This window comes from Mytilus edulis, chromosome 6, assembly GCF_963676685.1.
Source record: "Mytilus edulis chromosome 6, xbMytEdul2.2, whole genome shotgun sequence".
Lineage (NCBI taxonomy): Eukaryota > Metazoa > Mollusca > Bivalvia > Mytilida > Mytilidae > Mytilus > Mytilus edulis.
Genome location: NC_092349.1, coordinates 54,299,127 through 54,371,215, shown reverse-complemented (window position 1 = coordinate 54,371,215; position 72,089 = coordinate 54,299,127). Strand labels below are relative to the sequence as shown.

Genomic DNA, 72,089 nt, shown 5'->3' with positions numbered 1-72,089 from the left:
ATCGATACATTCTACAAGGTCCATTCAATACTTTCAATTTGAATTTGTTTCAAACGGAACGCCGGGTGGGTCAAAGTAAGAACACTATGTCTAATATCGTCATCCTATATAGCTATATTTTTTTTTTAAATGGGCGAATATATTTATCATCCTAAAAGCCTAGCTGGCGACTGTAGTATAATTTGCAGTAAATCACATTTCTATCCCTTACCTATTGATTTAAACAAAAACTTTTTCAAACGGAAACTTGGTTGTCTAATCAAATCGGGACAAATAAAGATAGAATATCCGAAAGCCAGTAAGTTTTTTTTAAATTTAATTTAGTATGAAATTGGTTGGGCTCATTAAATTTCAACTGAGCCCCCTGAAAAATTTTGGGGACCCAGCTAGCCCCTGGAGAATGCAAGTTAAGTTTAGTCCACGGACTCGCGTATAGGCACCAATGAAGGATTGTATTATAGGATTAACAGTAGCAACATCCTATGTGGTGATGGTCAAATCATATGTCGTATAAATAACGACATGTACAGTACTGTACCTCCAACGAAGATGAAGCTAGAACATAAGATGTCATTCATTAAGGTTATAATTAGAATTATTGTAGTATCTATTTTCGTATTTGGAAAACTAAATGTTGTTCTCTAAATCAATAATCAATTGATACATTATTCGATTGATTTATTAAATTAAATTTAATGCTTATTAATATATATTTTGAATAAAAGTTGTGTATATTTTAACATAAAATGCAGTTAAAACGACAAAATCATCTGCCATACGATGTCGTTATTTTTTTCACTGTAGCCATTTCAGGCTTCCGTAGTTTTACAAGCGTTATTTATTATTTAGTGTATCATATTACCTGTAGTTCAAGGTAATCATGGATAAATTGATCTCAACAGTGTAAGTATAAAAGAAGTAGCTTAATATCTTGTTATCTTTTTGTAAATAATCAACAAATAGCCTCATGAACTTTTTATACTCAATCACTAATTACATTCGCTAATACAATTGAATGTTATAAAATACAATTTTATTCCATTAATTGAAATTATTTAGAATGAAGAAATTATCAGTGTGGCAATGTTTAAATATGTATTTGTGTCATAAGTTACACTAACTTCATACCATAAGTGTACACGGATGTGACACGGCATAATTTTGTACAATTGAATATGAATGAATAAAATTTGAATGTATATTGATCGTATGTGCTATAGGGTTATACGGTACTATCTAAATATAGATTAATTGACTGCAGCTATAATAAAATTATCTGCTACACCAATGTGTAAAACACTTTTAAATATTACTTATTAAAATACTGTTTCTTTGATTATTTTTTTCTTTCGGTAAAGCATCTTCAAGGGTTATTAATTGAACAAAATGATTATAAATATCAATATTTTTTTTTTGTTGGGGGTGGGGGTTCCAACCGCAGGTGGCAGTTAGGTCCGCTGCTGTATGCCCTGAGGTAATCGGTGCCCTCAGGTAATCGTGGCAATAGTGCGTTCCAACCATACACCGCTTCATTGTTATCTGTTAAACTTCGTAAACACATAAACTGTATTAAAAAGTCATTATTCGACTGAAGATCACTAGATTGATCGAGTTTCACGTTTAATATTCAGTGGCAAATATATAAAGGACGCATTTCAAACATTAACAGCCATACAAAACTTGTTCAAGTTGAGTTTTGGAAATAATTATACGATCTGCCTTTTGGTCAAATACAAAACTTTCATTTGTTCATAGTATTTTCAACGCGTTGTATAAAATGTTTCTTGAAATAAAATAAAGCTATATCATCATGATCAATCACTCGAAATGGTTGTGTAATTGGAGCTAATTAAATATGTTTGACCTGTCTCAAATAACGGATTGCACTTGATTTGCAGAAGAAAAAAAACATATTATAAAAGTAAAGATGGCAAAATTTCCGATTTACCTCCTTTCTTGTATGTATATGCTTATTGTGTGAACAGATTGATCGATTATTGACTGCTTAACGTCCACTGGCAAATATGTCATGTATCTTCATAACGAAATCAAATAAACAATGAATAAAATAGGTGGTTCCTGTACAAATTAAGCGTCCGGGATGAAGGTCCGGTAAATTTTGACTGTCACTCGAAAATGAGGGTAAATTGGATAGGAACAGAAATTGTGCGTTGAAACGGTTCTTAAAGTGCAGAGAGCCTGACACTCTTTTTACACGAAGCTTCATATGTAATACTCTCATTCTGACCGGACGTGGCTGCGTATGTGTATATCCCACAGAGCCAAAAGAGCGACTTATTTTGGAAAGGGTTTTACTGCCGATCGGAAGAAGACAAAAGTGACCATACTGTGGATTCATTTGTTTTCATCGGTACCAATTTCAGTCGATTGAGGAAAAAATGTTTTTCGTGGGTAGTTAATTACTCGGTTTTGACAAAATGTGCATACCAGCCTTTAAAAAAAATTATTCGTTAGACATTTGAATTCATTTGTGGTTAACCTGTACCGCAAAATTCACAAAAATTGGTATCAGACGAATGATAATGAATCCACAGTATTTGTATTCCTTAGTCCGCCTGGAGGAACGTCGCCATAAGGATGGATGACAAAAGGAAGTTTTTCCTTGATAACGCGAAGAGTAAATAAAATTATGTCAACTACGCATTTGGAAAAAACCTGGAACCTTACCTTTTATTTTTTATATAAAAGGATATAATGAAACATTTCAGGGTCTCATACATTTGTGTTGTATCCCATCCATGCCTAGGGAGGACGAGTGGCCTCGGTGGACGAGTCGTCAGGTAGCCGAATTACTGTATCACTAGCCTATCACACTGACTTTGTTGGTTCAAGTCCCGCACGTGGCAATTGCGCTCGACTTCAATCCTAAAATTGTCTAAGATTGTCAATTTTCCTACCGACGGCTTCCTCATTCGATAAAAACTGACCGCCACGAAATAGCACAATAGTACTGAAAGTGACGTTAAACACCAATCAAGCAAACAGTCAATCTCACCCACACCACTCATATATTATATACAGTGAAGCCATTGCTTCCTTTTTAAGATACATTAAACTTTTTCTCCAAAATGAAAATAAAAAATTAGAAATTTATACGGCAAATATAATCCCACAAAACACAGATCAAGTTTGAATTTTTTTGACCTCACTTTTACTTTTCTAGAGTTATGCCCCTTTACAAATAGAAACATTGCTGAATTTTCATTTATGTTCTTTTAATTAAGTTTGCCTGCAACAAATGATATGAAACATATACACACTGCTTATTACCACAAAACTCAGATCAAGCACGAATTTTGATCGCGTCACTTTATTTTTTCAATATTTTACAGATCAAAGATACCGTATTACCATGGTATTTTACTTCCGGATTACCCAGAATTCGAGAACGATGTTGAAAAGAAGATGTTAGATATTAAGAATTTTGATTCACGAGAATCTGACATTTTGCTTTGTTCTTTTATGAAATCAGGTAACTTATCCGTACTGATAATTTATTATGTGAATTATATCAATCTGCGCACTATGCATGTGTGCTTTTCGAACTTGCTATTGAATATCAAACTATTGTTAAAATTAGAGTGATCGATTGTTTCTTAACGTCCAGTGGAACATATCTCATGCATGTTGAGGACTATTATAAATTAAAAATATAAACTGTACCAATATAGATGGCAAATTAGATAAAGACAACAGTTTGGCATTGCACCAGGACATCTACAGTTTCCTCAAAGAGTTGTTGCAAATTAATGTTCTTAACGTGCAAAGAGCTTGGCACTCTCTTTACACGAGAAATTAATTTAAACGACCCATTCTGGCCGGACATGGCTGCGAATGTGGATTGTTTTCTATTGCGTATACTATCTTTTGTTGAAATAGAATGTGTAATGTCATTGACAATTGTATCTCTAACTAGAAAAAAACATGGGATAAGATATAACTGATGCGTAGTATAGTTTTTCTTCTGATTAAAGATTGATAATTCGAATTCGTCTATTGATAAATCTGTGTTTTAGTTATAGTGTTGAGTTTACAGTTACTATACCAAATCTTTAATCTTTGTCTTTTTTACACAGGTTCTCATTGGTCGTTAGAAATCATTTCCATGTTGATTTCCGGAATTTGCGATGTAACAAAAGAAACAGTATTGAGTAGTAATCTTGAATACACACGACTTGATGCGTTCGAAGATAGACCAAATCCACGAATTATTCATTCACATCTTCCTTTAAAATTCCTGCCAGCAAAACATTTAGAAAAGGCTTATAAAACAGTTCTAGTTATGAGAAATCCTAAAGATAGACTTGCATCGTATTATTTTACAATAGTAGGAAAAATGCCCGGATTTGAAAATCTCAAATGGTCGGATTACTTCAATCGAATCATACAAGAAGGAGGTACAAAAAATGTTATTGTAATTTATTTTTAGTTTTGAGTATTATGTATTTTTGTAAAACATATAAAACAACAAATGTCGTGCGATTTGTTAAGTTTGAAAATATTATACAAAGGACACGGAAATTAAGAATTGTAGATGGATATATAACACCATTGTCGTTATTTTATTAATAAAAAATGCAAACTATTCATGCAGTTTATAGTTATAAAAGAGGTGCGGATCCTTGATTTTCAAAAGGGGAGTGGGTGTGTCAAACCAACGATTGGGGTGAAGTTAAAAAAGTCTATGCATTAAATAGAACCCTTCCCTCCAAAAGCTATTCACGAAACTAGGCGATCCAGTCTGATGTAAACTTCCTGCTAAACATGTTGCACCTATCGTGTTGCTAACGACAAATATAAAAAAATCCAAGTTAAGTCTCAATCGGTTACTAATACAGAGAAGGGGGAAATTAGTTTGTAATTTGCTTCGACAGATTTATCGTATCTGTGGTCAACTGTGACACTAATACTCCTTATCGGACAACCATAATATGCCTGTTATGGTGGCGTGCGTAAGATGTTTGAAGTATCTACCAATAAGGTCTTGCTTCAGAAACAAATGGCGATCTTTAAAATTGAAAATCTTAGAAAACCAAAAGTGAAATACAGATGAAATATACTTGTAAACAATTCATAGATATTGAATAAACGGTAAAATGGGATGTTAAAAATGGTCATTAAATAATTAATCAATTAGTAATAATATTATATTTTACATGTATTTCAGTTCCACGAATGTACGGAGATTGGTTTGATTACACATTAGAATGGTCCAAAGAATTAAAGAAAAATCCGACAAACATATTCCCAATCTTTTATGAAGATTTAAAGAAGGTAAAGCTCCGGTCACACCTCAACGGATAGCGCGAATGGCCGCCGAACGGATGATATTTTGTCAGTCCGTTCTTGTCCATTAGACGTCCGTTCTTATCCGTTAGACCTCTGTTCATTTCCGTTTAATGTCCGCCCAGCGTCCTTTTTATCCTTCATTGTACGTTCTGTCCGGCGGAAAATTTTGAGCATGTTCAAAACCTTGAACGGACGTTCAACAGATGAAGCATCCATTGTATATCCGATAGTCGTCCGTTTATCACGGTACTCGTCCGTTTAGTTTCGGTTTTGAATCAATTACTTGTTCGTTATTCATCCATTAGGGGTCCGGTAGATTCACCAACGGACCTCTACCGGATGTATAATTGATAAAACGAATGTTGAACGGATGTGAAACGGACTTCTACCGGACGTATAGCGGATAAAACGGATGATGAACGGAGGTGAAACGGACTTCTACCGGACGTATAGCGGATAAAACGTACGATGAACGGATGTGAAACGGATAAATATGCAAATTGAAAATTTCGAGTCAGAAATGCGTGTCTTTGCTATCAAGCAGTGGTTATATGAATTATTCAGGACAGACCCTACCCTTTGGCGGCATTTTGAAGGAGAAAACCAAAACAATGGAAACTTTTTAAATATGCGATTGGTATGTATTACATATTATTGTCGCCTTTAATTTTTTCGCATATCTTGTTCATCCGTTTTATCCGGTACGCTTCCGTTAGGCGTCCGTTTCATGCGGTACTCGGCCGTTGGATGTACGTTCGACATCCGTTCTGTCCGGTACGTTTCCGTTTCTCGTATGTTGCGTGTCCGTTATACATTCGTTACGCGTCCGTTTTGTTTGGTCAACGGACTTCCAACGGATAACAATTTTGTCAACGGAAAACTTTTTTTCACCCGTTAGGCGTCCGTTCGTGCTATTCGGTAAGGTGTAACAACAGCTAAAAGGTTAAAAAACGCCATATTTGAGTGAAAAAAATGATACCATGTAGTTAAAAAGCATTTGATGAAACTCATATTTACGGACTAGTCTGACAAAACTATAAATATGTCCTACCTAGGCAAAATATAACGTAAAACTCAAATATATATGCATAGCAACTCAAAAAGGATATCGATAACCAGCAAAGTCAAGAAAAACATAGCATGCAAAAATAGAAATCATATTAATAATAGTAACCTATGGATGACCGACTGTGATGACTACATGTATGTATGCATGTGACAGTTACGAAATATTTGAAATACAACTCTTTATAATATTTGAGAAAAGACACATACTACAAAACAAATACATTTACATGTATCTCTCAATGACCAATGTCAAGCAAGTGCGCCTAATATGATTTTTTTTTATACATGTTACTGTTTAATACTAGAGAACTTTTTTTTTATTTGAAAATAATTCGTATGCATGATTTGGAACGAGAACTACTTACCCTTCCGGGGCACATTAGACAATCCCCCGTTTTTTGGTTTGATTAGTGTAGTGTCGTATTTTTATGTTGTTTTTTTTTTATCGTTTTTGTTGGTATTTTTAAGCCATAAAAATGTCAGTTTTGTGTTCGGCTAATACGTTGGAATGTCTCTTCATTATTATTTGATTCTATTTTGGTATCTTTAGTTTCTCTTTAGTATGTGTTACCTCTCTTTAGTATCTTTCGACTCTTTTGTCCTTTCAGTGTTTTCAAAGCAGGAGATTCTGATATAGTTAACTTCTTAGCGAACTAGGAGACACCTAGGATGTTTTAGACTTCATTTTGCATTTTAACATTTAAGTGTTCATTCAAAGAAATATTGCCCCATATATGTGTTTGTTAAAAAGGAATTATCTGTTAATACGCGTTATATAGCGTGAAAACTTGTGTAAAGATGTTGATAGTCAAGCAATACTTTTCAGAATTTTGCAGTAAACGTGAAGAGATTGGGTGAATTTCTCGGTGTCGAACGGGATGCATCATTTTATAGTGAGATAGAACAAAAATGTAGTTTTGAATACATGAAAAAGAATAAAGCTGATGATTTGGTGGCAATTGATCCTAAAGGCCGGTCCACACTGTACAGGAAAGGTAAACATGCATCCAGAAATGATTTTTGTTTAACATGTACAAAGACTTAGAACTACCGTAAAGTAGACGGTTAGGGAATATCTATGACACAGATTTACATATTGACACAACACACCTGACAAGCGCTTTCTGGATCAACCTTCACTAGATACGCTGGAATCTGGATATTTTAAAGTCACCTCTGTGGCAGAAGAATGTTTGTGAACTGATTGGGTGATACTAGAGCATTACTATACCTGTTGATTGAATACTGCAACATAATGGTTTTTTGAAGTTTTAGTAGAATTATAAAACAAAATTGTAAAATGTTAAAATGATTTGCTCATTGTTGAAGGCCGTACGAAGATCTATAGTTGTGAATTTCTGAGTCATGATGTGGAGAGTTGTCTCACTGGCATTCATACCATCTCTTCTTATTAATAAATAATTTCACTTGTTAGTAGAAACTTCCACATTTGTTATCCATTCTTTCTTTTTTTTAACTTATTCACATGCTGTTTTTTTTCAATATTTCAGGTGAGATTGGTGACTGGAAAAACTTATTCACGGTTGCTCAAAACGAACAATTTGACGAACTTTTGCAAAGAAAAATGTCAGATTCCATGATTCATTTTCAATTTGAATGATAATCTGTATCTAACGATTTGAAAGCATAATTATATGTTTGTTGGTCAATATTCGTTAATTGTTCGAGAGCAACTCAAAGTACATCTCATCAGACAACATATTTTTTATGACATATCCGAGAGAAACAATATTTATGGAAATATTATTCAAGTAGTCAATAAACGTATTTACACTTTTGGTATTTAGCTGAATTTTGTCTCCAAATGACCTTAGATCGCTTCCGAATAACCTTTTGACGTCAAGAAACAATCTCTGTTTTATTGTGACTTCAAATTTTTGGAATTGTTATGTCAAAGTTTACGGGAACCTGTGTGATTCTACGTAATGGCGGACAAATTTGCATACAAGTGTAAATACATCTATGGTTAACTGAAGCCTCTCTAACAAGTTACAACTAAGATCTAGTAAATATAGCAATGACCGTATGGACAAAACATGACTAATTATTTCTACTATAGAATTATATGGCACTTCATGTATAGATTATGTAGATGATGGAAGTGTCTATTGAGTGTCTTTATGCCATTTTAATTTTTGTTGTTGACATAGTTGTTTGTTTTTTTTATAGTACACAAGATTATAACACAATTTTGACAGCTGTGCCTCAATTTATGACATTTCGCATCTTTGTCTGTTTTGCACATTGATGTCAACATATTTGGATTCTATGCGAAATGTCATCCAAGTGAGAGATAAAACAAGCTATAAAACAAGGTTTAGTCCATGACTTTCTACATAAGGAATTAACTGTACCAAGTCAGAACTGTCACATTTTTTTTTCGATTCGTTTCCATAACAGCTTTTTGTAAACATGTAATAGTGGTTGATGGCTAAGTGATAACAATCAAATGTTTTAATATAAAAAAGAAGATGTAATATAATTGCCAATGAGAAAACTTTCCATACACAAGAGACGAAATGCCCCAAAAACGAACAACTATATGTCACCACACGGCCTTCAACAAAAATCAAAGCCCACCCCACATAGTCAGCTATAAAAAAAAAAACCACCCGAAATGACAAATATACAACAATCCAAACGAGAAAACTAACGGCATAATTTATGTACAAAAAAATGAACGAAAAACAAATATATATCTCATCAACAAACGGCAACCACTGAATTAAAGGCACCTACTTTGAGACAGGCACAATTATATGGTCATTTTTATAAATTTTCTGTTTACAAAACTTTGAATTTTTCGAAAAACTAAGGATTTTCTTACCACAGGAGTAGATTACCTTAGCCGTATTTGGCACAACTTTTTGGAATTTTGGGTCCTCAATGCTCTTCAACTTTGTATTTGTTTGGCTTTTTAACTATTTTGATCTGAGCGTCACTGATGAGTCTTATGTAGACGAAACGCGCGTCTGGCGTATAAAATTATAATCCTGGTACTTTTGATAACTATTTACACCACTGGGTCGATGCCACTGCTGGTGGACGTTTCGTCCCCGAGGGTATCACCAGCCCAGTAGTCAGCACTTCGGTGTTGACATGAATATCAATTATATGGTCATTTTTATAAATTTTCTGTTTACAAAACTTTGAATTTTTCGAAAAACTAAGGATTTTCTTACCACAGGAGTAGATTACCTTAGCCGTATTTGGCACAACTTTTTGGAATTTTGGGTCCTCAATGCTCTTCAACTTTGTATTTGTTTGGCTTTTTAACTATTTTGATCTGAGCGTCACTGATGAGTCTTATGTAGACGAAACGCGCGTCTGGCGTATAAAATTATAATCCTGGTACTTTTGATAACTATTTACACCACTGGGTCGATGCCACTGCTGGTGGACGTTTCGTCCCCGAGGGTATCACCAGCCCAGTAGTCAGCACTTCGGTGTTGACATGAATATCAATTATATGGTCATTTTTATAAATTTTCTGTTTACAAAACTTTGAATTTTTCGAAAAACTAAGGATTTTCTTACCACAGGAGTAGATTACCTTAGCCGTATTTGGCACAACTTTTTGGAATTTTGGGTCCTCAATGCTCTTCAACTTTGTATTTGTTTGGCTTTTTAACTATTTTGATCTGAGCGTCACTGATGAGTCTTATGTAGACGAAACGCGCGTCTGGCGTATAAAATTATAATCCTGGTACTTTTGATAACTATTTACACCACTGGGTCGATGCCACTGCTGGTGGACGTTTCGTCCCCGAGGGTATCACCAGCCCAGTAGTCAGCACTTCGGTGTTGACATGAATATCAATTATATGGTCATTTTTATAAATTTTCTGTTTACAAAACTTTGAATTTTTCGAAAAACTAAGGATTTTCTTACCACAGGAGTAGATTACCTTAGCCGTATTTGGCACAACTTTTTGGAATTTTGGGTCCTCAATGCTCTTCAACTTTGTATTTGTTTGGCTTTTTAACTATTTTGATCTGAGCGTCACTGATGAGTCTTATGTAGACGAAACGCGCGTCTGGCGTATAAAATTATAATCCTGGTACTTTTGATAACTATTTACACCACTGGGTCGATGCCACTGCTGGTGGACGTTTCGTCCCCGAGGGTATCACCAGCCCAGTAGTCAGCACTTCGGTGTTGACATGAATATCAATTATATGGTCATTTTTATAAATTTTCTGTTTACAAAACTTTGAATTTTTCGAAAAACTAAGGATTTTCTTACCACAGGAGTAGATTACCTTAGCCGTATTTGGCACAACTTTTTGGAATTTTGGGTCCTCAATGCTCTTCAACTTTGTATTTGTTTGGCTTTTTAACTATTTTGATCTGAGCGTCACTGATGAGTCTTATGTAGACGAAACGCGCGTCTGGCGTATAAAATTATAATCCTGGTACTTTTGATAACTATTTACACCACTGGGTCGATGCCACTGCTGGTGGACGTTTCGTCCCCGAGGGTATCACCAGCCCAGTAGTCAGCACTTCGGTGTTGACATGAATATCAATTATATGGTCATTTTTATAAATTTTCTGTTTACAAAACTTTGAATTTTTCGAAAAACTAAGGATTTTCTTACCACAGGAGTAGATTACCTTAGCCGTATTTGGCACAACTTTTTGGAATTTTGGGTCCTCAATGCTCTTCAACTTTGTATTTGTTTGGCTTTTTAACTATTTTGATCTGAGCGTCACTGATGAGTCTTATGTAGACGAAACGCGCGTCTGGCGTATAAAATTATAATCCTGGTACTTTTGATAACTACATACATTCAGAATGTGGCGAGGTGAAGCATGTTCGCGGGGTCCAAACCCTCCCCTAACCTGGGACAGTGGTGCAACAGTACACAATTGGAACGAACTAAAAAAATCCGCTGAATAAAGGCAACAGTAGTATACCGCTGTTCAAAACTCATAAATCCATGGACAAAAAACAAAATCGGGATAACAAACTAAAACTGAGGGAAACGCATTAAATATAAGAGGAGAACAACGACATAACACTAAAATGTAACACATATAGACAAAATCCCACGAGAATAACAAATATAACATATATATATAACATCAAAACCAAATACATGAATTTGGGATAGACAAGTACCGTGACACGTCTTATCGCAATGTGAATTTACACTCAAAAATAAGAGAAAACAAACGACACAACGTTATAATGTAATACACACAGAAACGAACTATAATATAACAATGACCATATTCCTGACTTGGTACAGGGCATTTTTAAAGGAAAAAATGGTGGGTTGAACCTGGTTTTGTGGCATGCCAAACCTCGCACTTTTATGGCCATGTGAAATATAACATCAAAATGACAACACAGGACTACAATATAAATAAATTGGAGAACACAATAGACAAAGAATCACACGAACAACAGCCAACAAAAGGCAACAAGTTCAAAATTTTAATACGCCAGAAGTGTATTTTGTCCACACAAGACCTATGTGTGACGCACAGATACAAAAGTTTGAAAGCCGAAACGAGTACAAAGTTGAACAGCATCGAGGACCAAAAGATCAAAAAGGTTGTGCCAAAAACGGCAAGGGTTTTCCGTTAAGTTACCAGAAAATCCCTATAATTTAGAGTAATTTATACTTTTGCAAACAGTAAATTTAATAAAATGAATATTCAAAAGATGTACATGATAAAGCTGAAGTATTAACTAATTACAGGAAACAACTGAAATACATTTACATAACCAGACATTTGAAACACAAAAGTAGACACATCCGAATACGTTTAAACCTCTACGCCAAGTGACGTCCTATTTGAAACTGAAAAATGACGAAAAAATGACGTCATTAGAATTAGTAAAACAGAGCATCAAAAAATGAAAAATGACGAAAAAATGACGTCATTAGAATTAGGATTAATTTAAGATTATATATTTGAACTAAATACTGATATTGCATTTAATAACAAAGCACATTTTAATTCTTATTAATATAAAACTGAGGTAGCAATTAACTATATTATAAAACTATGTCAGGTTTGTTATGAATCTAACTTCAAACGTAAAATATCGTACTGATTACTTTGAACGAAATCAAATCTGATAAATGAAGGCGGTGATTAATTTTCTTTACCATAACACAGAAATATAATAGAAAAGACGTCAACACATTTGACAAAATCCGATGAGAATTACAAATATAACATTAAACATTTAAACTAAATACATGAATATGGGATGTATAAGTACCGTACCACGTCTTATAGTAATGCGAGTTCACACTCGGCAAAACAGTCACAATCGGGAATAAGTCACGTTTGGTAATTAAAAGATTAGACGACATTATGACAAAACACAATCTACCATGTGGTAAAAATGTCCTTAGCTAGTTTGGTCAACGAAACATCGTATGGATCCACCAAATCGTGATGGTGTCCATAAAATTTACGGAGTGTCAATTTTAATCTGTCCTCCTCATAACTTTGTTGGAGCAGTTTCTGCGTAAGGAGCACACTCCTGTATATGAAGTCCGTATAGTGTGAACAAGCACGTGAATAACGTATCAATTGTGATATGTAAACACCATACGAAGGGGCAGAGGGTATGTTACTGCTGAGAAATGGGAAATTGATAATTGGGAAGTTGAAATCGTCCCGTTTATCATAGATTTTCGTGTGAAGTCGTCCATCTACGTCAATATTGAGGAAAAGATCAAGGTATGAAGCAGTCCTTCTAGTATCAGTGGTATCCTTAATTTCAAGTTCACTGAATTTTTTATCTCATCAGATGGATACAAATAGTTATATTTGCCTGTATGGCATTCTGTATTTTTCAGAACAAACATAAAACATAACTTGTTACGAAATATTTCAAAAGTATTTTTAAGTTCGAACTTGTCTTTATTAACAGGCAGATAGTGGGTATGACATGAACAATTAACAAGCCTTAGTTACGTGATCTTTTAAAACCAGATTATTATAAGAAATGTAGCATTACATCAAACTCTGAAGGTCAATGTTTCAATTATCTGCATTTTCTCTTGTCCGTTGTCGATGGTTAGAATATTTTTATATTTGGCATTACCATCAATATGATATTTTTTTCTTAAAAATGAGTATTCTACACAAATGCTTCACCATAGTCCAGATTATAACGATAGTGTAGCATAACAACATAACAATGGACGATATCTTGGATAAGATTGATTTTAAACAGGCTGTGAACACCCTATTTAAAAATTCGTTATAAATTCCAATGACTGTTTAATAATGTTTTTTTAGATATCCGAAAGCTGCATTTTGGCGCGACGGAAATATCTTTAACGATTTTACTACATATGTTGCTGCTATTTCCTTATTATCTGCTTTGCCATTGCAGTACGCACGAATATTATATAATAAAACGCAGTTGTCATTGTCAACCGATACATTATCCTTTTTAACATAATTCAGTTTTGTAAAATTAAATTTTTCTCAGAAAATGCTTCTTTTGTGTCGAAATTTAGGAAAAGTACCAAATAACATATTAGAAGAGGATGCATTTGTATTCCAGGAACTTGATCATATTTATGACACGGACAACCATTACTTAAATGTTTCTTCAGCTTAATGGGCACTGACAGAAGTTCAAATTGAAAAACATAATGGAACGTCCCACATTTCCGCAGTCATATACCATACGTAAAAGTGTTGGCTGGAAGAATCCACGATCTTCATAATATTCGCTCCTTTGGAGTTTTCAGAAAGATTAAATGTAGTTGGCTTATTTTCTAAGGAAAATGCATCAGCTAACATCATTTGTCGTATGTGTTTGAGTTGTTTAAGCTGATCAATTGCCATACACAATTTGGTAACATCCTTCACCTATTTAACAATATCATAAAATGTTTTCTTCATTGGTATAACATGTAAAAGAGGGACGAAAGATACCAAAGGGACAGTCAAACTTACAAATCCAAAACAAACTGACAACGCCATGGCTAAAAATGAACAGACAAACAAACAACAGCACACATGACACAACATAGAAAACTAAAGAATTAACAACACGAACCCCACCAAAAAACTAGGGGTGATCTCAGGTGCTCCAGAAGGGTAAGCGATCCTGCTCCTGCTAATAGGTTTTTACAGACAGTGATACATTTATCATATTTATTTTCCATGAGCAAAATGGTAGCAGACCGTAGTTTAATGAATGAAATGTTAGAAAAAAGGGTTACATTCAAATAACTTGTTACATGTTTTGAATACTTATCGTCATGATTTTTGTCTGAAGTACGAATACGACAATACGCATATAATGCTTTTTGTGAGCAAAGAAAAAAGATCTCTTAAAACAGCCTGATCACTAGCGGCCCTTATTCCGTTTAAAACATTGTTGTATGTTTCTATGCTTTTTTCTGTTACTACTCTGTTGTATTGTACCCAAAATAGATTTGTTTGACTATAGTGGAAAAACAGTTTATCTAATTTTTGGGTGCAATAACACACAATAATAGAAGCTTCCCTATACATTTCCAACTGGATATTTTGTTGATATAACCCGCGGACGAAGTCAAATGTTCTCAAATTGATTACATTTTATATGTCTTGGATATACTTCTGAATATCATCTTGTAATGTAATAGAGAGACCAGTTGTCAATTGTGAAGTGAATAAATTCCTTGCCGGAATAATACAGTGAGGTAAGTTTCTATCCTTGAAATATGTTTGCAATCTTGAAAGTCATACATGAAGACAGGCAACAACATTTTCCCGACTCCAGCTGATATTTTTCGTTGTTTCTATGCACCAGAAAATCAGATTTTTTTATACAATATGATAATAATATTGTTTTATAATTGTCAGGAAGCAATTCTTTTTAAAAGTCATCTTTCAAAATAATTTTCAAAACAATATAGCAATATAATTGAATTATATTTAGCTGTTCTAATATTAATCCATCACCTCTAAAATATATTCGCCATTGCATTTCATTATCGTCACAGTCGCGGTGTTTAACTGGGGCTAGTAAGCACTGTTGGGACACCATCATTCTCACTTTTTCGTCATTTAGCCACCCATTTGACTTGAAACGAAGTTTCCATTGATTAGCTAAAGAAGGCCAATGAAGATAGGCCAAACATGGTATATTGTCCCTTATTAGCGAAGGACTCTCTGTGCCACCTTTGTAAAATGGATTAATAAAGGCAACAGTAGTATACCGCTGTTCAAAACTCTTTAAAAAAAATCCGTAACTGACGGTCCATTGAAGTCATACTCATTCGATGCATCATGATATAAGTCTTCACTATCGGCCCTTGATTTTCTTATAGCAACCCTACGGAATTGAGTGTTCGGAAAAAAAAATCTGCTTTTACTTCAAAAAGTATTGTATTCAAGTAGAAAGGTTTTCCATCAGGAACTTTAAGTCTAACATTACCCGGAAATTGTGAATCGTTGATGGCACTGACTACTTGACCAGGGTTTTGTTATAATAACTTAATTTTGGCTCTCGGCAGCAACGTTTCGTTTTAAATCACATTGCACTCCTTGAAAAATGTTAGGATTGCATAAGTATCTGGCTTTTTCTCTTGATAGAATGTACCTGGCAATAATCCTTCTGTTATACATGTATACTACCAACGTATATATAGGATGATCTATGTCAGGTATTAAAAGTCTGTGAACATAGTACGGGAAGTTGTACTGTTGTATGAATATTTATTGAATTTGATATGCTCAGTTGAACACCCCAATACTTCAAGCATCGTTATAAGTAACCCGGAAAATGAATCAGCATTTTCTGCATCTGAAATAAAGATAATTCGTTACAATTATGTCAGAGATTTTTTGTCTTGTGATTGATAACATGGATGATGAATCCAGTAGATATGTGTGAGACATTCAAACCTGTATCATGTTTTTAAATTATCTGACTTAAATTCTTATCATAAGTTATTATGATCCATGATCCTTTTTCTTGCCATAATCTTATGTATTTCATCACTATATAAAGTACGCTTACGGATGCGGGATTTTCTCTCTGTGATGAAAACCTATTTGTGGCTTTGGACTGAACAATAAATTTGTCCTTGACGAACTCATCATAGATACCAGGATTAAATTTCGCAATTATACCAGACGCACACTTGTCTACAAAAGACTCATCATACAATGACGCTTTAATCCAAAAAGGTTAAATAGGCAAAATAAAGTACGAAGTTGAAGAGCATTTAGGATCACAATTCCTAAAAGTTTTGCAAGATACAGCTAGGTAATCTATTTTTAAATTAGAAAAAAACCTTATTTTTTTAAATTTTAGTTTACAGTTTATTTATAAATATTATCGAATCATTGATAGTTTGTCCTAATGATTTGAAAAAAGTTGGAATATATTTAAATTTGTCTATTTTGATACGAAACTTAAAATACAGAACAAACACATTTAGAAAGACTCTTGATAAAGTGAGTTGTATTTTTAACAATTGAATCTATAAATCAATTCATCGTCATTTGAAAAACCATCGAAAAATTTGCATTGGTATTTATTAATTTGCAAAAATTACTTTATTGATATATAGTGTTGATTACTACACCTCTAACTATTCCATTCGACAGGGATTATTACAATTAACTCTCACTATATTAAGCTGTTTTTGCAAGATCGGCTACATGTAAAAAAGCAGTAAAAGTTTGAATGCTTCATATAAAGAATGCGTGTGAAGAGGACATACTTTTGACTGTGTAACAGACCACAAATGGTTCTTTGTTAAAATTCATATAGGGTTACTTGACTTGCATATTAACACTAAAGAATTCAGTATTACAACCATATTTTGCAAATTCAAAAATAACCCGTGCGACCAAAGAGACTATTGCACACATCAAGGGTTTAGTGGTAAGTGCAGCATTAGTATATGTTATCAGCCTTGTAATCATACTGGAAGGTTGCTCCGTCTAATTTAGATACACAGGTTAACATCGTTCGCGTTTCTTTCAGAAGAAGTCTGTTACACACAAACATGAATTTGAGAAGGAATATGACCATTATCTCAATAAGAGGGATTCAAATGGAAGTCTTTTGCATATGTACAGTCAGCCATCAATCGACAAAGGCCCTAAATAAATCGGATAGTTATAAGCAATAACAGTACACATATCTTTACAGCGTAGTATTGCTAGTTTATTTTAATTCAATTATCTTTACGTTGTGACTTTACATTGATGTCTTTAAAACTAGTTTAAGTGAAAAGAAATCTTCTATAAATCATTTTTATAAAAACAATACTCACCATCCTTCCTTCTGAACGTGGATGACATGGTCTGTATTTTTCAACTTTTCCTTGGTCTTATAACACTCGAGTACAGGAAAGGAGTATACTACTTTAGCATGTTTAAATGTCTAATAAATGTTTAACAGATTTAAATAGCATCAGGCAATGTGTCAATAATACGAATACATAAACGAAAATATTCTAACAACGGGTCATTACTTTTAAATGAATGTTTTAGTTCATTGGTTCAAACACATATTTGCAAATTAAAATCGATAGAACGCTTTTGTTCTTCATAACTTAACACAGGGTTATACCTCATTGATTTTTTTTAATTTCTACACGCCTAGTTTGTTTACCTTCCTATATGTATATAACAAAACAAGATATGGCATGATTGCCAATGAGACAACTCTCCACAAGAGACCAAAATGACACAGAAATTAACAACTATAGGTCAAATAGAAAAATATTTTCAAGCATCCATTCTCTTAATACTGTCTAAGGTTTTTCTTTCTTAATCGGTTATCGCTGAGTATGTTGATAATCTTGTCAAGTTTGATCGTTTTCACTGAACATCAAGGTGCTGTTCACACAACGAAGAGTGGAATTATTTTAATTATCAATAAAATGAACACTTGTGAAATTGTAATATTTCCATTTGATGTAATTCATTGTTACAGGCAATAATAAATAATTTATTCATAGGTATTAGTGCCAACACAAATGTAATTTTATTTTAAATGAGGAAGTTATTTTAAGACTTTGCAAATCTTTAGAGAATTAACATAACATTTTAAATGCACCATAAAATTGTAATTATTACAAGGAAACAGGACTGCAAATGCAAATGCATAATAATCTGATTTTTACATTCGAATAAGCATCATAAAATAAATGCAGGGTTATGCATATATGTTGTCAGTGTTGATACCAAACATACCAAAACACTGCATCACACAAGTGACCACTAAGTGTGCTAAATGCTAGGTACAATATGCCAGTGTACTATATTTCACATTATATTATAGCATAGGCGAAAAAAAAATAGCATTTGGCAACAATAATAAGTTGTGAATGTCTAAGTTATTTGACAATTCGTATTGACCTAGCTACCACAAACTGTACGCATCTTTGCAAATATCTTTTTTTTTTCATTTCTGCTTAGAAGTACATCTTAAACCAACAGAAATCAAAATGGATATGAACGTTTGTACAAAAAATAGCGCCGATGAAAATGAATTTAACGGTTTTACAAAAATTAACATTTTTCCGATTAAATATTAATTGTGAATGCCCTTTAAATCACATCTTGAATCCGTCAAATGTAATACCAACAAACTGCTCGAAATTTATATACAGTTGTTTTCATTATCTTTACCAGCATCGATAATGCTCTTGCATGGTTGACAATCAGTTCCCGATGGTATCTCAGCTAAGTAAACCAATATCTCAGTACTGATGTGGTTTATGTCAAATCTTTCTTTATTTGTTGGTTTATATAAATTTAGAAATCATTAAAAATCTATTCTGTCAACTCCCTAAGTCGAAATTACCTTAGATAGATTTATTTATATAAAAAAAAGAAGATGCAGTATGATTGCCAATGAAACTATTCTCCACAAGAGACCAAATGACACAGAAATAAACAACTATATGTCACCGTACGGCCTTCAACAAGAAATAAAGCCTAAACAACATAATCAGCTGTAAAAGGCTTCGAAATGACATTGTCAAATGTAAAAACTTCAAACGAGAAAACTAACGGCAGAATTTGAAAGTTCTTTTTTTGGTAATATAGCTTCTCAACTTTTTAGGTTTTGATAATAACAGGTTTTCAAATTTTCGGTTCATAGCGTTCCTGGTAGAAGTGTAAAGCAAACAATTATAAATGTAAAACAAAAAGTATTGTTTAAGTAATCGCAATAAGGTAGATTTTATTTAAATACATTTGTTTTTTTTTAATAAACATACGCATTCATGTTTAACGCAAACACACTTCTTATGAAATAAATGCATGTATGTATTTAACTTTTATTTTCATCTGTAAAGAAATAAGTAGAATATAATTGCAGTTATAAAACATGTTGTGACTATATGAATAAATCGAAGAAAAATATTATATGCCTTTATATGTCCTTTATCTTATTTTTCGGATAGCATGTCAGGTAACCTTGGTTTTCATATGGAATGGTTTTCGATGATTTCGAATGACTGAAAATGTGTAAAGCAGTTCATAATTGGTACGTATATTGGTATATGACAAATAAATTCAGGTACAGTTACAATTCATTACGATACAAACAAATAACACTATAATAGTATAGTGCCTAACATGATTTTGTGAGGCATACGAAATTGACCTTTAAACGATCGTATTAACTTTTGATTTCGAACATATTTTGACTTTATTTAAAGACAACTTTAGTTCTGGATTAATTGTAATTATTAATTCAAATGAAAAACTATAGTTTTACCTGACGAAGCCGTGCGTAAAATATACATCGGCATTTCTTTTCGAAAAATGACTTGTTTAAATTAATGGAATAAATTGTAAACTTTCTCTTTTTTCTCCACAATAGGCTTTTAAAAAATAATTTATCAACTACGTATTCAGATAATTTTGTGGAAATAGAAAAAATGGCAATTCGCACCTTTCATATTTTAACTTTCATTGATAAAACATAAAATTGACTCGTCCAGTGTCCATTTTGAAGGTCATTTAAGTGTACACAATCATGCACCTTCTGATTTAATCAATTCATGTAGTCATGTATGCAAAGCATAAACAGTGTATGGCTAAACTAATAATAACTTAAACCAATCAAATTGCATAAGGTTCAATAACAATGACCGGTCCACATAATAACAAATATTAGGGGCAAATTGGGTAGGGAAAAAAATGTCAGATATTATTTTGCAAAAATTAATAAAAATCAAAACGTTTTGCTATTATTTCGTAAACATGTCGTTCTCTATTGATATAGTTTTTTTAACTTTTATTTGCGTATTTAAGGCAAAAAAAAGATTGGACTTCAAAAATCTGCATTAGTATTGACTTTATACAGAAAATTCGCCATTTAAACATTAAATATTTCACAAATAATACATGTCTTTAAGTAAAATTATTTCATAAAACACTGCAAAATAATTCATTCTGATTGATATAATGATATTGTCATGAAGTGAGCAGGAATGAACAGTGGTATAGCAAACATCGAATTCCCACATAAAATATTAGCACACGCTATAGAAAAACAAAATAGAAATTACGATTGTAGATTATGAAGAAAAATGCATTTAGAACAAGAATAGGTGTCAATACACACTATGCTTATTCCGCACTATTTAGTTATCATGTTAATTTCAGGGAATCAGGTTTGAAGTTTAACTTTGGCATTACTCTAGATTGAATTGTGTTACGTAAGATAACATTATCATTTATTTCATGTTAAATTCATTGACCAAAATCTAAACCTGTTGATATGTATTGTATAAGTGTATCAAGTGGTTATGATAAATAAACCGTAGAATCAAAGTAAAAAATGAAATAGATTTACTAAAATTAGCATGATTTTGTACTTAGAGTCACACCAATATAACTACAACTTCGTGGTAAAATTAGTTGACAAAAAAACGTAACTTTATGCAGGACGAAAGGAATATAAAACGGACATACAGACCAAAGCACGACATGATCCACAAATATTTAGAGGTGGCACTTGAAATATAAAGACAGCGAGATAGCGACAATCGTTTTAAAACGCATAAAAAAATAAGCATGATGAATTAAAAAACAAACTCGTAACATAACATATATTTTACGGTAACTTAACATTGCCATAATACTATTAATACTTAAGATGTGACGTGAAACAACTTTTTTTGTTGTTGTCAACACCATATAGGTATATCATTTATGAACAATAATTTCTATAGTGAATTATGATTATAGTGCTAAATCAAGAAATGTGTTTTAAAACTTTGGTTGCAACAGATGCAGCTATGTCTATTTTATCATAATGTTCTGTATTTTAGGGCAATTTTATGTTTCATAAGTATATGCCTTTTTGTAACGGTTCTATCAACCCACATAAAAGGTTCATCGGTTCAAAGTCACACCATTAAATCTGCCCAAAGAACTGTGACAAGAGTTTTGTCGGTAAAAAATGGAGGATGATGGGGGAAATGGAGTAGAACTGAATTTTGTGCAAGGGGATATCATGCAAGTGGGTTTTTATTGAAGGTAACATTTTATTTTTTATAGAACAATAATCATGACACATGTACGATAAAGTCACGATTTAAACACACATACAACAATACGAAGAGGATAACTATGGTACAATTTAACGTAAAAAAAATATATATATACATATAAATAGCCCAGCATTTATTAGGTAAATAAGTTTTCGTCACGCTTTAAATCTTTCATCTTGTAAAAATAAGGTATGGATATTCGACGGAATTTATCAAACACTTTTCCATCAACGTAAATTTGAAAGAAAAATTAACGCACGACGACAATTAGCTGATTCTAGACTAGATATAAAAAGATGTGGTATGAGTGTCAATCAGATATAAATTTTTATCCGTCCATGTGATAACAATTTGTAAAATTCAAAACTATAAAAGATCGAAGTACGGCTTTCAACAAAGCCTTGGTTCACACCACACAGTAAGCTATAAAGGGACCCGAAAATGGCTAATGTAAAATCTCTTAAAACGTGAAAACCTGGGGTCTAATCTATGTAAAAAAATTGAGATCAACAAACGACAAAAAAGTGATCATCAGATTCTTGACCAAGAACAGGTTCAAACAAATGCAGCGGGTTGAAACGTTTTAATAGTTACCAACTTTCACCCGTATCTAAAACAATAGTATAACATTACAACATAGATAGAGGACACACCATAAAATATTAGTTGAAGTGCCTTAACTTAATAAAAAAACTTATTGATACATTTGACCATACGCGGAACGAATAAATTTGATATCTGATACAATGTAAATACAAAATCAATAAAATGAGGGGAATAAATAAAAGCTTAGTAGTATACCGCTGTGAGATGTTACACAATTAAAAAACACCATAACACTGAACAGAAAGCCGCCAAATACAAAAATGTACACAGGTGTAATTGGAAATAATTTTGTTGTAAAGCATACATGTAGCCATGTTTTCAACATCTGTTAAGTTGCTTGGTTTCTCTTGTTTTTCGAGGGCTGCTTATGATGCTTGAATTACGTATTCATAGAAGATATATTTATACATGTTGTTGTAGATTTTTTAAATGTGCAAATTTTGAGATTAGTATATAATTTACATATTAGACTTTTAATGTAAATAAAGGAAATTGTGTGTTTTATCATAACAACGGCTGTAATTTCTCAAAAACAATATTTGTGTTTGATTATTTTTTTCAACTTTGTCAAACAAGGGGAGATAACTCGGATAAAGTATTTCTTTAATAGAAGTGTTGTGAATTTACCTAATAGGTAGAAAGAAAACAAGATCGGTTACCCCATCTGTTTCTTTTTATTATATAAAAACAGGTCATAAATTCTATCTTCTCCCATTTTATCTTACTATTCTACTGTGTATTTTTTTATTATTATTAAAACGTTGTGCACGATGTTCCTACAACACGACGTTACACTAAAAATGCGGCGTCAAAGAGGGTTTTTGACTTTGATTAATTTTTGCAAGTTTTATTCGGTTTTTTTTATATGTTGTTGGTTGATTCTGGTTCTGTTCTTTTTGTGATATCATTTTATCATAAATTACTTCAAGTTGTGGAAATCGATTTAATAATGTTTACCTTTTAAGTTATTTCACCTAAAAATGCAGTACTTACTGTCGCAAGTAATGTAGGAAGGAAAAATTGCACGGAAGTACACGTATACGGTTTCCATAAATAATGTGCAAAACTTTTATCATAGGATGTTTAACTTTCATGGTGCATATCATCTGTTATTGTAAAATTTCCATATCTTAATTGAACCCCAATACAAATATATCTGACACTCTGCAAGTAAATCGAAACATTTTTAACCTTGATTAATTTGTCTTTTCTTTTTTTGAATAGAATTGTATTTTTCTTGGCACATAATTTGTCGAAATACACCCCTTCAATTTCGTGAATCTTGGCTTGAGAATTTTTTTCCAAGTCTTCTAAAGTTGCTTGCTTAAATTGTTTAACTTCTGATATACATTTTAAAATAAAGTAATCTACTCTTGAATTGTCCGTAAAAACGGCTAAGATAATCCCGGGTTTTTTTAATTCAATGAAACGGTTTTCGTTGCTGTTTTGGATTTGTCTTTCAATTACCTCAATTTCATGCACAAGTTAATATTGACGAAAAGTTCCGGCTTCGCTAGTACATGTAGTACAGGAATAACTTTCAGTTATAACATGAATAGCAGGACAAATTGCAAGGTAAAACATTCCGTGGACTTGTATTAAGTCTTTTAATATAATTGGTGAATGCACCTTACTGAAGAGACTACTTTAAAAGATCTATTTCGAAGTCCTTCCGCAACATAAATTAAAATTCGCATTGATTTTACATTTAGAGGATTGTCTTGGTGTTTCCAATTTGTCTTTGCAAAAGTTGAACGAAGTTCATGTAATGCGATTAAATTTCCCTTTTCACGATTCTTTAAAATAAATCGATATAAGCTATAAACGATCAATAAAAATTGCAAAATTTAACCTGTGTCGAATCTATGTCCCGGTCGGAGTCTATACATGTAGCAACATGCACTATTCTTTTTTTTTTCGGCAGCCATCAACATCTTTTTCCAAATTTCACCAAACGATTTGTCTTAATTATATCATGAACATTTAATTGAAACTTTAGGACATGTAACGTCGGAAATTAGCGTTTTTCGGATTTTTCGACGTTTTTCGACGTTTGGACAAAATGGCTACCGTTTTGTAATGTGTTGAAAAAATGTATTCCTTAAAGACCCAAATATGTAGTTTATAAGAAAAGAATTTTGGCATTTTGTACTCCTCGTGTATTTAACTTTTGTTTTGATCAATTATAAATAACTTATTGAAATATCAGTTAAAAAATACGCGTTAACTGCTTTGAAAAATGAAATATCAACTTGGACAAAATGGCTACCGCTTGAAAAACGACTGTGTAGAGAAGATTTTATAAAAATTTGCAATATTTGAACTCACGAACAATGAGGTAAATATTTGTACTTTTGGTAGATGTTGTTATTGTCTTACTCTTTTTATTCGTTTTTCGCTATATCTACTTATAAAATTCACTTTCAGTCGTTAAGTTAACGAAAAACGTCGTTGGACATTTTTATTATTCAAGCTTAATATGCGACCACCGAGTCAAATGAAATTTGGCAAAATAACGGCGTTAACGCCACAAAGAACCGACACATACCGTTGTTCCTGGAAGATCAGAGAATAAGAAATATGATCACTATACATAAGAGTCAAAACAGTTTTTCATAAATGTAACGTTGGACATCCGTTTTTTTCACATAACTTTGTTATTTTAATCCTCAAATATACTAGATATTACTTAGTATTTAAAACATCTATTGAATTTGTACATGTTTTATAGTGGTTCGTGTTTGCTAACATTTTTATTTTGTTTTGCGGTGGAAATTTCGAAGATTGTGTTACAAATCCTAGGGGTTGTAGGAACAGCGTGCGTAACGTTTAAACACAATTTGGATTTCCATGCATAATATTTACAAAACTTGAAAATTTTGGACAACCTGTAGCGGGAACAAAAAGTCCGCTGACCTATACTTTTTATCATACTTTTGAAAACAGCATGATAAAAACTTCATTTGGACAAATTATTGAAAATTCAATCAATTTTAATTAGGACGCCCCAGCCCCTTAAAAAGTCTTCTGAAAATTGAGGTCAATGTCAAATTGACGTCATATATATAGACCTCTGCTTGTCTTTTGCTCCATTTCTTACCATGCAAGAAAAATATGAAGAAGGATATAAGCAAATAAAATATGTGGCATATTTAATGAAATTTGTTCAAACTAATATGAACACGTATTAGAGTTATTGTCTTTGGAATGTTTACAAACATAGAATGATTAATGGGTTAATGACTCAAAAAGGTACATAACAAAGGTAAAATGTACATCTGAAAATATTCAATATATATATATACTGCCCTTCAAAACTTATGGCACTATGTTTGTTTATTCTGTCTCAGCTTTATACTCATAGGAAAGTTGCATTTTCTCAGTTATCATTAAACAAAACAATTCTATAGATAGCACCAAAACAAAGAAAAAGAGACGACAGTGGTTTAAATGCTATTCGACTTAAATGTCGAAGAGGAACTAGCGCTCCAAATACTGGTGGTACTATAACAGCGAGAGAAGGTCCCTGGGGTCGATGGACAAAAGCTCTGAATTGTCGATCTGGTAAACGTTTGGTTAGTTTTCGTCTACAAGTTCAACCAAAACAGGTATACAGTATTTTGTGAAAAGCTGTACATTTTTTTTAATCAAATTCATTTGTTTTTTACACTTAGTTTTGCTACCAGCATCGTAACATATTTTGCAAAGGTCCTGGTTAAACACAAAGTTACGTCAATTATGCATCTTTTATATTACCGGATGGTTCATTTACTTAATATTTAGTCCAGTAAGAGTAATCATAGTTATCAAATCCATTTTCGTGGATTGAGGAAATCTTTAACATGTTTAATATTCATAATACTGATAATATATTGATATTTTTTGTTCTCGTAAAAGATATATCATGATTTTTTTCATTCAATTATAAATATATCTGTTTAAACATTTTAAGCATAGGCATGGGTTCACACATACAATTAACCCAAGGGTGATTGGGGAATAGAAATATTGTCACTTGGTCTTCTTCCGACCGGCAGTAAAACGCTTGCCGAAGTGAGGCGTCCTTATGGTTGTGCGGGATGTATCAAGTTCGCAGTCACGTCCGGTCAGATTGGGGACGTTATATCCGATGCCTCGTGTAAATAGAGTGCCAGGCTCTTTGCACGTTAAGAATCCTTGCAATAACTCTTTGAGGGGTTTGTTGGTGGCCTGCTGCAAGGCAAAATTCCCGTCCAATATACCCTCATTTTCCAGTTGCAGTCCAAATTTCCCCGACCATCATCCCAGATTGCCTCTATTATTTTAAGACCTACCTATAGTACTTATTGGGAACTTGTTCTCGTCCTTAATATGCATTAAATATTTGCCACTGGATGTTAAGCAAGCAACAATCAATCAATCAATCAATCACACATGCAACTTAATCGGTAACCCGCATACAACTAAATCGGTAACCCACATACCATTTTATAGGTAACTTGAATATTTGACTTGATTATATATTCGTAGTACATACAGGCTATTGTTACGTGTATAAATCTATCAAATTAATGGATACAATAATAGTATAAATGATAAGTCGTTTCTTATAAAGGTAATACAGCATTAATTTTAAATGAGATTAAGAACCGATAGAAAATATTACTCACCGAGCCTTTTTCCCTGTTACATACCTGCAGTTAGAACAAATAGACCCCATAGGTTGATCCATACACTGTGGATTTTTATTCGTTGGTTCTAGTTTGCGAGGATTTCGTGGTAATCGGGAACATTGAATTTTAATGTCCAAATAGATTCATATCTTACAGTATCTGTCAACTCTCGACAGTTATGTTTTACATAGAATTTACAGTGGTTTATTTGATTTTAGGGTACTGGAGATGATACATCTGCAAACTCTGTACGTTTTAAGTGCAGAAAAATCAATGGTGGGAAGAAAGGTGACTTAGGTAAATCTGGAATTAGAGGGAAGTTTGGAGCTTGGAGTAAAACATGTCCTGAAAGATCTGCTATATGTGGTATGCAAGTTAGAATGGCACCACGTCAAGGAGTAGGCGATGATACGGCATTGAATGACGTACGGTTCTATTGCTGTAAATAATACAAACTTATAAAAAAGAAGATGTGGTATGATGAGGATTTGGTTTGTTTGTTTATCTGTTTATTTACAAGCATCACCACGTGTTTATACAATGAGGATTTCCAAAATTCCTTCATGTGATTAAATGATATCCATGATATACTTGGTTTTACTTTTCATGTGTACAATAAACACATATGCCTCTGTATTTATTTTCGTGACGGGTTTTCTTTCACTCCAAGGCATAAATGCGCTAGTGTTTCGGAATTCAATGAAATTGTCAGAACATTAGATCCTTTTTACTAGTCATATGTTTTTATGTATTCTGATTCTCACAGTCATGTTTGTGGTGCTGTTTGGTTGCAGTGATATAAATAAATCATCAATCAATTCAGTAGATGTGGCCTGTGTGAAAAAAATGTGCGAGTTATAAAGAGTTACTATATATTTGCCTTTTACATTGTTGGTTTGATACTTTTTATCATTTACTGCTTCAGTTGATACATAGATATTTGTTTACAAACAGAGAAAGGTGCGTTTGTACTAAGATTCTTGGAGTGTTAATGTGGCTCCCCCTCAATTAATGGATATATAAGACATGTAATAGATTGATGATAACAATAATGATAAAATTCGTGCATTAAATTTCAGATTTTGGACAATGGTTACATATAAAAGGGATACTTTTGCATCTGATACCATCAAACTAGAGATAAATAATACAACAGATACAGTTATGTCTGAATCATATCTTTACTTACATTTAAAATTTGTTTGAAAACATAAGAAATGATTTCAGTTTTGTGAACTTTCCATTTCTATGTAGCAACAGTCCAGCAGCGCCGGTAAAAGGAGTAAATATCTCTTAATTGATACGATATTCCGGGCTTATATTTTCTATCATTGATATAGAGGTTTGTTTCACATAAGGAAGGTATAAAACCGAGAGTTTCAAATTGTGAAGTTGAAGCCAATCCTTCGTCAATCATTGCCGATTATAGAATATCCGTTTCACAGATGTTATCTTTTGTTCCTAATGTCGGAACTAAAACCCCATTCCCTTTTCACGAATGTGAACTACCGAAGAGGACTATAACCGGGTTTGTGGTTGCACGAGCAATACGACGGGTGGCACATGAGGAGCAGGATCAACTTGGATCTACTTGCCTTTCGGAGCACCTCATACCAACCCTAGCTTTTGGTGGGTATCGTGTTTCTAAGTGTTTAGTTTTCTATGTTACGTCTTGTGTACTATTGTGTGTCTGTTTGTTTCTTTTTAGCTATGACGTTGATATTTTCGATCTATGAGTTTGAATGTAGGTCTGATATTTTTCTAACCTTTTTTCTTGTTAAACAGCATGGGTTTAATATCATGTTTCATAGAAGTTGTATTTATTTTGCATATCATGCATAGAAACACAGTATCGGTGAATACAATTATCAATATGCATTTGACATTTTTGGTCTTGAAGCCGAACGTGCAAAGAGACTAAATACAACATTGCACTACTGATATCAGGGACCACTTGCGCTAGTTCACGAAATGATCAAATAATGTACGAAACTTTCCGCTTGTTTTTTTTACGATTGGCATAAAATTCCATTCATCGTATCAAATAGGAAACCAAGAGCATGTAGAGGTGGCGATAGTTTGATGCACAAGATACTGCGGAAGTTCAATATCTATTGTAATTACAAATATCTACGATATGAATTATTTCAGAATTTGACGACGATTGTATTGGCGTTTACGCAAATTACTATCAACATAAATTATCCTCTTAAATAGTTCACCTTGCGACACAATGGTCCAAAGAGGTTGTTGCAAAAGTTAAGCTTTTTGCATTTCAAATTTTCTTTAAAAAAATATGAAAATCAGCCAATTGATATTACTCATCGATGCAGTGCAAGGTACTCATGTCCAAACTAAAGTACTTGCGATAGAACAAAAATTAAACTATGAGGAGAATTTCGTGTTACCGAAGCCGTAATCTGTTTAAAGTCGCCTGTTTAACGCCAACAAAAGACATGACCGAGGACATTTAAAAGATACCTGGAATCAAATAAATTTTATCTTTAACATACACATCAATACTGGAAGTTTATTATATGATTAAACACTGTTATAATACTAGCAAGTCAAATTGAGTTGAACAAGCTTACACATGGTCATCTTAAGACGGGGCCAATACACCAGATCAACCATACACTGTGGATTCATTATTATTGGTTGCATACCAATTTTCGTTGATTTTGTGGGCTACATGTAAACCAAAAAATTTAAAGTTCCACGACCAACAAATTTCTTATAGTATTGTTTGCAGAATTTAGCAAAACCTAGAAATTTAATAACCACGAACATGCAAGTTTTCCATCACCCATGGAGACTGGCACCACAAAGAAATATAAATCATAGGTATCTAAAAACAAATTATGTACATATCTCATTGAATAATGACAAAATACATTGTATTTACATTTCTCACTTCTGAATCACTTTTCTGAATTCATCTTCATGAAACGATCGAAGCCTGATATGTGAAAGCCAACAATTTATAAGAACTGAAAGAGTGGAAGAGGTTTATGACCAAACAATACTTAACGAAAAAGACAAATTCGTGTAAGGTCAACGTTGACTCAGGAAGTTGAAACATTAGTGAGCTGATGACCAATTTTTGTTTTCTGTTTTCATATTTTCACTTGAGTGAAGAGTTTCTCATAGGCACTGTTATACATCTTCTTATTTTAAATTCATGTTGTTAAAGGTATAAAGAGTGGTCTCCCGAAACAGTTGATTGATTTGTTGGTGTTAAACTTCACTTTTAAAACTACAGTGATATTTCGTGGCGATTAGGTTTTATTGGTGGAGATAGTCAAAGTGTGCGGAGAAAGATAGGAAAACTAGCAATACTTGTCAATAAATATTTTTATCGCTATTTTGTGCATTTTTTCTTTGATCCTTTTCTGTGATTATTCTTTATATCGTGCTACTCGCTTGAATTTGAAAATTAAAGCTAGAAACTAAGGAGACACTTGGCGTTACTAATGTAATTAACATGAAATTTACAACGTCGTCATAGGTAAAATAGCGATACACAAAGTATCATTGATCATCTCAACTCGATTGCTTTTTCTTTCTTGCGCCGGCATAAAAATTAAACCTGCAACATGCGGCATTCGAACTCACAGCCTCAGAGCTGATAGACTAGAGATACATTAATTCGGCTGCATAGACTACCCATACACCGATGCCTCTTCCTAACCAAAGATCACGTGTTAATTCCAAAGCGAACATTCAACATCTTTCAAGTACTATTCTAATTCAAAACAAACAATAAAGCGATAACAACTTACAGGATCTAAGGATGAACATGTCTTGTAAGGTCAGAACTATTTAACTTTATTTAAGAAATACAGGATATGATATATAGTTTATAACATTTCACTTGAAGATGTCTTGTTTTCTCTTTTTTGCCATTCAAAAATTCTGAAATATAGAATAAGAATTACCTGAATAAGACCAAAAACGTATGTAATATATCCCAATCATTTTATGATACCTGGTACATTTTTTTGTACATTCGAATAATACAGAATCAAATCTAAGAAAAAGTGTTTTATACATCATTTATTCAATGAAGACTGAAACAAAGTTATTACAAAATGAAATATATCACTATTATGCATGTTATGTAAATAACACATGACAAAACTTACATAATAATATCATAAAAGGACTATAAAAAAGTGCATCGATTTCGAATGTGAATTGAAACAATGGAGATGCAATTTACAATGTGTACTATGTGCATTTACAATTAACAATGGTTACTATTGTTTGTCTGTTTGTCTTTCTCATTTTTACCCATGGCGTTGTCAGTTTATTTTAGATTTTTGAGTTTGACTGTCCCTTTGGTATCTGTTGTCCCTCTTTTACATGATATAAATATACATGTAACTGTAATCTTTAACTGTAGATACGGACATTTTTTAGACATGCATTTTTGATGAGCGATGAAATATCTTTAATTAATATCCTAATTCTGTCAAGTATTATTACTATAACAACATAGAAATACACACTTACTTGCATTGTTTCATGCACTGTTCACGATTTTCTGCAATTCAAAATAGATAAAGACAATGAGAATAACAATATTAACATTGTCCATATCTTAACTTTTAAGACACATGTTGCTTACTTTGAATTTATTACATATTAAAGAAAAACTTAATCTTCTGGACATAATCTGATAAACTGCTATTTGTAAGGCTTAAACACATATTAAGATTTAAATTTTTTAAAGGCTGAAACGTTAATATAGTTAACTATGTTTTTTTTTATCATTATATTTAAATCAGTGCAATTTAGCATGGAAATGGGGAATGTGTCAAAGAGACAACAACCCGACCAAAGAACAGACAACAGCAGAAGGTCACCAATATGTCTTCAATGCAGCGAAAAACTCCCGCACCCGGAGTCGTTTTTCAGCTGTCCCCTTAACAAATATCTATCTGATGTACAGTAGTTGTTGTTTGTTTATGTAATTTAAACGTGTTTCTCGTTTCTCGTTTTTTATATAGATTAGACCGTTGGTTTTCTCGTTTGAATAGTTTTACACTAGTAATTTAGGGGCCCTTTATAGCTTGTTGTTCGGTGTAAGCCAAGGCTCCGTGTTGAAGGCCGTACATTGACCTATAATGGTTTACTTTTTTTAAATTGTTATTTGGATGGAGAGTTGTCTCATTGGCACTCACACCACATCTTCCTATATCTATGTACAGTGATAATGGACGCCATACTAAACTCCGAATTATACACAAGAAAGTAAAATTGAAAATCATACAAGACTAACAAAGAACAGAGGCTCCTGACATTGGACAGGCGCCAAAATGCGGCGAGGTTAAATATGTTTATGAGATCTCAACCCTCCCCCTATACCCCTAGCCAATGTAGAAAAGTAAATGCATAACAATATGCACAGTGAAATTCTGTTCAAGGGAAGTCCCTGTCCGATGTAAGAATTGGTAATAAAATAAGATAAACAAAATGATATTCATACATAAAAAAAAAACACAACTAGCAGTTAGCTGACATGCCAGCTCCAGACCTCAATTTAACTGATTGAAAGATTATATCTTCATCATATGAATATCAGGCACAATCCCTCCCAGTAGGGGTTTAGTATCATACCAACATAAAATATATGTGAGGAACATAACCCATGTCATGCTAACAACTGGTTTTAAATGAATGTGTTTAATTCCGATGCAAAAACCCTATAAGTGAATCAATATCAAAGCCAAAATATGCAATCTTCAATGACCTGACAACAGTATGTAACTATATTCCTTCTAAATAAGTATGTTGAAAGGTTTTGTTAGCTTTTGAGGTGAAAACTGACATTTTTATGCTTTGTAAAGAATATTACCAAAATAATAGGATGTGAGATACTATGTTGAGTTAAATTTACGAATGATGTCCTTGTACCGATGATGAAATTTAGTGAATGTTTTGACTAGTTTATGATATCGAAAACCCTGGTGTAATGATTTTTCAGTAATACATAAACTTATCTCGCTTATATCTAAAACGTTGTTACATACACGATAGAATCTTACAAGTTGAGATATATAAATATCGCAAGATTATGACAAGGGAACGTCATTATCTAAAAATGGATAATAAATGATAGGAAACGAGAAAAATATCTCTATTGTCATATATTTGTGTATTAATCTTTCCGTTTATCATATAGATATCAAGATCGAGGAAAAGGCAGTGGTCATTGTTTGTATTAGTTTTATTAAAAGTAAGTTTAACAGGATAAATGTCTTTACTATACATACTGAAGTCGTCATTATTGAGAGCCAATATATCATCCAAATATCTAAAAGTATATTCCAACTGTTTCAATCATACATTTATTCTTTGTTGTCGTAATGACTATGATGAAAATATCATTAATTTGTCGTATTGTCAAACAAGTTTTGGAAATCACGCCAACGATTAATAATTGAAGTTTTAAACTTTACATAGTTGTACAACACTTACCTCCAGATTGAAGGCATCCCGCCACACAACTTTCAACTTTAATATAAAAATGAGATTTTAAATTATGTACCCTAACATCAATCAATAAATAATTACAAAGACACTTCTGTTATAAAACTGTAACAAGTTGTTTAGTTCCCTTGATTCGTGTCTTGTAAGTGTTATCATGGTTATTGGGAAATGACTTTTTCTTCTCTCAACGTAAGATAACAATACAGATATCAATAAAAGAGCCTATGCCCGAAAGATCTATTAGACTTGCAAAAAACATAGTATGAAAAGAATATATTAGAATCATTAATAAGAATTATCAAATCAAAACAGGAAAGGTTTCATAAAAAATAATCTTCCAATGGTTTATTGTCAAATTATGATAAAAAGTTTACTACGGTGAAAAGAAACCTGTATAATTCTAAATAATTTAATTTTGGATGTAACGCGTCTTCTGATTGGCTGACGTTATTTTGTTATGAGCCCATAGACATAATTTAGTCGTGTGACCGTGACGTCATCAACGTTTTTTCATGGTTTTCTACGGTTTAAAATGGAATTTAGAATTAAATTATAAGAAATGGCTGTACTATTTTTTCTGTCTATTCGAAATAACATAAAAAATGTGGTGCACACTGTTAAATAACCCGCTACGCTCGTTATTCAGTGTGCACCAAAATTTTTATGTTATTTCTTCATAGATTGAAAAAATATTACAGTCATTCCTTAAATGGGTTTGTCATTTTTTTAAGATAAATATTTACGTTAAACGAGCCTTCTTCAAAGGTCAATGATAGTTTATTCAATGGAAAGCAACTGTGAGTCTTTGATATATGCATATCAAAACAAAACACAAAAGGAATCATCGTTAATTTATATAATTTGTTCTTCTTTTGTTGTATTATAGAATAAAAGGAAATAATTAACCAGTCCGGTTCAACTCTCAATTATCAAAAGTGTAAGGTTGTTTCAATTTTCCATCGCATATATTTATTTAAATTTATAATTCTATTTATTTACTGGTAGTATGGATTATATTAGGTGAGAATAGGGGTTTACAGAATAGAGATAAATGAGTGAGAAATACAAAAAAAATAAATAAAGAAATCAGAATAACATGAATAAAATGGTGTCAAAATATAAAGATGAGAGAGTAGTGCTCAAAAATGGTTAACAAAATATAAAGATGAGAGAGTAGTGCTCAAAAATGGTTAACAAAATATAAAGATGAGAGAGTAGTGCTCAAAAATGGTTAACAAAATATAAAAACATTGCACATAAAATTTAAAAAAAACACATGAAAAAAGACAGTGCATCCAGAACCATCCTAACTAAGAAGGATTTGAACATTGCCATAAAGTTATATGGACAATTGACTTACCAAGTAAACAACGATCGTAACATCTTTCTATTTCAGGTCCTACAAAAGCAAAATTTGAATATTGCACCAAGATAAATCAAGGAATTATTATTATTATACAGATATAAGTATCTCAAGTCTTTTGATCTTTAGAGACACTAGCTACGAGAAAAAAAGGAAAATTATTTCGTTTGATTCAATCACTTATAAAGGTTAAAAACTGAAAATACCAATTAGTTTTGTGGAACCAATTTTGTATGATTTTGTCAAAATAAACAAAGAAATGACGTTGATAAATCATTCACTTGCAAGTTAATTATTTGACCTCATTAAATCCGTATGCATTAGACCTATAATTAACCCATTAGCTAGAGATTAGTTACGCCATTCTAAAAGAAAAGAATTTCAACATTAAAATTGAAACAAGGGTTAACCGTTTCGTTGACTAAATCTATCCACACAAATTATTCTTATACAGGTAAAATTTTTAATCACTTCTTTGTAACATATAACTTGAAATCAGACCTTAAAAAGACATACACAATGTTTTCTTATTTGCTTTTATGCCTATATCAGATTATGTGACTATCGGCACTATTCGGAGGGCATATCGATAGTTAATTGGATAGCGTCTAGCATACACCCAAAATTCTGAAATATATTATCGAGTGCATGTTTTCTTAACTAATTCATGTATTTATTTCAGATTAATTGCAATTTGGATTTCTGTTTTAAGTATGTTTTAAATGAAATCTAAGAATTTAAGTCAAATCGGCGAATCTGAATTTCACAGCTAGTGTCCCTTTAATCAAATCCATTGTTTATTGGATGATTATTCAAAAGCATTTCAAAATGAAAATTTTAACAAAACTACCAATTTACCAAACTATGTTTGGGTGCTGACGTTTTCCTTCCTACCATACCTTAAATTTACTTAAGAGAAGAAAGGTCAACGATTTTTTCAGACTTTTTCATCTACCCGTTATTTTATCGCCTTACTTGTTGGACACATTTCTTATTTCACCTATTCTTATTTTCACATGATGTGTTTCCCTTGGTAAGGTTATTGTTACTAAACTCATCATTAATACCAGGATTCATTTTTTATCTTTGCGCAAAGAGCGCATTTCGTATACAAAAGACACATCAGTGACGCTTAAATCTAAAAAAAGGTAAAAAAGTTTTTAAAAAAGTATAAAGTTGAAGAGCATTAAGGACCAAACGTTCCAAATAGTTTTGCCTAAAACACCTAAGGTAATTTATTCCCGAAGTAGAACAGTTTAAGTATTTCAAAATTTAAAGTCATATGAAACGAGTGACTAGTGAATAATAATGTTCATCCAATTCTAGATCCAATGCATGTATATATCATAAACGTAGTCTTCCTTGCACGATATAATCATTTTTTACGCAAATATGTCGTATAATCTTCAATTTTTTTTCTCTCTGTCTGTTATGATTTAACAAATATGGCAGCTCATTAAACTGCCATATTCTGACTCCGAAGTTTACCGATTGTCACAATATAATAAACTACCAACAAAAAAGCATGGATATTGAGCACATGTTTAACATGTGCAATCAGATAATAGTTTATTTCAGTGACAGACCCATGCGTATTGCGATCACCGGACTTTTACGAAAGGGTTCACGTTAAGGTCACTTTGCATACGGAAAATATGTCGGCGAATTGCTTTCTGGAAGCAAGTAATTAAAAAGTAAACTTCTTCTAAATGTGAACAAATCAAAGATTTTTCTTCAGAACAAAGTATATGTACATAAGTTTAATAATGAAAACTATCCATTTTGCTATAAAAAAAGATATGCATCATTTTGTTTTAATTTGAGGTTTCATATGACTTTAAAGTTTAAATTTTCTCATTGTTGATCTTCTGTATGAAATTTATTTCAGTATGTAGACATTATAACAGTTCCATTAATCGAAACTACCATGTCGTTAACTCACCTATTTAAATCATTAAATCAACTTAAATTATAATAAATCACGGTGCTAAAGTATAACAACAATCAACAAGCAAGACTATTTTTAAAAATATAAGAAAGAAAATTTACCTTCATAATCATTACATTTGTAACACTTTATACCTGTAAGTATAAAATAATTAAAGTATCATTATGTTTTTTTAAATTTCTACAATCGTAAGTACTAAATCAAATATTGAAAAAATGTAAAGTCAAGATTGCTTTGAGATTATCCATGAACTTTATTAACTTTCGAAAGCTCCAGTTAAAAGTGTTAAACTATTGGAACTATTTAGTTTTTGGAAATGCTCACAACATGTAGAATAAACTCACGTTACTCAGTATGAAAAAGAAAGGTGTCACTATATTACAATTAAATCAACAATTAATATGTTACCCTCATTCATTTAACGAATACAACCACTGAGAAAGAAAGAAACTACAGAAAGTTGTAGTAATTAAAACACTTTTCAATTAAACTAAGAACGCAAGTATAGCATTTGTTGTCGTAAATAAACGACACTTATTAATTATACTAATTCTACCACTTAAAAAGAACCAGATAATTATTATTGTTAACAAACGACACTTATTAATAAACCTTTTCCCCCATTTTTCAACGACACCATAGATGCTTGTTGTTATAAATAAACGACATTCATCAAATAAAAATGATTACCACTTAAAAGGAATGAAACTATAGTGAACCGTACGAATCTGTTTTGAACGTATACGACTGGGTTCACAATAATAGCAAAATTTCAGATCATTGAGGATAGTAATTCGACCTTTTCACTGTGTGTTTGAGTAGTTTGTCCTCAACGTATTATTTCAGTATGTACTGATAAGACGACTTTACTGACAATTAAAGATCTACGACTCCAAACCACATTGCGAGTGTAAACACCGACGCATCGAATCGATTCACTAAATGATTGTTAAACGTATTTTGTGTCAATTTCAGTCGTTCTAGTGAAAATAGTTTTGGAAGAAAATGGTATGGTATATTCTATCGGATATTATGAAGAAAATATACACTTTTAGTTAAGCACGGTTCATATATCGTTCTGTTTATAAACTATGCTGACCTTTAACAAACAAATATACCTACCAGTAATTATAATGATAATATTATTACTTACATTCTTTATCTACCATCTGTTTTGTAAAAGCAAATACTAAGACTAAAACCAAAAAGATTGCAATATGTTTCATAACCTCACAGCAGCGGGACACCTGAAAATGTTCAAAAGCTTTGCAAAAGTTATAATTTATTCAAAGCAAATTAAAGTATTTATTTATATCTGCTACGGCTGCAACATCTTTACGTATTTGTCTTACTTCCATTGGTTTTGAAACAAACAAATTGAAAGGCATCTTACATTCATATATTTGACCTTGTCAACATTGGTCAATGTGCCAATAACTACAATCCGATTTTTGATATCTGATATTCGAGTCACACTGAACTGATAATTCAAAAAGATTGCAACGTATGTGTGTACTTATCATGTTTATTGTCTACACACAAAGAAAAACATACGGAATTTCTTTGTTTAGAAAATATTTTATTTCATTTTGATAGACAATGCATTTGACATCTTCCAATGACATCAATTTTCAATTTGACAATCATACCTACCCATTAATATATACATTTCCTTTATAAATGGAGAGGTGCTTATTCAATTTTCCACCGTTTTTTAAATAATTTTTGAAGACACGATTTGTCATGGGTGGTTTTTTTTTTTGTTGTGCCATAGGAATGCCAATTTTAACATTGCAATTTCGAATGATATATAAAAACCTCACTTTAAGGACAACTGAAATTCTAGTCCAAACAATTATGACGTCTTAAAAGGCTTTTTTTTCTGTGATGCCTTCCTACATGTACATGATGTACGTCTTGCATGGCTATTTCACTATATTTTTTTTGCCATCCTGAATGGTTATTTTATATATTTTTTTCATATAACACCTACATACGAGTACAAAAATACGCCTTTCGTGATCACAGAAAAACCTTTAGGTATTCAACCCGGAAGACGATAGATTAGGTCAATTTATGTGAATGATTTTCGTTCCAAAATATTCAATCATGAACAATATATTTGTTTCGTCCTCAAGCTGGTTTTGTGCATCCCTAAGGTTCCAGTAACACCCGATTTGATACCAAACATTTATCCATCATTAAAGAAAAACAAAAATAAACAAAAATACAAAACTCTGAGGAAAATTCAGAACGTAAAGTTCCTTATCAAATGGCTAAAGCAATAACTCATTTTCATTCATGACATTCAAAATTCAAAATAATTTAAAAAAAAATAGAAATAAATTGAAATCTATTGATCCAAATGGCTCAGAAAAAGTTGACTTTAAAAGCATTTGACTTCTCTTTTCTTTTTTTAATTCTCTTTTTTTAATGAATAAAGCTCCTGGCCTATCCAACAATAAAAAAAAACTTCGTGCATGTGATATTGATTAAGTGCCATTGTTCATAACATTAACAAAGGGATAAGACAAAAGATTTACAAATTAGTTTAAAATCTATTCAATGTGTCTTCAACTGGAACATAATTTCAATTGTTTATTGTACGTTTTGAAATTCATTTAATAATTTCTATATTGGCCAGTAATCACATGCATGAAATGAGATGTTAAAAGATTTCCGTGTAAATAAAACCATGTAAATAAAAGTTTTAGCATATCATAAATGTTAACCAAGACAAATAGAAGATTAATCAGGAACTGAAAAATCAAGTTAAATCAGATTTCAGAACATATAAATCAGATAGGTTAGGATTAAGGCAAACATTTGACTTACATTTAAATGAGATTTAGCAATAACTATATCCGTTGATCTATCACCTTGTTAAAATTGTACCTACTAGATATATATAATTATATATTTGATCTGTAAAAAAGTAACCGAACCAGTACTATGTCTGTATTGACCTTCATGTACCTAGATCTGTGTGACGATATATCAAACGACATCTTTTGTTGCCTTAAGCCACTCACATGATTGAATACAAAATATCCTTATAATTAAACTTTATTTGTGCACAATTTACTAAAGCATTCCTTGTGAAAACGATCATATTTCATAAAATTATTGTAATGGTACTTGTGATTACGTATCCATATAATATAAAAGGGTTTCAACTTATTTTAAAATTACCTTATCTTCAGTTGCTGGTCCTTTATTTCTCGTGCAAAAGCAATAAAGACATGCTAGAATTAAAACCACTGTTGAAGCCACAAAATTTCCTATCAAAGAATCTTTCATAATCGTTGTTCAGGAAGTAAAATAAAAGCAGAACCCGGATTACGAAAGTTCAGAGTTCAAAACCCAAACAAAAACTCACCGGTTAAATACGAAATTTGTATAGACTGACACTTGAATAGAGAATGATTAAAATAGAAATCACCTGATATTTTATTTTTTGAATTCTTTCAACAGTCAATATAGAATTTGCTATTTACCAGGTCCTGACACTCATGTTTCATTGTGTTTAATATATTCAACACATAGCAAGATTAATGACATGTTTTACGCTATTAGTTGGGCTCACCTGCTCGCAGGCTTACCTGATCCATGTAAATAAAATTTAGTTTTATCTGTCAAAGAAGGTGCTTAAAGATTAATAGGTCATACTGTAAACAAAAAAGAGCCAATTACTCCGGAAATTGTGAAACATATTGTACTGTCATACGGCAATGAAAAGTCCTCTTTAATAGATTTGAGAATAGTATGTAATGATGTAATATGTGCTAATTGTGTTGTTCTGTTTTTTTACGTTTTTCAGAATTGTCAAATTTGAAAAGAAACAACATAACTTTTTATGATTCATATCACTTCAAACCATTAAAGTCTGAAATGGCCTATATCTGTACTCGACTGTACTGATTTTTACTCGACCAGTCTGAATTGGTCTGACTTTTACTTGACATTACTCGACCCTAGTCTGAACCATACTTGACTGTACTGAATCGTACTTGACCCTTATCTTTGCCGTTGAAAATAGTCTAAACTATTACTCGACCAGTCTGAAACAGTCTTAACCCATTTTTGAAATGTACTCGACCTATTTTTTCAGTCTAAACCATACTTAACCAAAAGTCGGAACAATACTCGACCAGTCTGAACCATACTAGACCAAAACAAGAATGTGTCCTCAGTACACGAATGCCCCACTCGCACTATCATTTTCTATGTTCAGTGGACCGTGAAATTGGGGTAAAATCTCTAATTTGGCATTAAAATTAGAAAGATCATATCATAGGGAACATGTGTACCAAGTTTGAAGTCGATTGGACTCAACTTCATCAAAAACTACCTCGACCAAAAACTTTAACCTGAAGCGGAACAGACGGACGAACGGACGAACGGACGGACGGACGCACAGACCAGAAAACATAATGCCCCTCTACTATCGTAGGTGGGGCATAAAAACTCTTCTTTTTTAAATGTTAAAATAAATTTCTTTTTAACTGACATATATAACAACAGCCAATAAAATTTTTAAATTTTTAACCTTGTATTAGAAATATATCTATGATTATATTTAGGATGAAAAAAAATATATTATATATAACTTTATATCAAAAAGGGATGAAATTGAATAAATAAATATAATTGTTTTTCTGATTAGTGATGAAATATAAAGAATAACCTCTGCTTGGGGGCAAACTCATAAATAAGATCACACCTGGTCAGAGGTATTACATTCTAAATAACATTGATTCAAAATTGCAACATCCTGTCTCAGTTAAATACCAAGGCCTTTCGAATATACATGTATGTACTACATAAGTAATACACGAATTTAAGAAGATAGGGCTTCCATTTTACCTGTAAAACACACATGTACTGAGGTAATTAAAACATATTAAAGTGCGTTATGTATGCCATGTTAATTTGACAACAAAATTACTTAAATTCATTGAAATAAATTTTTACTGTTACTTTGGAATACATTTCCTTTTTTAAAAAGGTTATCAAGGATTGCTATGGAAATTCTATTATCATGATTACATTAAATTCTTGGTTTAATAGAAACAAAACAATTAAGCTCTCATTTTCTTAAATTTATGAAGTTTTTTTTAAATACTACTTTATATATATATATATATATATTAATTAAAAAAAACATTCACTGCATTATTAATTAAACTCAACTAAATCTATACTAGGCTTAAGTTAATGGTGAAAATAGTCCAGTTACCATAAAATAAATCCGAAATATTCATAAAATTTTGAATAAATATTGAAAATATTAGTCATTTGTTAGTCACAATTCATTTTTTTAGATTATTTGATCAGCTTGTTTTATTTATATTTTAAAAGTTGATATATATTATTACGTAAGTGTTGATTAATATTGTGTTGAAGTTATATTATGATTGATTATTATGAAATTTTAATTTCAATACTGAATTGAATACATTTTTAATTTCAAGTTGTTGTTCAAATTTCATTTTTATTAAAAAAAAAATCCTAAATTGATAAAATTCAGTTGAAAGATAAAAAGAATAGGTCTAGGTTGGTTAAGACTTGGTCGAGTATGGTTCAGACTAGGTCGAGTACGGTTCAGACTAGGTCGAGTACGGTTCAGACTAGGTTGAGCACAGTTCAGACTAGTATAAAATGGTTAAGTACTGGTCAAGTACACATTCAGACTGTTAAGTATGGTTCAGACTACAGTCGAGTATTATCAAGTAAATCTCAGACGAATTCAGACTGGTCGAGTAAAAATCAGTACAATCGAGTACAGATATAGGCCATTTCAGACTTTAAATTGCTTGTAGTGTATGTGAAACTGTTTCTTGAAAACAGTAAAACAGATGTATACAGAGAGAGTAACGATGTTCTCATTTCTAAGACTGATAACATCACTTGTCCAATCAATGTGCTACACAGGTATTCAAGTTTGGCAAATATTTCTTCCAGTAGTACGTAATATATATTGCGAGGTTTCAGCTATTGTAAAAGTAACAACAGTTATGTACTTCATAAGTAAGAAAAAATATCGTATTCTTCCACTATAGACATTTTATTGTCCGCTCTTTATAAGTTTGGTTTAGACAAGACTAAATTTGGTCTTCATAGTTTGAGATCTGGTGGAGCTACGGCAGCTGCTGCATAAAAAATTGAAGATAGAATTTGAAAAAAACACGGTAGATGGAAAAGTGATCGTGCTAAATATGGCTATGTTATAGAAAATTTAGAAGAAAGGTTGTCAGTTACAAAAAATCTTGGTGTTTGATATACAATCAATGTGTCCATTTTTAGCCCATCCTTTGTTTTGTTCGAAACTTTGCTGCACTCGTCTAGGCGAACTTTTCCCCATAGATATGTGTTTGAGTTTTTGTTCATAAATACTTTATGGGTGTTTGAGGACACGAATAATAAAATAAATGTATTTATTAACTATCGATAGCACATGGGTGTGTTGTTATATTGAGAACATGTGTTTATGTTTACAATTATATTTATATATAAATCATTTTAGCATAACAATAAGTCACCTTAACAAAGTTAAGAGTTTAAAGTTCTTTGTTAATAGCACTGACTGGTCATTCGCGGTAAAAGTTAACATTGAAAATACATTTTCATAGCTTGATCATACTCTTTTTTGCCATTTAATTCTGAAATATAGAATAAGAATTAACTGAATAAGATCAAAAACGTATGTAATATATCACAATCATTTTATAATACCCGGTACATTCGAATAATACAGAATCAAATCTAAAACAAAGTGTTTTATACATCATTTATTCGATGAAAACTGAAACAAAGTTATGACAAAATGAAATATATCAATATTATGCAAGTTATGTAAATAACACATGACAATAATATAATAAAAGTACTATAACAAGACGCATCGATTCGAATGTGAATTTAAACATTCGAGATGCAATTTACATGATATAAATATACATATATAATCTTTAACTGTAGACACGGACATTTTTTAGACATGCATGTTTGATGAGCGATGAAATATCTTTAATTAATATCCTAATTCTGTCAAGTATTATTACTATAACAACATAGAAAGACACACTTACTTGCATTGTTTCATGCACTGTTCACGATTTTCTGCAATTAAAAATAGATAAAGACAATAAATAAGACAATATTAACATTGTCCATATCTTAACTTTAACTTGCTTACTATAAATGTATTACATGAAGAACAACTTAATCTTCTGGACATAATCTGATAAACTGCATTTTGTAAGGCTTAAATACATTTTAAGATTTTAAATCCGGCCGATTGGTGCAGATATAGAGCAAAATTGCTTACTTGATGAGGGAAGCATGAAACTTTGCATAGTAGTTCTTGGTTATATACCCTTTGATTTCAGCTATGGACCCACTCTGAAAAATCCAATATGGCTGCCACTTCCAATATGGCTGCCATTTTCAAGATGGAGGAAAAACGGTATAAATATCAAGATTGTCCTAAAGGTATTCTATATAATTTCAGAAATTAGAGTAATGATTCTTTAAAAATGGACTTCATGTTCTTGAATTTGTTATCAATTAATTTTGAAATATAAAAAAAATTAATTTGTTATTTCTATAACACATTCATTTGCAAATATGGCTGCATACACAAAAACAAATAGTGATATTCAAAATGTTAATCAATATGTTACATGTTATTGTAATTGTTCTTTAAACGCTTTCAGTTTTAATGGTTGGAATGAAATAGGTTGAAACGAGTCGATTGAACGTTAATATAGGTCGGTTAAATGTGGTGGAAAAGTAGGTTACTCATCTTAACTTTGAGGCAGTGCCGAGGGCACCTTGTCTCGTGTCTCTTCAATACCACGTCTTAATTCACTTTCTAACTACGTGCGGCGAAACCAATTTGCAACTATTCAGCGAGCATGGTCCTAAAATGCACTTCTGGTCAGCAATTTTATTAGTTTTTATGGTAACAGTCATTTTTAGCTCACGTGGCCCGAAGGGCCAAAGTGAACTTATGCCATCACTTGGCGTCCGTCGTCGTCCGTCGTCTGTCGTCGTCTGTCGTCGTCCGTCGTCCTCTGTCATCGTCGGTCGTCGTAAACTATTTCAAGAAATTTCTCCTCTGAAACTACTAGGCCAAATACTTCCAAACTTTAATTGAATGTTCCTTAGGGTATCTAGTTTATAAATTGTATCCGAAGTTTTGATCTATCCACAAACATGGTCGCCATTGCTAAAAATAGAACAATGGGGTCAAATGCAGTTTTTGACTTATATCTCAAAAACGAAAGCATTTAGAGCAAATCTGATTGAGGTAAAAATGTTAATTAGGGTAAGATCTATCAGCCCTGAAATTTTCAGATGAATCAAACAACCCATTGTTGGGTTGCTGCCACTTAATTGGTAATTTTAAGGAAACTTTGCAGTTTTTTTACGACCCAAAAAATTTTCGGGATCGTATAATGGTATGATGTCGTCGTCTGCGTCGTCTGCGTCGTCGTCCGAAGACACATTGGTTTCCGTAAAATAACATTAGTTTCAGTGAATAGATCGTCATGAAATTTTTTCAGAAGGTTCAATACCACAAAAGGAAGGTTGGGATTGATTTTGGGGATGATGGTCCGAACTGATTAGGAATTAAGGGCCCAAAAGGGGCCTAAAACAAGCATTTTTCTAGTTTCAGGATAATAACTTGTGTAGAAGTATTTCAATTGCTCTGAAATCATACCGCAATGTTTAAAACCACAAGTAGAAGGTTTGGATTCATTTAAGGGCCAAAAAGGGGTAAAAACAAGCATTTTTCTAGTTTCAAGACAATAACTTATGTGTAATTGTATGGATCTCACTGAAAGTGTACCACAATGTACCATATAACAAAGGGGAGGCTGGGATTAAGTTTTGGGTTAATTGCCCAAAATATGTAGGAATTAGGGGCCAAAAAAGGGCCAAAAAGAAGCATGTTTCTAGTTTCAAAACAATCATGACAATAACTTGTGTTTAAGTGTATGGATCTCTCTGAAATTGTACTACAAGGTTCAATACTGCAATGGAAAGCATAGGATTGAGTTTAAGGGTTATTGCTCCAAGGGGGTTTTAAAAAGTTGGAGGGGGGATTTTTTGTTTACCATTTTTTTGAAGGGCTTTCTTTTTTTTCGAAATTTTTGAAAAGTTTCAAGAAGAAATCTTCAATTGCACAGTATTGTGCAATAGATTTGTTAGATCTTTGACCACATTCATTTTGGGACAAAAACCTTTATTATGTCAAAAATTTGATCACAATCCAAATTCAGACAGAATCAAACTTGAAAATTGTGACCAAATTTGCCCTATCTGTTCAGGGTTCAACCACTGGGGTCGTAGAAAGCTGCGCCCTGCGGAGCACCTGGTTGGTCATTACCTTGAATATTATTATAGATAAAGATAAACTGTAAACAGCAAAAATGATAAGCAAAGTAAGATCTACAAATTAGTCAATATGACCAAAATTGTCAATTGACCCCTTAAGGGATTATTGTCCTTTAATGACAATTTTTCACAATTTGTTCATCATATTTGCTAACTTTAAAAAATCTTCTCCTCTAAATCTGCTCAACCAAATTCAACCAAACTTCAACTGAATGATCAGTAGGGTGTATTAAATAAAGTTTGTGTTTTATTTTCTATTTCGTCAAAAAACATGGCCGTCTTTGCTAAAAATAGAACACAGGGTAAAATGCAGATTTTGGCTTATATCTCAAAAACTCCACCATTTAGAGCAAATAAGACAAAAAGTTAAAGTATTTATTAGGTCAAGGTCTACCTGTCCTGAAATTTTCAGCCGAATTGAGTAACTGGTTTTTCAGGTATAATGCCCCTGAATTGATGATTTTAAAGAAATTTTGCAGTGTTTGGTTATTATCTTGAATATTATTTTAGATAAAGATAAACTGGTAATAACAATTATATTGTGAATCATCAGATTGACCTACACTGTATCTTAACTAAATGTAGGGCGAACTCATGCCCATTTCTTTCCAGAGGTTCCTAAGGGGCTTTAAAAGGTATTTCCAGCATAGTACATGGCCTTTGTTACTCTGTTTAATTTACAAAAAACATTAATTTATTAATTTAGTTAATAAGGCATTGTTTACCAGGTGAGCGATTCAGGCTCTTGAGAGCCTCTTGTTCAGTTTGGCGGAACTGTGATGGTCCGTTTTATGCAAACATGCTGAGTTGAAATTTCGTTTCCACTGTTAATAAATGGCGTATTTCACTTTATTGGTGATGGTAATTGTGGGACGTCTCAGGTTTATCACTGCGCTCAGTGTGTCCAAAATATCTAGCCTAAGTTTAACATCGTCTGTGAATGGCTCTTTGCACACGTCCCATTGTATGTTTACTCTATTAATGTCGAGAGTCGTTCTTTATAATCTTCCCAAAAATAAGCTGTTACCCAAACCATGTAGCGTTACATTCTAAAAATCTCAATTTAATGCCGGAATTAATTTCTCATTTACTAATGTTATCATTGCAGTAGTGTCCACAATCATTTTCACATTCTGGTCATATATAGTACCTCGTAATGCTAAGCTCTTTCAAATTGTTCGTCTGATGACAATATCTGGGGGCATCTGTTCGTTTTTGTGATGGGGTTAAATGTTTCATGTTTCAACAGAAACAGTTGCCTGCAAGTGGATTCTATCAAGTTTATCAAATGCTGAATGCCTTGCATACTTACGGTATCATCCCCGTCGAGTCAATGGCAAATCCCACATTTATCACTCCAATCATGACAACCTCGTCAGCTCCTTGAGCTCCAACAGGCTTCCCATAACAGCAAGCTGACTCCACTGACCGATGCAGGAAATAGCAGAGGAAGACACCTTCAACAGGATTTGTGTTTAAATGATTCTAAATTCTCAAATCTGCTTAAATTGAGATGGTTGTTGAATGATTTGAACTGTCTCATGCAGGGTCAAGGGCCCTGACATAGGACCTTTGACTTAAGGGGGATAAACCTTCATCAGAGTTGGCGAGGTTGATGGGTCATGCGAACTACAATTGGGGGAAGACGCAAGGCATGGATTTTGTTGTGTACTTTTGGGGAAAGACGCAAGGCATGGATTTTGTTGTGTACTTTTGGTTAACTTGCGTTGTACTGGCTCAGGTCAAATTTTGGCTGAGATGATGAGTCAATTGCAGGAATATTAACTTCTTTATTTCGATTGTCCACTAATTCATCTACAACAGATGCCAGTTGTTGGAAGGTACCCTGCTGTTCAAATGCACTTTTAAATTAAACTGTGTCTCCTTCCTCAATTGTTGTCAGCTTGTCCATCCGTCTCACCACAACATTGAATTTCTTATTGGTCTGACCATCAATATCGCCAAGCAATTACCACTAGCCTTGATGTTTATACTGTCTTCAGACTGCTGAAGTTGCTGAGATATTGCTCCCATCTATTTGTTATTAATATTCGTTGCCTCTTTCTGTTCAGCTTGAATCGTAATGAGACCAACACATATTTTATCAATTCGCGCTTCGCTCTGTTTTATATTGCGGTAAATCTTAGCGGTTCTTTGAGCATTCGATTTTCTATCTGCTAAATATTCTTGGTACAATTGTTTAATTGTCATTTATGAGCTGTCCTTTGTTTGAGCGTCTTCAGCTGTGGGTTTCTCCATATCCCCAAGTGATTCAATTTCTGCCATTTTAATGTTCTTGTCCTTCTTGTCCTCAATTCCTGCCATTTCACTAATTTGTGTTTAAATGATTCTCAATTCACAGTATAATATCTCAAATTTCAAAATATTGCGACCCAAGAAATAAGATAGGCACTGAATAAAATATAAAGGCAGATAAATCCCAAATCACAGCTTTTATGTGTGACCAAGACAACAAATAGTGCAGCTTTTAATGAAAGATACTACTGCAGCTTTTTATGAAAGCTACTTATTTGTGTATGAACTGACAAGCAAGACAAAATCAAAAAGGACAGAACTGGGACAGATACTTAATGACACTATACATCAATAAAATGTTTATAATCAGGTCAATTCTCAAAAATTAATATTTGCTTATTTTTCAAGGCGGCCATTTTGACAATAGCCACCATTTTATATTTCAAAGATAGATGAAAAAAATCTTGCTAAGTACACCAAGTCATTCAAATATGTTGATTTTTGTGCTTCCAGCGTCAAATCCACTGTGGATTGTGCAATACTGGAAAACATTTTAGAACGTACGGCAGCCATCTTGAAATAAATCGCCATATTGAATTTAAAGGATGGGTCCATAGCTAATATTGCTTAGTACACAAAAATGTACCATCATGCAAAAATTGGTGCTTTCCTCATTATTTGAGCAATTTTTTTCACCGATCGGCCGGACTAAAACTCTTGCACGCCCCTAACCAAATATCTCTACACGTACAGTGATAATGGACGCCATACTGAACTACGAATTATACACAAGAAACTAAAATTGAAAATCTTACAAGACTAACAAAGAACAGAGGCTCCTGACTTGGGATAGGCGCAAAAATGCGGCGAGGTTTAACATGTTTCTTAGATCTCAACCCTCCCCCTATACCTCTAGCAAATGTAGAAAAGTAAATGCATAACAATATGCACAGTAAAATTATGTTCAAGAGAAGACCCTGTCCGATGTAAGAAGAGGTAACAAATTAAAATAAACAAAATGACATTAATATATAAAAAAAAACACAACTTGAAGTTCACTGACTACCAGCTCCAGACCTCAATTAAACTAATTGAAAGATTATATCTTCATCATATGAATATCAGGCACAATCCCTCTCAGTAGGGGTTTAGAATCGTACCAACATAAAATATATGTGAAGAACATAACCCGTGTCATGCTAACAACTGGTTTTAAATAAATGTGTTTAATTCCGATGCAAAGACCCTATAAGTGATTCAATATTAAAGCCAAAATATGCAATCTTTAATGACCTGACAACAGTATGTAACTATATTCCTTCTAAATAAGTATGTTGAAAGGTTTTGTTAGCTTTTGAGTTGAATACTGACATTTTTATGCTCTGTAAAGAATATTACCATAAAAGATTGGAAGTGTCTGCATGTTGAGATATATTTACGAATGATGTCCTTGTACCGATGATGAAATTTAGTGAATGTTTTGACTAGTTTATGATATCGAAAACCCTGGTGTAATGATTTTACAGTAATACATAAACTTTTCTCGCTTAAATCTAAGACGTTGTTACATACACGAGTGAATCATACAAGTTAAGATATATGAATATCGCAAGATGGTGACAAGGGAACGTCATCATCTAAAAATGTATAATCAACGATAGCAAACTTTAAAAATATCTCTTTCGTCACACATTTGAGTATTAAGCTTTCCGTTTATGATATAGATATCAAGATCGAGGAAAAGGCAGTGGTCATTGTTTGTATTAGTTTTATTAAAAGTAAGTTTAACATGATCAATATCTTTAGTATACATACTGAAGTGGTCATTATTGAGAGCCAACATATCATCCAAATATCTAAAAGTATATTCCAACTGTTACATTCATACATTTATTCTTTGTTGTCGTAATGACTATGATGAAAATATCATTAATTTGTCGTATTGTCAATCAAGTTTCGGAAATCACGCCAACGATTAATTTTGAAGTTTTGAACGTTACATAGTTGTTCAACACTTACCTCCAGAATGCATGCATCTCGCCACACAACTTTCAACTTTAATATAGAAATGAAATTTAAATTATGTACGCTTACATCAATCAATAAATAATTACAAAGAAACTTTTGTTATAAAAGTGTAACAAGTTGTTTAGTTCCCTTGATTCGTGTATTGTAATTGTTATTGGGAAATTAATTTGTCTTCTCTCAACGTAAGATAACAATGCAGATATCAATAAAAGTTTCTATGCTCGAAAGATCTACTAGACTTACAAAAAACATAGTATGAAAAGAATATACTAGAATCATTAATCAAACTTATCAAATGTAAACAGGAAAGGTTTCATAAAAATTACATCTAAGCTCCTTTGTTCTAACAGGAGTGATCTGAGCCGGATCACCCCTACCAGATCACCCCAGTTTGAGTTTCTTTGTTATGCATCTTTTCCTTTGTTCTGTAACATTTTGGCGGGAATGTCAAATCCACTATAAAACTTAAAATTAATAATACGGAAAAGACTATCTATCAAAATTCACGTAGAAAAAAATCCAGTGTATATGCTGGGAATCAAACTCGAGAACTTTAGCATATCAAGCCACGACACATACCACTACACCAGGACGACTGGATACGAAATAGTAGTAATTTGACATATTAAACGAAGCAAGATCTTTTTATAAGTGGGGCGAGTTGTCACATCTTTATTCAGTAGGGGTTTAACCTTTTCCGTTAGTGAGTTTTCAGACTGACTGTTCAATTTGATTTTACACTTTTTTAAAGTGGGGCAAGTCGGTAAACAAGAGTTGGACGATATATTTATAAAGTGGCGATATAGTGTGGGCCGATTGGCAAGTGGGGCGAGTTGACATTGTTTGAGATCTATTCATCGTGTTTGGGGGTCAAAAAGGGTATACACCATATAGTAATATATAAAGTATATTGTTATGGTTGAGTGGCGTTTTAAAGTAGATTTTTCGAATTGTAAATGGTTGTTCGTCTAATCTAAAACAGCTGGGATGTTAAATAGTTATCCCAGTCGGCCATCGGATTGATCTTACACTGACACACCGCGTCCTTGTGGGATAATTATTAAAGAACCTTCCAAAGGTTAATTGTCAAATTTAGATAAAAAGTTTACTACGGTGAAAAGAAATCTGTATATTTCTAAATAGGTTTGTCATTTACTTAAGATAAATATTAATGTCAAACAAGTCTTGTTCAAAAGACAATGATAGTTCATTCAATGGAAAGCGACTGTGAGTCATTGATATATGCATATCAAAACAAAACAAAAAAGGAATCATTGTCAATTTTTATAATGTTTCTTCTTTTGTTTCATTATAGAATAAAAGGAACTAATCAACCAGTCCGGTTCACCTCTCAATTATCAAAAGCGTAAGGCTGTTTCAATTTTCCATCGCATATATATATATTTAAATTCATAATTCGATTTATTAACAGGTAACAGGAATAAATTTATGTGTGAATAGGGGTTTTAAAATAGAGATAAAATACCCAAAAAAACACAGAAAAATGGAACCAAAAATAAAGAAAAACAGAATATCATGAATAATATACATTGTAATGTCAAAATATAAAGATAAGATAATAGTGCTCAAAAAACTAAATATAGAAGCATTGCACATGAAATTGAAGAATACATAAAATGGGCCCGTGCATCCAGAACCTCTTTAATTAAGAAGGATCTGAACAAACCCATGAAGTTATATGAATAATATACTTACCAAGAATACAACGCGTGTAACATCTTTGCAATTCATGTTCTACAAAAGCAAAATTTGAATATTGCACCAAGTTTAATCAAGCAATTATTAATAATATACATATATATATGTATATACTCTCTAGTATCTTAAGTCTTTTGACTTATAAATAACATTGATGAATTTATAACACATATAATTTTACCCATTATCTAGAAATTGGTTACGCATGCATACGTTGTGTTCCACCATTTAAAAAGAAAAGAATTTCAACATTAAAATTGAAACAAGGGTTAACCGTTTCGTTGACTAAATCTATCCACACAAATTATTCTTATACAGGTAAAAAATGTAATCACTTTTTTTGTAACCTATAACATGAAATCAAACAAACATGTGCAATGTTTTCATATTTGCTTTTATGCCTATATCGGGTTATGTAACTATCGGCAATATTTGGAGGGCATCTCGCTGGTTAATTAGATAGCGTCTAGCCTAGCTAAATACACTCAAAATTTTAAAATATATTATCGCGTGTATGCTCTCTTTACTGTTTATTTCAGATTCATTGTAATTTGGATTTCTGTTTAAGTATATTATAAGTGAAATATGAGAATTGAGTCATATCGGTGAATCTGAATTTCACAGCTAGTGTCCTTTTAATCAGATCCAATGTTTATTGGATGCTTGTTCATATATGCATTTTAAAATGGAAATGTAAACAAAACTGTTCAACTTCCAATTTACTATGTTTGGGTGTTGACGTTTTCCTTGCTACCATACCTTAAATTTACTTAAACGAAGAAAGGTCAAGGATTTTTCAGACTTTTTAATCTTCCCAATATTTTAAATCAGCTAAAATTATAATAAATCACGGTAGTAAAGTATAATAACAATAAACAAACAACACAATTCAAATATTAGTAAGATTTACCTTCATAATCAAAACATTTGTAACACTTTATACCTGTAAGTATAAAATAATCAAAGTATCATTATGTTTTTCTTTCTATAAACATAAGTACCATATATAATATTGAAATGAAATGAAGTCCAGATCGCTGTTAGATTAATAATGAACTTTATTAACTTTCGAAACCTCCAGTTAAAAGTGTTAAACTATTGGAACTAATTAGTTTTTGGAAATGCTCATGTAGAATAAACTCGCGTTATCCAGTACGAAAAAGAAATATTTATATTACAACTATATTAACAAATGAATATCTTACTCTCATTCATTTAACGAATATTACCACTGAGAAAGAACGAAACTATAGAAACTAGTTGTAGTAATTAAAAAAAGTATCAATTAAAGAACGCAACTATAGCATTTGTATAGATAATTGTTGTCGTAAATAAGCGACACTTATTAATTTAACTAATTTTACCACTTAGAAAGAACCAGATAATTATTATGGTAACCAAACGACACTTATCAGTTATTTAATAATCTTTTTTTCAATTTTCAACGACACTATAGATAATTGTTTTTTTTTGTAAATAAACGACATTTATCAATTAAATAAATTTACCACTTAAAAGGAATGGAACTATAGAGAACCGTACGAATCTGTTTTGAACGTATAAGACTGGGTTCACAATAATAGAAAAATGTCAGATCATGGAGGATAGTAATCCGACCTTTTCACTGTTCGTGTGTTTGAGTAGTTTGTCCTCAACGCATCATTTCAGTATGTACTGGTAAAACGTTTATGTTGATATTTAAAGATGTACGATTCTAAAACATATTGCTAGTGTAAACACCGACGCATCATATCGATTCACTTAATGATGGTAAAACGTATTTTGTGTCAATATCAGTCGCTTTAGTAAAAATAGTATGGTATTTTTTTAACGGATATAAGGAAGAAAATATACACTTTTAGCTAAGCACGGTTCATACATCCTTCTGTTTATAAACTTTGCTGACATTTAACAAACGAACATACCTACCAGTTATTATAATGATGAAATTAGTACTTACATTCTTTATCTACGATCTGTTTTGTAAAAACAAACACTATGACTAAAACCAAAACCAAAACAAATTGTTTCATAACCTCACAGTTCCGGGGTACCTGTAAATGTTCCAAAGCTTTACAAAAATTGTAATTTATTCACATCAAATTAAAGTATTTATTAAACTCTGCTACAGCTGCAAAATCTTTACGTGTTTGTCCTACTTCAATTGATTTTGGAAAAAAAAATGAAAAGCATCTTACATTCATAGATTTGACCTTGTCAACATTGGTCAACGTGCCAATAACTACAATCCGATTTTTTATTTCTGATATTCGAGTCACACTGAACTGATAATTCAACAGATTGCAACCTATGTGTGTATTTATTGACTTTACCAAAATAAAACCATACGAAATTTCTTTGTTTAAAATGTATTTTATTTTCTTTGTATAGACAATGCATTTGACATCTACTGATGACATCAATTTGACAATCATAAATACTTACGCATTTATATTTATATGTAGAAAGTTGCCTATTCAATTTTCCCCACATTTTTTAAATAATCCTATACAACTTGTCAACGTTTTTCTTGTTGTGCCATAGGAATGCCAATTATTAAAATTTAGAATGATATAAAATTGACAACTGAGATTCTAGTCCATTATGACGTCTCAAAAGATTGTTTTTATTTTTTCTGTGACGCCTTCCTACATGTACGTCTTGCATGGCTATTTCAATATTTTTCTTCCCATCTTGAAAGGTTATTTTATATTCTTTTCATATAACACTTACCTACGAGTACAAAAAAAAATCGCCTTTCCTGACTTCAGAAAACCTTTCTTGTGTCCTTTGTTTTATTTTTTAGAGTTGGAAATTTCTCATTTTCAAATTTGGAATGGACCTTCCTCAACTATCACTCTTCTAATTTAGGTAGGGAGGCATTTGAAAAAAATGTCTCACGTCCGGTAAAATCCAAAATGGCGGACATCATATTTAAATCAGCCAAATATCGAAAGCTCGTATGTGAAAAGGTGTTGTTATCATGCTACTATATTAATAATTGGTACTAACCTTTATTAAGTACTATGTTTGAATATATTATATAGATTAGATGTCTTCAGACTATACTTCCGGTAAAATCCAATATGGCTGACATTGTACTAAAATAAGCTATTTTTTAGGGAGGGTAATTGAAATGTGTTTCAACGTATTGCTAATATCATTATATTGTGCAGGAACCTTTCTTTGGTGCTTGCCTTTGATACAATGTATAGTACATATGTCTTTATAACCCCTACATCCGGTATTATCTAATATGGCTAATATGGAAAGATCACTATTTTGTTTTTCAATTTTCAAATGTTTTCGATTTAAAAAAAAATGTGCTGGTCATTTAACTTTTGGCCTTAAGTTATCCTCAAAACAACTAATTCTCTATCATGGTTTAAATGTTTTGATACAAATACACTTCCGGTAAAAAAAAACAATATGGCAAGCAATATCCTCGATGTAGTGTTTTGGATAAATTGATTAAAACAAAATAAGGTCACTTAAGTTCTTAAATAATTTTAGAATTACTACTATTTGACCACAAATACATGCTTATTCACAATCACCACCACAAGCTCATGCATCAGTGCACGTGAGACCCGTTTTCCATATTTACAACTACCGCAGCATCCTTTCTTACATCCACAAGGTACAAGCACCTGACAAGATAGTGAGGCCTCAGAAAGAGTTTTTCAAAAGGATTCCCATGGATCTCTTCGTCCCTTCGCCACCCATTAGAGCCTTGAATGGGTAGCATACGATCCAATTCTTAGACGGGGATAACGAAGCAAGAAAACATTTGTTTTTGGAAGAGGAAAGACTAATTGAGGCTATTCCCACGACTCGATCTAGACTTTTTAAGAATGTAAAATGTGCAATATACCTTGGCAGGTGTCAATTAGTACTAAGATTGGAATTGGTTCCTATGCTAATTAGTCCAGACGGTTATAAATGGCGAAGGGACAAATATGATCCATGGAAACCCTTTTGGACAAATCTTTTTGAGACCTCTTCATCTTGTCATGAGCTTGTTCATTATGATGTTATGGAAATCGGGTCTCCCGTGCACTGCTTTATATGCTTGCGGTGGTGATTATGACAAAAATGTAATTGCGACCATAAATTAGTTGTTCTATGATGTTTTAGTACTTTAATGACCTTATTTTGTTTAATCAATCTATCAAAAACTCTACATCGAGGATACAGAATTAGAGACTCATATCTAAAATTTATGCCATATCGATTTTGTTTTACCGAAAGTGTTAACTTTGTTTAAACATAATAGTGAATTAGTAGTTTGACGATAACTTCAATCCAAAAGTTAACTTACCAGCAAAAAAAACACTTTTTTTACATTTTGAAAGAAGTTGAATAATGAAATTAAAAGTTGATATTTCTATGTCTGCCATATTGGATATTACCGAAAGAAGGGGGTTTAAAGACATATGTCCTATATATTGTATCCATGAGAAGCAAACAAGAAAAGTCCCGCACTATATAATGATAAAAGCAATACATTAAACATCCCTAAATAAATATGTTGGATTTAACCGGAAATAGGGTTTTTAAGTCATATAATCTTTTTAATATATCCCAAAGTAGCACATAACAAAGGTTTGTGCCGACTATAATGATAGTAGCATTATTATCACACCTTTTCACCTATCAGCCTTAGATATTGGGCTGATTTAAGTATAATGTCCGCCATATTGAATTTTACCGGAAGTGGTGCATTTTTTCAGATTGCCTCCCTATCTGAAATCAAAGAGTAATACTAGATCAAGCTTTGTGCCAAATTTCATGCTTGAAGCAGGTTGTGCACAATTTTTCATGAAGCCGCCGTACTATAAGCTGGAGAGTGTTTTGTGCACCCCTTAGTTTCCAATAACACCCGAATTTATACCACACATTTATCCTTCATAAAAGAAAAACGAAAACTACAAAAATACCAAACTCTGAGGAAAATTCAGAACGGTAGTCCCGTATCAAATGGCAAAATCAATAAATAATGTTCATTCATTAATTCAAAATAATTATAAAAAATAGAAATAATTTGAAATCTATTGGTCCAAATGGCTCAGGAAAAGTCGACCTTAGAAGCATTTGACTCCTCTTTTCTTTTTGTAATTCTCTCATTGTAATAAATAAAGCCCCTGACCTATGCAACAATGAAAAAACCTTCGTGCATGTGATATTTATTAAGTGCCATTGTTCATAACATAAACAAAGGAGTAAGACAAAAGATTTACAAATTAGTTAAAAATCTATTCAATGTGTCTTCAACTGCTACATAATTACGATTGTTTATTGTACGTTGTGAAATTCATTTAATAATTCCTATATTGATCAGTCAGCACATGCATAAAATGATTTCAGTGTAAATAAAATAATGTAAATAAAAGTTTTAGCATATCATAAATGTTAACCACGACAAAAAGAAGATGAATTCGGGACTGAAAGATCATGTTATATTAGATTTCAGAACATATAAATCGGATAGGTTAAGACTTAGGCACACATTTTGCTCACATTTGAATGAGATTTAATTTTGTATTTAATTTATTATCATTTGGCTAAACAATAACTATATCCATTGATCTATCACCTTGTTAAAGTGTACCTACTAGATTTATATATTTGATCTGTAAAAAAGTAACCAAACCAGCAGTATGTATGTATTGACCTTCATGTACCTAGATCTGTGTGATGATATGTCAAACGACCTCTTTTGTTGTTTTAGGATTCTCACATGATTAAATAAAAAGTATCCTGGGCTTATAATTAAACTTACCTGTGCAAAGTTTACTAAAGCATTCCTTGTGAAAACTATCATATTTCATAAAATTATTGTAAAGGTCCTTATGATAACGTTTCCATATATATATATAAAAATGGTCCTAGTTCTTAAACTAATTGTAGAATAACCTTATCTTCAGTTGCTGTTCCTTTATTTCTTGTGCAAAACCAATAAAAAAGACATGATACAATAGCATCCATTACTAAACCAACAACAGATCCTATCAAAGAATCTTTCATACTCGTCGTTCAGGAAGTGAAATAAAAGCAGAACCCGGAACATAACAGTTCAGAGTTCAAAAACCAAACAAATCTTATACCGGTTAAATACGAAAATTGTATAGACTGACACTTGACTAGAGAATGAGTAAAATAGAAATCAGCTGATATTGCATGTTTTGTGTTCGTATTAGAATAAAAAATCTTCATTTGCATTAAAGTGCCGACATTTAGCTGTATGTAATTGTATTGTTGTATTTGTGCAATAATTATATAATTATATACTATAATTCATATCAGTTATGATCTTTATATAATACGATGACACAGAAGAAATATCAGGACTGCTATAAAAAAAACGAGATGAGCTGAACTCAGAAATAATCGCAATATGCATCAATTTCGGTATCACATTCTGTTATTTTTCGACTTTTCGGCCGTTAACTACATTCCTCCCTGTTTTGTAAAAATGTCAACCGTCCATGCTCATAATTATATAGTCATCACAATTTGAAAATAAACTCCATCACCGAGCATCAATGACAAGAAAAGTTAAATTTTATATCGAACACGTAATCAGAAATGAAGTTAATCCACGCGGTCAAATTCATAAATAGTTGCTCTATACGTAAGTTAGTATATAAGTAATTGAGAAATGCCGAATTTTCCATTTTGGTAAACAGTTTTGCATTGTATATGTTCATAGATATCCCTATCATAGCAATGTTATTGATATGTCTTATATATATCGCTGAGTTTTTCTTATGAAGTAATATATCATTTGAGTGATAACTATTATATCTAATGACTGGCATTTAAAAGAAACGCCGATGTGGTACCTGCCGAATTCTGCTTTAGTTTTCATCAGGGTTTTTTTGTATCTATATTGTGTATATAGCTGACATGTTTAAACATAAGAGTTTACAATTCATTGTCATCATGTACAGGTAAACTGTTTTTCCTAATGTTTCCAAGGGTTTTTTTTGGCAAAGATCTCCTGCTGATAGTAAATCATGACAGGGATGAAGCATTATATTTTTACGTTTTATTTGTGCTATGAATAATTATCGTGGTGCAACAGTATCTCCCAAAACAATAGTAAAGTATTCTGTTTCTAAATTTAAGTTGAGATTGATATTGCCACAAATGTCTTTCACCTGGATTGCTCTTTTGTCTGTCCTGTTTTGCAGGAGAGAAATCGATTAATAAACAGGCAATATTAGTGCTGAGATCTATGTTATCATTTGTATGGAATAAGTGACTTTGTCAAAGAGACAACAACCTGACCAAAGAGCAGAACACAGCCGAATGGCACCAATTAGTCTTCCATACAGCGAGAAATATCCCGCACCCGGAGGAGTGTATTAAATGGCCCTAAAACAAAAAGGTGAACTAGTTCGTTGATAATGTACCTAATACTTAACTCCAATATATATATAAATGAACTATAATTAAAATCAAACATGACTAACAAAGGCCATATGGCTGCAGCATTTATCTTCTGTAGATGTGACATTTTCTAGAAATCACAGAATAAACTGTTAGTAGTTGAACGAAGTATACGTGTTATTTAAATGTCGACCACTTATTTCAGGCTCTTTGCCAATATCTACAATCCCCACATAGACGATTAGTTAATGGAATGTTTGGAAAATACGAGTTTCATTCGTTATATGTATCCGGAATTCGGAATTTCAGATTTCGATTAGGACGGTCTGTTCATATTATCATTTTTGATAACCTTCGGCTAGGAAAACAATGCTTCTAAAATATCGGTTTCTTTGTAATAAATCTAAATAACAAACACCAATACAAAGAATGTAGGACATATATAGGAGCATAGCATTATCTTAAAAGTAAACTTTTTTTTGTATCAACACTTTCATGTAAGGAATACAAATCATTTTAATTCTGTATCACATATGTGTTCCAGTTTTCGGGGTCGAAACATGCAAAATACAGTTTTCGACTGAATGCTTATTAGAAACCATTGATGTATATGGCCTTTACAAACGCATGATATTGATTTCTATAAACAGTTGGTTGATTGGTTGGTTTTAAACTCTTCTTTCAGCAATATAGTCACTGTGATATCTAGTGGCGGGTTGTTTTTATTGGCAAGGCAGTAATAGTGTGCGGAAAAAGGTAGGAAAGCTAAAAATACTTGACAATAAAAATTAAAGTCGATTAAACCTGCTGCATTTCTCATTCGAACTCACCACCTCAGAGCTGATAAAATTAAGGTACAACAATTCGGGCTGCATAGACCGTCCAAACACCGAGGCCTAACCAAAGACCACGTGTTAATTTTTAGAAAACATTATACATCTTCTGATAATTATTCTGTTTAAAACCAAACAATAAAGCGATACCAACTAACAGGTCCAGGTTTGAACATGTATTGTAAGTTCAGAGATTTATATCTGCCAAAGAGATTTGAGAAATACATGATATGAAAAATTATTTTATTTCACTTGAAGATATCTTGGATTCTCACTCATGATGATATAAAAGATATGACACACTAGTTTATTTGATTATTTCAAGTACATTGAAAATTCTTCAGAATCATGTATAAAAAGTGTTTTATAGACATCATTTTCCTCTATATAAAGATTGAAAACAGTTACTCTGCAATGAAATATTCTTCTCCGTGCTGAAGATCTCACTTTGACCTATAATGGTTTACTTTTATAAATTGTGACTTTGATGGAGAGTTGACTCAGTGACACTCATACCACATATTCTTATATTTATATTCAAAAAATACAAACTTCATGAATATTTCTTACCTGCAGTATTTCATGCACTGTCCACGATTTTCTGCAATTCAAAAAAGATAAAGAAGATCATGATTGCTATATTTCCAGTTTTCGTATCTTAAACTCGAAGAAACATGTGGCTTATAAAAAGTATTATATTAGGGAAAACTAAATCTTTTGAAAATAAACTGCTTTACTGCATTTTGCAATGCTTTAATACATGTTAAATATTAGGTTCTTGATACGTAGAAATGTTTAGATAATTTATTATGATTTTGTTTTAAATCCTTATATGTAAATCTCGTATAATTCAACATTTACATGCGTTATTGTTTTTTATCATATGTTTAGTAGTAAATACAGTAGTTTTGCTTATTTGATTAATAGCCTGCTGTTTAATCCATATTAACATTTATTTACATAAAGTCAGTTTTTATTTATGTAAGCGTAAGAAAAAAATTCCTCAAAATAGGTCCAAAAGAACGGTCATTCGGAATTGACGCAATTTATTGAATGACGTCATTGTTTGGTATGTGACGTCACAAACGTCAAGTTTTCATATGTTTTGGCACACTAAATGCAACTATAAAAAATACAAAACACAAAAAATACAACAATAAACAAAATATTTTTAAAACAACAGCACGCAAATTGTAAGGTAACCCAGGTGCTTCGGATAAGTAATTGAGCAGTTCTTTTAACATGTTTAAGGCTTTTGAAGCAAGACAAAAGTAGAACCGAAGGTAACCTAGTGCTATGGATCAGAAAACAGTTCATATAATATAATACTCTCCTGTTGAAATATATGATAAAGCGTATAAAACATGGCAAAATTCGTATCACATGCCGTATCACCCTCGACCAATATTATCCCTCGGGCTGATATTTGTGTCTCGGGATGATACGACATATGATACGGATTTTGCCATGTATTATTCTCTATGTAATGACGATGATGAAAATATAATGAATGTTTGGTATTGTCAATTCAGCTCCAGAAATGCATATCTATGAATAAATTTCATATTTATAAACGTTACATATAAATTTCATCACTGCAACAAGTGTTTAATGGTATGTTTTCCACTAGAGACAGCTAAATGTTAATATCAAAAGCACGAGGCTTGCCGAGCTTTTTAAATTTAAATTTAACTGTTGAGAGTGAAAAAATATGGTAAAGAAACTCATCATAGATACCAGGACTAAATTTTGTACATACGCCAGACGAGCGTTTCGTCTATTAAAGACTCATCAGTGACGCACGAATCCATAAAAGTTAAAAAGGCCAAATAAAGTACGAAGTTGAAGAGCATTGAGGACCAAAATTCCTAAAAGTTTTGCCAAATTCAGCTAAGGTAATCTATGCCTGAGGTAGAAAAGCCTTAGTAATACAGAGTTACAGTAGTGGAGTCTGTTTGTTCCTCTTATGGTTTTTACCATTTCTTTTCAAAGATTCGCAGACAGTTATGTTCTCTATATGTGATGTCATCAGGCATGGTCGTCTTCTTTCAAAACTTCAAGATATGAAATTCAGGAGGAATCATGAAAATTTTACGTCATTATTAAATTTCTTCCAATCATTTACTGAAAAAAGTTTTCTCACACCGCTCACGAAATGTAAAAGACAATTACAATCAAAACCAAGGAGTAAACAAAGACTCATAAAACCAAAAGACGTTTACATCAACAGTAATAGATAATCAATACGAAACAACACGAACTCCACTAGAAGCCGGGAGTGAAATCAGGTGGTCCGGAAGGGTAAGCATTTCCTGCATCGTATACGGCACCCGTCGTGTTATTTTTTTGTTCAGTTCGGTAAGGATTGAAGGTTAATATGACTGAGGAAGAATATCAGATATGATTTCTGACACATTTTTGTCATAATGGCCAATCAGCTCATGATGGCGAACGTAACATTTCTTGAGTGATAACCTTAATTTGATTGATTCCTAGTCCTGTGTTAGCAACTTTTGAGAAAGCAGTATTCCTCGTTCAACAAAATCAACGTACTTTGAGCTAGCTCGAGAGTAACGGGTCAATTGAGACACATATAGTACATATGCTTGTGTCGCTGGGATGTTGCTACACAGAAATGGAATGTTGACTATAGGAAAATTAAAATCATCCCGTTTGTCATAAATTTTGGTATTTAACCTACCATCAGTAGTCATTTCGAGAGAAAGGTTTAAATATGAAGCAGATTTATCTGTGTCGGTAGTATCTTTAATTTAAAGTTCACTGGATATATTAAATGTAAGTGATCACTGAATTTATTATTATTAAGAGACAGTACAATATACCTAAAGGCACACAAAATAGAAAAAATAGTTGTACAACACTTACCGCCAGAACGCATGCATCTTCTCACACACCTTTCAGCTTTAATATAAAAATGAGATTGTAAATTATGTATGCATACGTCAATCAATAAATAATCATAAAGACATTTCTGTTATAGAAATGTTCAATGTGTTAGTTCCCTTGATGCATGTATTGTTACTACTGTTAGGAGAGGGACGTAAAGGGGTATGTGCACAGAAATACGCGTAACAAAATTGCCATTTCACGATGAACGACCAATTAAAAGTATTTTACACGTTGATCTTGTTATCGATTTCACGAAACACGAACCTTTTTCAAGGCTGCACGTGAAAATAAAATGGAAAAACACGTTGCACGAAAATAACCCTTTTCCACCCTCTTAGAAATTTACTTGTTATTTGTTCTAAGTATGATAGCAATACGTGTATCAATAAAATATATGTATAAGAGACCTATAGATAAAATTAAAATATAAAGGATCAATTTATTTATGTTACATGTCAAAGTCAAACGAACCTTGTGAATAAGCAAATGATAATTCATTCAATTTGAATAAACTCTCAAATACTAAAAACTTAAGAGTATGCTGTCGAAGTAGACGAAACGCACGTCTAGCGTAATACATTGTAAGCCTGGTATCTTTGATAACTATTCTATCGGATATTCATTTTTTTTTAATATATAATGATAGTTATTTACTTGTAATATAAATACACGTACATCAGGGTGCTATTGGGTTAACAATATAGAAATTAAAAAGTAACAAATATGAATAAAAGAGATAATTGGACAAACAGAATAAAGAAAAAATGCATGACTTATCAAAGAATACATAAAAGTGGCCCTAGCATCCAAACCCTACTATATCTATAAGTGTGTGAAAATAGCCATATATTTATATGGATAATTGACTTACCCCACATACAACGTCTGTAACATCTACGAAATTCAGATCCTACAAGAGCAAAATTTGAATTGTTAACCAAGATTAATCCAATGTTCTTTATCACTGTACATATATACCGAAAGTTGTAGACTTTCACCAAAGCCATCGTTTATTTGATACGTTTTCAAAGTATATACCAAATTCAAACGGGGAAATTAAACTTGTTATCCTCTACACCTCCAGAATTCGAAACAGGTGTGACGTCATCCTTGCTACTCTACCTTCACTTTAACTTAGGGCAGCTAGATCGCCTGTATTTCGGGGTTTGCCAATATTTCCTTTATTTTACCACTATGATTGTTGAAAACATTTCATATTCTAATGCTATTGTCACATGATATGCTTTCCATTAGTACGTTAATTGTAATTTTCTGATAGTTGTTCTTCTGTATGAAAGTTATACAAGTATGAAGACATTTATATGATTGAAGACCCATTGGTGGCCTTCGGCTGTTGTCTGCTCTATGGTCGGGTTGTTGTCGCTTTGACTATTCCCATTTCTTTTCTCAATTTTATTATTTATAAGAGGTCCATCCAACTAAACTACAATGTTATTACATGTAATGTATAAATTCAAATGTTAATCACTATAACCCTGATCAACAAACAATACAATTTTCGTAATAGTACGAAAACTTACCTGAATAACGATTACAACTGTTACATCTTTTACCATTATCTGTATGTATAAAATAGTATAAGTATCAACAAGTGTATATGTCAATATAAGTAGTAAATCAAATATTGAAATTGATGTAAGTATCAACTTTGCTTTAAAATTAATCATGAACTTTATTGACGTTCGAAAGCTCTAGATATACATGTGAAACCATTGGAATTATTTCACTTTTGAAAATGCGTAGAATAGTGTTACGTTATCCATTACGAAAACAAAGGTGTTATAGAAAAATTAAATCATAAAACGAGTAGCTTACCCTCCATTATTTTACTAATTTCACCACTTAAAAAGAACGAAACTATAGATAATTGTTATCGTAAAATAACGACACTTATTTGTTAAACTTGTTTTATCACTTAAAAGGAACGAAACTATAGATAATCGTTATTGTATAAATAACAAAAGTATTTTTATTAAATTAAGGCAATAATTGTTTAATCATTCTGTGATGAGAAAACGTATGTGTTGTCGATTTCAGTCGTTCTAGTGAGATAGTTTTTTTTAAGAAAGGGTATACTGGCATGTACAATTAGGAAGATCCTATACATTTTAAGCAAAAGAAAAACATGAGAATGATTCATAAAGCCTTATTAAATTGTCAAGAAATAATACAAACAACGATATATACTAGTAGTTATAATGATTACGATATTACTTACTCTTCTCGCTTATGACCTGTTGAGTAAAACAAGACAGTAAGACTTATACCAACAAGATTGCAAATAGTTTCATGACGTCACAATAGCTGGCTAAATAGATTGAATGTTCAAAAGTTTTACACAACTTATGATTAATTTTAAGCAAGGGATAGTGTTTATTTATACTGCATTACTACTGCAACATCTTTACTTGTTTTTCTTGCTTCACTAGGTTTTGACACACAAAAATACAACATCACCTTACATTTACAAATTTGTCCTTGTCAACGCTCCAAGAACAACATACTAAATTTCATTTTTTGATATTCGAGACACACTGACCTGATAAATGACATGAATGCGACACATGTGTGTACTTATTTACCGTACTAAGAAAACCTACGGAATTTCTTTGTTTTATATTTGAACAAAACGTGTTTTTTTAGTTTTTTAGGAGGCAACACATTTGACATCAATTTTCAATTTAAGGATTGACAATTTCTTACGTTGAATTGTAGTATGAAAATTATTCCTTGTGTTGATATACATCACTGTTAGTATCATCTTTATTACGATTTCAAAGGTATAATTGCCAATTATGTTAGTGACCCTGTAGTTAAAGTTTCAAAACTGACAGTATGCATTGTAGGGACATAAATTAGCATTTCCAAAGAAGAGCAAAAGTAACTGAGCGTAATGTATACAATGTGTAAAGTTTTGAAATCTTTTAATTATAATTAATCTTTTAATTAGCTAATAAATGTTGATATCAATAATTGTTTTGTTCATTACAATTGGTTCAAAGGCCTGTATACGATTGTCAAATTATCCTGCTTTGCATGAACATTTTTCAAGTTCAGAACGAGTGAATGTTTGGCAAAGAAAATCAACATGTGTTTTAAGAGCATTACATCAAATAACGAAAAGTTATGTAAATAAATGTCACTTCCAAAATATTTAATTGTGACAAATATGATTTTTAGTTGCTGAAACTGGACTTTTTTCGACCCTTAAGAATCCATTTAACCCCGATTTTAGTCTGGGTTTTTATCAACAAACGCTTGACCATTAACCATTTTTTCAAAGAAGTGTGAAAATTACTTTTAAAATACATTTGAATAACGTTTTGTATCAAAGACTAAGTATAGACTACTGTTGCCTTAATTTAGTGGAGTATTAAAATATTTGTGAGCTATGGATGGAAATATTTACACAAGCCTACATATTTTTGTGCATAGAGTGAATATTTTATCATCTTTTTTTGTTACCGTATAGCGGGTTATTTTCGCGGGGTGTAAATTTTCGCTTATTTCCTTGGATAGAACAAAATCTCCAAAATAAATTCCGCCGATTTAAAAGTGCACATGCAAAGGTATTGAAAAAAATGTTTAATCTGCCAAAATAACAACCGCCAAAATAACAACCGCCAAAATAGTTCGTATATCCTATTCAATGAAAATCGCGAAATTTTACACCCGCGAAAATAACCCGTTGTACGGTATTTAACACTACATATCATTATTTTGTAAGTATTAAGCATTGTGTCAGAACATTGGCATTAGCATTAAATCATCTTAACGAAAGTGGTGTATACTTTGAAATAAACATTCATTTATAGATTATTGACTTCTAGATGCATTGATGTTCAGCCTATATTGCATAAGAGATGATAAGTTATCATGACCATGGTATTTGCTATTCATTGACAAAGAATTGAAGGTTTTTAATGAAGTCATTGACAAACGTTTTCATAATTTGATATCATCTCCGATAAATTTTAACATTATTTCATTAATTATTATGTTATATTTGCATTAAAGAAGTCCAAAGTGAGCTCCGTGTGTAGTTTTAACAGTCCTGTCTTTCTTTTGTCGTTCATTTGATCCTCTAATCAACTCATCGAACTGTTTCGTACCAAAAATATGCCATTAATGGATTAGGGACTTTAATTTGTGTAATATAACCTCAATGTTTCTATGTTACATAGTAGCTTTTATTGCTTTTTGTTTGGCTTATCCTACGTTTGTCTTTTATTTCTATTCATTTTCAAAACCAGTCTGTTCCTATTAATTGTATCCTACAGTTACACCAACACCATTGCACCTAAAATATTTAACTATAAACAAGTATTGCAGGACCTTGACTTAGAACAATACCTAAAAAAAAACTCCGACATGTGACTGTTCCCACACGCCTTAAAATTACAGCCCCTCTGGTCATGTTATAACTGGGGATCTAAACATAATTCAACATGAAAATCTCCGAATGGTGATTTCTCATGGTCCTAAGTTTAGAGAACTCCAACACATCAATTGGAACCATAACTTCAAAATAACTATAGATTCCATTGAGGACTACACCAGAGCATGGGCTAAGCGAGAAGAAGTTGGACACTTTGTCAGAATGGGTTAAAACTATCAGGTTTCTGATAAAACGTCGCATTCACGAGTTGAAAAACTGTGTGAACGATCGACCAAAGTCCGTTTTCAGAAGAAAAGAGGCCATGAAATGTCTATCATCTCTTCATGATAAGTATGTTGTTGTTCCTGCGAAAAAGCTTCAAATAATATTGTCTTTGTATGTAAATCATATTACTACGAATGTCTTCTAAAAGAATTGGGTATAGAGAGCACTCAGGTAATCCCACATACAAAAACATCATTTGACTTACCTTGTTTGTATTGGATACCAAAGCTTCATAAAATTCCGTACAAACAACGGTATATTGCTGGCTCATCTTCATGTTCCACTAAAGAATTGTCTATTAGATTGACTTAAATTCTGTCCGCAGTGAAAGAGGGTCTTCAGAAATACTGTGAAACTGTTTACTCGCGTAGTGGTATGAATCATATGTGGATTCTTAAAAATTCTAAAGAACTTCTAGACAATTTTAAATCTCGGTCTTTTTCTGAAGTTAGTTTTATCAACACTTTTGATTTTTCAACCCTGTATACCACCATTCCCCATGTGAAATTGAAAAATCACCTAAAAGAAATAATCCACAATGCCTTTCAACATAAAAGTGATAGCATACGCTATAAATTTATTACTTTGGGATTTCATAAGACATATTTCGTTAATAGTGACAAACAAAAAGGTAAAACATGCTACACAGAAGAACAAGTGGTCAGTATGCTGGAGTTTCTTATCGACAACATATTTGTTGAGTTTGGAGGTAGACTTTTCCAACAAATTGTCGGCATTCCTATGGTCAATCCAATCCATTCAGTCACGTTTCAGTCATTACAGCTGAACGGACGTGCTTGGCCAGCTCTCCTTTACCCGCTATCTTCGATGAGGGTTTACAGTTAGATGATCAACGACTTACTACTTAAGATGACAGAAACCAATCCAAGCCGTACAGATAGACGTAGTAGTTGGCGTACCGCGTTAACATGCACTCCAAAACCATTGTATCATGGGGAGTGTTATGCCGATTAACGTCCGAGGGCTGTATCCTAGGTATTGGGTGATACGACCTTCATTTCACTGCCTCACGGCTTTGGTCCTGATAACGCTTCCTGTCATCTTTAGAACTAGGTCCACAATTCATCTACCAGTACTCCATCATCGAGGTTACCGGGCTGCCAAGCTGACCAAACTGGCCCTGAAAGCAGCCGTTGTGAAGTAAAGAAAAACAACAAAATAGTCAACAAAAGAAAAATCAACTCACCAAAACCAAGATGGCGGCCTACATACGGCGTCCTCCACTACTTGTTCCTGACCCACGGCATCAAAATATGTTAAAGCTCACCAAACGCAAAATCGCACCGAGCTGACCGTGCGAGGGCTAAAAAGTCAGTCACGGTCGTTAAACACTTTCATATATATTCCTATGGGAACGAACTGTTCGCCTCTTCTTGCCGACCTCTTCTTATTTTCATATGAATCGGAGTTCCTCCAGACACTTGTCAAAAACAAGAGGATCAAAATAGCCAGATTATTTAATTACACTTTCAGATATATTGATGATTTTGTTTCCATAAACAATCCGAACTTTTCTGATTGGGTTCCATAAATATATCCTCCAGAACTAGAGATTAAAGAAACAACAGACACGGCTTCCTCCGCCTCATTTTTAGACTTATATCTCGAATTTGACTTACACAGTCATCTCAGTACCAGAATCTATGACAAACGAGACGATTTTAATTTTGAAATTATAAATTCCCCCCACCTTAGTAGCAATATACCAACTTCACCTGCATATGGGATAAATAATACACGATGGTCTTGATGTATAGATTCTGCGTACTGATGTTGTTTATCATCTTAACAACGTGTTGTATAGTTCTTTAATTTGTATTTGTTTTAATATTTATATTACCTTAACTGTTGAATGGATTTATGTGATATCCGTTTGACGTGGCTCGCTACTTATACATCTCGTCATTGTGTTTGTATTGTCTTTCATTTTTTGGTGGTGTGTTTTGTATATGCGACATCATTTTGTATTTCTTTGGTTCTTATAACGTGACTCTGTAGTTTAAAAGATCCCGTCAGTATGATGTTGTTCTATTTTATGTCATTATGATATATTTCTATTATGAATTACAAAATACGTTGAACCACAAACGTCAAAATCATTCAAATGCGTAGTGGAATTAACTATTTGTGGATTCTTATAAATTCTATATATATAACTTTTGGACGATTTTAAGTCTCGGTCTATTTCTGAAATTTATTCTTATATACTTTTGATTTTTAACCCTGTATGCTAACATTGCCTATGTAAATTTTAAAATTGTGTGTATGCACATTGAACAACAAATCTATGTGACGTATAAAATTTTCTGACGTCAGACACACAAATCAATGAATGTGTTTGTAGATAAATGTTGTTGTGTTCTGTTAAATTATTCCTTTTAAAATTGTTATACGATGATGACTGATGTACCAATATTTTGATTATTTATTTATTGTGTCTGTTTAGTTAACGCATCAATGTAAATATATATGATATTATATACGTTATTCTGATTGGCTTACTGCACATCACGTGTTATTCCTTAAGCAGTTGTATCACACAATAAAACTTATCATTCATGCTGCCACGAGGTCCCATAATAAAGTGCACAGGTAAATTTAATAAAAACTTAATGTAAATCGTGTTTTCATGATCCTAGCTAAAAAATGTAATTATTAGTATTGAATGCTTCTTTTTGTAACTTCATAGGGTTGTAAAAGCGTTGACCGTGCGCACATTTTTAGAATGAAGGGCTTCCGCGCTTCATACAAAATGTACTTCGGTCAACGCTTTTACACCCTAATAAATTTACAAAAAGAAGCATTCAATTCTTAAATAATTTGAAAGAATTATATAAAAAAATACCGAATCACAGAGTCCATAAAAACTGACGAAATCAAACGCAATCAATCCACCGAATAAATGAAAAAGATTTACCATATTCCTGACTTGGTACATGTTTATGATGACTTACTAGTACTATGAAATGTTCTTCAAAAATTTAAACTGCCTATCATGTTGTTATCCCTGATCAAATTACTACAAAATGAGTGAAACAGATATCACGAAGTAACTATTGATTGTATTGCTGCATGTATCAACAACCATTTCGAGGACATTTCTCGTGTTGCTTAAAATTGCAGATATTGTAGATACAGACAGTAGACAGTCAGAAAAACATCATATAGTTTACAAACATATTGAAAATCTTTTTTTCGGGAGATTATGTATAATAGTGGCATAGCTGACTGACGTTTATCATTGGAAGACTTTATTTGGTGTGTTTGTGCTTCCTGGCAATACCCAGCCGTTACAAACTGACGTGACTGTTACACTACAATCCAAGGTTTAAGAAAGGTTTTTATCACAAACATGTGAAAAATTGTCAATATCTGTACGTGACTGTTCCCAGTCAGATGCCTTTGTTTCATCATTTTTTCAGCAATAGCTGTCTCCATTTCGCTTGTTCATTCTAACCAGCTGAGCAGCAATTGATTTTTCCTTTTTAAATAATTTCTTATTTTGTAATTTTTTCTCATAGCGGATGACCTTGCTGTGGCGTATTATGGTTTGTATCTTCGCATTTTTATCACTGGTAGATTGTATTTCATTGACAAACAAACAATATCTTCTTATTTAAACATACAAAAACTTCGGCTTGGAAAACACATACTAGTACCTCTAATATAACGGTTTTTTTGTAATGACTCAAAATAACAAACAACAAGTGAATCTATGATGTAAATCTACGATTAGTGAAAATCTCTTATAAATACGCGTTTGATATCAACACTTTCATGTATATGACTGTAAGGAATGCAAATCATTTTAATTCTGTATCACATATGTGTTCCTGTTTAAGGGCATCCGATACAGTTTCAAGGGAGT

At 32.3% G+C, this 72,089-nt stretch overlaps 4 protein-coding genes across 5 annotated transcripts; 2 read left to right on the top strand and 2 right to left on the bottom strand.

The window, feature by feature from the left end:
- The first annotated feature begins 771 nt into the window (after window positions 1–771).
- Window positions 772–8,177, top strand: LOC139527889 (sulfotransferase 1E1-like). Its single transcript, XM_071323563.1, has 6 exons — window positions 772–903; window positions 3,354–3,493; window positions 4,098–4,418; window positions 5,189–5,295; window positions 7,205–7,373; window positions 7,890–8,177. The coding sequence occupies exons 1-6, from the start codon at window positions 881–883 to the stop codon at window positions 7,997–7,999; spliced, it is 870 nt and encodes a 289-aa protein (XP_071179664.1). The 5' UTR covers window positions 772–880; the 3' UTR covers window positions 8,000–8,177.
- Window positions 8,178–21,815: 13,638 nt separating this feature from the next.
- LOC139526484 (vitelline membrane outer layer protein 1-like) lies at window positions 21,816–27,613 on the top strand. The gene is made up of 3 exons (XM_071321636.1): window positions 21,816–21,875; window positions 25,923–26,087; window positions 27,383–27,613. The coding sequence occupies exons 1-3, from the start codon at window positions 21,816–21,818 to the stop codon at window positions 27,611–27,613; spliced, it is 456 nt and encodes a 151-aa protein (XP_071177737.1).
- A 3,341-nt stretch (window positions 27,614–30,954) lies between these two features.
- On the bottom strand, window positions 30,955–40,344 carry LOC139526132 (uncharacterized). Of its 2 annotated transcripts, XM_071321274.1 has the most exons (7): window positions 40,163–40,332; window positions 38,124–38,217; window positions 37,072–37,104; window positions 35,020–35,058; window positions 33,648–33,683; window positions 31,680–31,710; window positions 30,955–31,079 (listed from the first exon to the last, which is right to left on the bottom strand). In XM_071321274.1, the coding sequence occupies exons 1-7, from the start codon at window positions 40,268–40,270 to the stop codon at window positions 31,025–31,027; spliced, it is 396 nt and encodes a 131-aa protein (XP_071177375.1). In that variant the 5' UTR covers window positions 40,271–40,332; the 3' UTR covers window positions 30,955–31,024. The 2 variants fall into 2 exon arrangements, with proteins under 2 accessions (XP_071177375.1, XP_071177376.1); XM_071321275.1 differs by lacking the exon at window positions 35,020–35,058 and having other exon boundaries at window positions 40,163–40,344.
- A 2,166-nt stretch (window positions 40,345–42,510) lies between these two features.
- LOC139526131 (uncharacterized) lies at window positions 42,511–58,413 on the bottom strand. The gene is made up of 7 exons (XM_071321273.1): window positions 58,295–58,413; window positions 54,339–54,432; window positions 53,289–53,321; window positions 52,376–52,414; window positions 50,651–50,686; window positions 44,062–44,092; window positions 42,511–43,632 (listed from the first exon to the last, which is right to left on the bottom strand). The coding sequence occupies exons 1-7, from the start codon at window positions 58,403–58,405 to the stop codon at window positions 43,608–43,610; spliced, it is 369 nt and encodes a 122-aa protein (XP_071177374.1). The 5' UTR covers window positions 58,406–58,413; the 3' UTR covers window positions 42,511–43,607.
- Between the last annotated feature and the right edge of the window lie 13,676 nt (window positions 58,414–72,089).

Coding starts and splice junctions, on each gene's coding strand:
- LOC139526132 (XM_071321274.1), bottom strand. CDS start 40,270: ATGAAAGATTCTTTGATAGGAAATTTTGTGGCTTCAACAGTGGTTTTA. Junction 37,105..38,123: donor ACAGATGGTAGATAAAGAAT/GTAAGTAATAAT, acceptor TTATACTTACAG/GTATAAAGTGTTACAAATGT. Junction 31,080..31,679: donor CAGTGCATGAAACAATGCAA/GTAAGTGTGTAT, acceptor TCTATATTTCAG/AATTTTTGAATGGCAAAAAA.
- LOC139526484 (XM_071321636.1), top strand. CDS start 21,816: ATGGAGGATGATGGGGGAAATGGAGTAGAACTGAATTTTGTGCAAGGG. Junction 21,876..25,922: donor TGCAAGGGGATATCATGCAA/GTGGGTTTTTAT, acceptor ACAATTCTATAG/ATAGCACCAAAACAAAGAAA. Junction 26,088..27,382: donor GTCGATCTGGTAAACGTTTG/GTTAGTTTTCGT, acceptor ATTTGATTTTAG/GGTACTGGAGATGATACATC.
- LOC139527889 (XM_071323563.1), top strand. CDS start 881: ATGGATAAATTGATCTCAACAGT. Junction 5,296..7,204: donor TTTATGAAGATTTAAAGAAG/GTAAAGCTCCGG, acceptor AATACTTTTCAG/AATTTTGCAGTAAACGTGAA. Junction 7,374..7,889: donor GTCCACACTGTACAGGAAAG/GTAAACATGCAT, acceptor TCAATATTTCAG/GTGAGATTGGTGACTGGAAA.
- LOC139526131 (XM_071321273.1), bottom strand. CDS start 58,405: ATGAAAGATTCTTTGATAGGATCTGTTGTTGGTTTAGTAATGGATGCT. Junction 50,687..52,375: donor TTACACGCGTTGTATTCTTG/GTAAGTATATTA, acceptor TCTATATTAAAG/TTGAAAGTTGTGTGGCGAGA. Junction 43,633..44,061: donor CAGTGCATGAAACAATGCAA/GTAAGTGTGTCT, acceptor TCTATATTTCAG/AATTAAATGGCAAAAAAGAG.